Genomic DNA, 72089 nt, shown 5'->3' with positions numbered 1-72089 from the left:
CATAGAGAGGAAGGGACTAGATATATACAAGTATCAAGACATGAGAGGAAAAAATAGTATTTTTCTGTGGCCATGAAAGATCCATGGACTTTATTTCCCAGGACCAGGGCAGAGGAGGAGTAAAATTCCAAGGGCCCCAGTTCATCCCTGGAAGGGATTTACCAGCATACTCTGCAAAATGCTTTTGCTCGCAGCATAGCTTCTATCCTGCCAGTACCAAAAAAAATTATTAGGAGAAACACAATCCACAACTGGCAGCCCAAGTGGGAGTTCAGTACTGCCTGAGCCCTCTCTCCCAGCTCACCTCAGTGATAACTCCAGACCTAACCAATTCTTCCCATAGAATTTTGCTCATGAACTGAGAAAGTTAAAAAGTTTAAATTTTCTATCCAATGCACTACATCTTTAACCTCTAAGTTTTTGGAGCAATGGCAACTGTGCATGTGAAAAATCTCTTTGGATCACAAAAGAAGAGCTTCACATTGATGTGTGAGTACTTCCTTGGGCTACAATTCCCATCAGAAGTGAAGACAATGGGTAAAAATAAAAGATTCTTATTTCTAGAAAAGTTTACACCACCTACTTCCAGTGAGTATAAGGCAACCTGAATGCTAACAAACTTGCATCAAGAATTTAGTTCATCATCCAAGTTTAAGGCATTCTGAAGTCTGAGCACGTCTGTTAGAATAACTACTATCAGGGCTGTGGTAGAGCCCTTGCCTAGAAGGCATGCAGCACTGAGTTCAATGCTCAGCATCACATAAAAACAAAATAAAGGTTCTGTGTACAACTACAACTAAAAAATAAATGTTAAAGAAAAACAAGAGTGGTTTCTACTGAAAAGATGAAAGATAACTAGTACTCCAATTAGATGGATATGAAAGAAACACTTTCACACTGAAGTAAAATATAAATTTAATAACAGCCATTTTTTAAGTACCATGAGAGCTTTTTAAAAGCTAACACACACACACAAAAAAAAACTACAAAGCACAGATGAAAGGAATTAAAGATAGAGTGAATGAGAAAAAAAAAAAAGCTAACACAGTAAAAATAATTCTGGATATATTTCCAATGGAACTGGAATCAATATATTAAATAATGGCTACATTTTCATCTTCATTGTAGCGGTATTCACAGAAGCCAAAAAAAAAATATTGATGTACATTTTTAGATTAAGGATACACCAGGAGATTCAGGAGATTCCTTCTAGCTGCAGGGTACTCAGCTGCTCTCTTAAGAAATGGCACTCTCATTCATTTCTCCCCCTTGTATTATTTTCCCCTTTCCCCTCACTTCCTCTTGTATGTAATTTTGTATAACCCTGAGGGTCTCCTTCCATTTCCATGCAATGACAGTAGAGGGGGTAGAGAGAGAAGAGGGGAGGGGAGGGGAGGGGAGGGGGGATAGTAGAGGATAGGAAAGGCAGCAGAATACAACAGACACTAGTATGGCAATATGTAAATCAATGGATGTGTAACTGATGTGATTCTGCAATCTGTATACGGGGTAAAAATGGGAGTTCATAACCCACTTGAATCAAAGTGTGAAATATGATATATCAAGAACTATGTAATGATTTGAACAACCAACAATAAAAAAATTTAAAAAAAAAGAAATGGCACTCTCTAAACTTAGACTGCTCTCTAACAGGATAGGACCCAGGTACTAAGTCTGGCCTTGAACTCATGCCTTAGAGACTTTACATGTGCCAGGTGTGGGATCCTCATGTGAGGCTGTTTTGAAACACAGGACCAGCAAAATATAAGAGAGGGTATGAGATCCCTATGACATAAAGTCCACAAGGTGGACTCTCAGCCCAAAGATATTCTGAAAAGGTTTTTGGCTTGGGAGAGACAAAGAAAGAACACACATAAACACAATTTCACAAAGCTCAAGTGATTCTCCTCTACTTATTCTCACATGAAATGTAAAGAAACAGAAAAAAAAAAAAAAAAACTTTTGCTTTTTATTTTTCTGTAGTATTTTGGGGATTTAGCACAGGGGCATGTTAAATCCGAGCTATATCCCTAGCCCTTATTTTAAAATTGTGAGATAGGTCTTCCTAACTTGTCCACAGTCTACATAAATTCTTAAGGTTGACCATGAAATTGCAATCTTCTGCCTTATCCACCTGAATCTCTGGGAGTACAGGCATGTGCCACTGCACCCAGACAGAAAACAAATCACTTAGCAACGTCCATCCAGTTCTTGGTAAAACAATTTAAAAATACTGTGCCCATTTGAAATATAGCATGAGAAACAAATAGTTGAGAAGAGTTGAGAGGGGACACTGTCATTAGGAATGTGAACAGGGAGCTGGCATTTTAAAAATTTACTGACAGATATATAATGGTTTAGGCTGATAGATGGGGTTCTAAATTTGACATTTTGCTTTCCTTACATTTTGAATATTTAGGGGGATCCATGCAAGATGGCATACACCTGTAATCCCAGCAACTCTGGAGACTGAGTAACAAGTTCAAGGCCAGACTCAGCATCTGTCTCAAAATCAAAAGTACCTGGGATGTAACTCAGTGATATAGGGCCTCTGGACTTAATCCAGAGTACCACCACCCTAACAATAAAAAAGAAAGAATAGCAAGTTTAAGGGGAGGGAATACCTGAGACTCCTAAAGACCACAGCCCCCCTCATGCAAGAAAACACATGGAGTTGTGATTCTGATAATTCTCCTCACCCCAACACACAATCTGGGAAAGAGCTGGAATGCTACAACTTCAGATAGTACTTCAGGTAGGGACTGAAGATACTCTGTAGGAATAGGACAAGACTCCCAGAGTCCCTATCACTGACACATGCCCAAATTGACCGGCCAATAAGAACTCAGGGCTAACCTGACCCAGATGAGGACCAAGGCCTGCAGACTCTAGAGAATACACTAAAAATTCCAGTCCACAATTGCCAGTTCCCACTATAGTCCAGCCAATTTCAAGCAGCCCCACCCCCTGAAAGTCTTAGGATGCCAGAGCATAATAATCACTTACTAGTTTTTGAGGGGCCCATTGTTCTTGCAGTAAATCTTTCAGCACCTGCACAGCAGAGAAAATAAGATCGTCTGAACATAAAAGAGAGAGCTTAGAGAGGGAATTATATATGTATGTATGGTATATGTAGATATTATGTATAGTATATGCATATATAATATAGAGGGAACCAATGCTTGCAGGCTCTAGAAACAAAAGCCACACCAGATAGTCAAAGTCTGCCTCTCATCACTGGCCATGTGCTGGATTTGACCTAAGAACACCTGAGTGGACAGGGTTTATATCCTCACCCTCTCAGACTGAGCCTAGTGAGTCTTCTGTTTGAGTGACAGGAGATGGCATAAAATGATGAAAAGGATGAGGTCAAAATGACAGGTTCTTGGTTGCAGCTTTTTTTTTAATATTTTTATTTCAGTTGCTGAAAATTAATATCCAGAGCCTCTGGCTGTAGCTAATTTAAGGCAAGGTTTCCTTGTAGAAGTGAGAACCAGCCCACCCAAGAGGACATTTGCATTTAACCTTGCACATAAGGCCTTTTTAATCTGTGGATTATATATGTCTGTATATTATTTATGAATGGAAATAATAAAATAACAATAATGTAAAAATTTATTTAACTTTCCTGCTTTCTCCTCTTCTGAAAAAAGAGATTGAAAATTGACTGGGAAGCAATCCCCTAAGGCAGTGATGTGCAATGGTAAGAATATGTGAAACACAAATAGAGTCATTTTTTTAGTATTCACATAAATAAATAGTAGAAATTGATTTTAATAACATAACCCAATATATTAATTATGGGAATATTACAATTATGTGACCAATAAAATATTACCAAAAAAAGTATATGCATTGTTTGAACTGTACCCTCAAAACTGATGTCAAGAATCTAGAATATCTCAGTTCACAGAACCACATTCCAGAGTTCAGAGCTATGGTTTATTCCTCTGACCTCAAGGAGATGAAGGTCCTCACTGCTCCTTTTGTATGTAGAAGTGAGGGGTTCAATTTCTTACCATTTCTTTTCAAGTCCAAAAAATAGGAGAGACACTGCCCTGGGTGACAGCAGGAAGATCTAACCAGAAAGTTTCCAGACTTTTTCCTACCAAATGCTGGTCATGGACCCTTTCATTACAGATATCAGATAGAAGCAAAAAAAAAAAGATGAAGTTGCAGAAAGTGGTGCCCATGTCTTCAAATCTAACAACAGCTTTGAGTCTGTTATTTAAATGCATTGAAGGTAAACTCCTTATTTTGCAATTGGCCTTAGACCTAATGACCAGTCTATGACTTTTTTCTCTTCCATGATTAAAGCCCCTTTAATTAGTAAGCAGGTATCACCAAGTATAATGTCACATGCCTAAAACTCCAGTGGCTCCAGAGGCTGAGGCAGGAGAAACACGACTTCAAAGTAATCCTCAGCAACACAGTGAGGCAAGGCCCTAAACAACTTAGTTGAGACCCTGTCTCTAAACAAAATACAAAAAATTGTTGACAATGTAACTGAGTTGTAAAGCACTCCTGGGTTTATTCCCTGATACCATAAATAAATAAATAACAAAAAATAAATTTTATTTAATTTAAAAGCCAAAATACCTCTACCACACCACACAACTCATACAAAATTTTCTTATTATTTTAGGACTTTGTTAGTGAAAAATATTTAAAACAGTAAGGGACTTCTTTGTCTCTGTGTGTGTGTGTGTGTGTGTGTATAAAACTATGCATTATATATGTATGTATGGTATATGTAGATATTATGTATAGTATATGCATATATAATACAATATGTGTACATGTATACTATAGTATAGGTAACATGTATTATATATGTATACTATATAATATAAATATATATTTGTGTATATAATAGCATGTGTATACTATAGTATATATAGTAAACATATATAATACATAGTATATATGCATATACTATACATAGGATATATGTACAAAGCACAAACACACACACATATAAATATTTATATAGACACATAGTATATATGTATATATACTATGTATTATACATATTTTTTATGCCTCTAAGTAGAGAACTCTTATTGGGAACATCGAGAAAAAGGAAGGCAAAAAGTAATATGCAACTAGTCACACCATCTTGAATCACCAGAGAATGAAATCTAGAATTTAGACATGGTGGACTCAACTTTTTATATATGTGCATGTGGATGACCTGGGGGCCTACAGTTGAAAAGGTTATTGCAATATTTTGAAAGAAAATATATGTGAGTGGCAGATAATAGTTAAACAATTAGTATTTGCATGGTGTCTTCCAGGTGCTTTGTCAGCTGTGGGCTACAGCACAGACATGTATTTGTAGGCTCCATGAAGAACATTGTTCATCTGTGTCCTCTAAAGTTATTCCCATTGTAAAGATAAGAAGCACAGGATTCTTCTGGACATTAAATGGCAACTCAGTAGCACACACAGAACTATCTTAAGACAGAACAGTATGAAATTCCTTCAAAGCTCCACAAATGTTGGTTTGCTCCTGATAGAAAAGATGTCAGTCTGGAGAAATATTATTTTCTTCCTCATTTTGTGCCTCAAGAACATATCCCAGGAGAAACACACTGATTTATCTTCTTTCATGTTAAAGGAACTCTTGAGAAGCAACAGCTATTAACCCAGATTCTTTATATATATATATATATAAACCCAGGGCCTCACACATGCTGGATGAACACTCTACCACTGAGCCACAACTCCAGCCCTCAACCCAGATTCTTGATGGGGGCAAATACTTGAAGATTACAAGGTGCAAAAAAGCATATCATGGGCCCAAATTCTAAGTATGACTCAAGGAAGAAAATAATCTAAAGAGCTTATAAGATACTGAAAAAAAAATTATGTAACTATTTCTAAAAATAAAGATATCTTTTTGTTGCTATCTCCACAATATATCACTCAGTAAGTAAAAAATTATGTCTTAATATTTCTAAGATTGCCCAAATTGTATACTATATGATTGTGTATTAAACTCCACAACCCAGATAATAAAATTTGATTCACTGTCAAAAATAGTCAAAAAAAAAAAAAAAACCTTCAAAGAAGTAGAGTGGATATTTCAGTGGATGTGTCCTTCAACAATTTACTTACCAAATGTTTTGGGGGAAATATTCATTTTTCTGCATCCATAGGAAAGAGAGAGTTTTTTTTCTTATTTATTTTTTGTGTTAGAATTTAAAAAAAAAAACAAAAACCTAAAACTTCATTTGAAATAACCTCTAAAATAAAACAGACAAGAAATCTACAATATGTATACAGGGGAAGTAAAAAAGGCAAATAAAAATTTTAATAATTAAAAGTAAATACACTTTTTCCATAAACTCAAACTTCATCTGCCTCTTAGGATCTATTTTCTTATCTTTGAAGAAAGAAATCACAAAAGAAATGTGGGCAAAAAACAAACTGCCAATTTATACAAGAGATATCCAAGTACTGAGTAATCATAAAGAAATCTTTAAAAATTAGAGAAGTATAAAATGAAATGATGAAAGTAGGAAAAAATCATTCTCATAAACTAAGAAGGAGTTTAGGTTATTATTATCTATTGTTGGAAACTCTTTGGCTAATGAAGATACATAATACTCCCTGCCAGAAACAGAGACATACTGAAATTACTGTAAATCTAACCATGAAAACACATAGGAATACAGCAGTACTTATCCAAACATGTAAAACGCAGGGTGATGGTTCAAGAGAATGTACCTTATTGGCTCCAAAACAGACTGGTAGACAAATGGTACAGAATAGAGGACACAGAGACTAACCCACAAAATTACAATTATCTTATATTAGACAAAGGTGCCAAAAACATGCATTAGAGATAAGGCAGCCTCTTCAACAAATGGTGCTGGAATAACTGGAAATCCATATACAACAAAGTAAAATTAAATCCCTATCTCTTACCATGCACAAAACTCAACTCAAAATGGATCAAGGAATTAAGAATACAACCAGAGACCCTGTGTCTAACAGAAGAAAAAGTAGGCTCTAATCTCCATCACATGGGATTAGGCCTCAACTTCCTAAATAAGACCCCTTTGGCACAATAATTAAAATCAAGAATTAATAAATGAGATGGACTCAAACTAAAAAAATTCTTCCAGGCAAAAGAAATAATCTGTGAGGTAAACAGAGAGCCTACATCTTGGGAGCAAACTTTTACCCCTCACACATCAGATAGAGCATTAATCTCTAGGGTATATAAAGAACACAAAAAGCTAAATATCAATGGAGAAAATAACCCCATCAATACATGGGCCAAGGACCCGAACAGATACTTCTGAGATGATAATATACAATCAATCAACAAATATAGAAAAAAGTGTTCATTATTGCTAGCAATTAGAGAAATGCAAATCAAAACTACTCTAAGACTTCATCTCCTTCCAGTCAGAATGGCAGCTATTATGAAGACAAACAACAATCAGTGTTGGTGAGGGTGTGAAGAAAAGGGTACACTCATAAACTTCTGATGGGACTGCAAACTGGTGCAGCCAATATGGAAAGCAGTATGGAGATTTTTTGAAAAATTGGGAATGGCACCACCATTTGACCTACCTGTGCCTCTCCTCGGCTATACCCAAAGGACCTAAAAACAGCATACTACAGAAACACAGCCACAATGTTTACAGCAGCACAATTCACAGTAGCTAAACTGTGGAACCAACCTAGATGCCCTTCAACAGATGAATAGATAAAATTAAAAATGTGGCTTATATACACAATGAAATATTACTCAGCAATAAAAAAATAAAATTATGACATTTGCAGGTAAATGGATGAAGTTAGAGAAGATAATGCTAAGTGAAGTTAGCTCATCCCAAATAACCAAATGCCAAATGCTTTCTTTGATATAAGAAGGCTGATTCATAGTGGAATAGGGAGAGGGAGCATGGGAGGAATAGATAAACTCTAGATAGGGCAGAGGGGTGGGAGGAGAAGGGAGGAGGGATGGGGTTAGAAATAATGGTGGAACATAATAATCATTATTATCCAAAGTACATGTATGAAGAAAAAAAAATGGTGTGAATATACGTTGTATACAACCATAGATATGAAAAATTATGCTCTACATGTGTAAAAAAATCATAATGCATTCTGCTTTCATATATAAATTTTAAAAAAATTAAAAAGGAATGTACCTTTTGGAAATGAGACATAATAAACTGTGGGAAAAATGGTCACCAGGGACCAGGAACATTTTTGGTCACAGAATAGCCAGTTTAATATATATATATGAAATATACACGGGAAACACCATATGCATATGGCGTATATATATATATATATATATATACACACACACACACACACACACACACATATATATATATATATATATATTTATATATAGGTGCCATATGCATATGGTGTTTCCCATGTACCAGGTTTAAATATATATGAGAAAATAAAATTATAAGAAGCACATAAAAGACTCAAGTAGCCCATGTGTAGATGATAAAACTCATTACAAAAATGATAATTTTCCCCCAAATTAACTTACAATTTTTCTAATCAAAATTTCTATGTAAATAAATGAACAAATCACAGTGAATTTTACGTTTATGTGTATCCATAAAGCAATAATTTTAAACCTATAAATAAATAGAAGAAAGGGAAAAATAGAAGGAGAGGGAAAAGGGAAGTACTAGGTACTTAAGTGGAGCAATTATATTCCATGCTTGTACAATTATAACTAAATGAACCTGAATAGTATGTGTAACCATAATTAACTAATAAAAAGCATTATATATATATATATAATTATATAAAGCATTTTATATATATATATATAATTATATAAAGCATTTTATATATATATATATATATATATATATATATATATGTATATCTTATTTGTAGGTGGTGCTGAGGATTTAACCCCTGCCTTCCACATGTGAGGCAATCACTCTAGCACTGAGCTACAACTCCAGCTCAACATGCTTTACATTAAATGAAAAAAGAAACCAAAGCATACAGTTCTAAAATCCATACACAATGTTAAATATATGTAAACACAGCCAAGACACTTCTCAATTATAAGAGAAAAAGAAGGAGTTTTCATCACCTGACACAAATGTATTATGAAACTTTACTATTACAATAATCAAGGAATCACAATCTAAACAAAATCCATAGGTGAATCCATGTGTATGTAAAAATGATATATTTAATTGCAATAGGAATGTCAATATACATTAAACCATAAAAAGGTCAATCTCAGCAACTTAGCTGAACTCTGACTCAAAGTAAATAAATAAATAGATAGATAGAAAAAGGAATTCAGCTCAGTGGTAAACCATTCTTCTGTTTTTCAACCTCCAGTACCAAAAAAAAAAAAAAAAAAAGAAAAGAAAGAAAGAAAAAAGTAATATTGAAAACTTGTAAGGGTTCTGACTGTGGAAATGTAGAGAACAGCAAGTTTTCTCTGATCGTGGAAAGGGGTGACAGAGAATGGGAGAGCAGTGTCTGAGATTGGGGCCTCTTATGAATTCCTGGCTGGACATGCTCAGTGCCTGGGAAAGTTTCTGTACAAAAGTGCAGGATGCTAGCTGCTGTAATAGCCAGCCCTCCATGAGGATCTGTGCTAGTGTCTTATCAGCCTCAACTATAATCTCAGACACTCAGTTCCTTGGAATAAAGAAACTCTCTTCTTAGGCAACCACAATGTTTCACCAAACTCTGCTGCTCCAGACCTGCCCACATAACAGTAACTTTAAACAATGGACTTTCTTGAGAGCTGAGCAAAGCAACTAACATTGCACATTACAACTTAGTAAGTAACAGAGGATTAAACTGCATAACGTTGTTAACTCTGTAACCTGTCTAATGATGGCAGTGACCTAACACACTGTTATAAATAAAAAGTACCAAAGATATGGGTCAGTGGTAAAACACCCTTCTATTAAAACCTCCAATAAAAAAGAAGAAAGAGAAAGAAAGAAAGAAAGAAAGAAGAAAGAAAGAAAGAAAGAGAAAAGAAAACAAAGATGGTAAAACTGAAAAGTATCTAGCTTATAAATAATCAAGGACCCTATACAGCACTGCTCCCCTCCTGCAGGAAAACCACATTTGGAGATTTGATTCTGAGACTCGGCCCACGTGTCAATCACCACAGCCCAGGAAGACTCTAGACTGCTGCACCGACCTGAATGACAGGACTTGAGCAGGGCCTGTGGCTGCCCCAAGGGGATGGAGAAGCTGCCAAGAGTATTGGCCACCAACATGCTCCACACCAGGCTGGCCAGTGGGAATGAGGGACACTGGCCCTGAGTAGGGCTTAGGCCTGCAAACTCCAGAGAGTTCCTGGAGTCTGGGTCAGCCAGCTCCAGTTCCGCCACAGCCAGTCCCGCCACAGCCAGTCCCGCCTGACGGTCTCCCTCCTCCAGCCTCCCTGCCCAGGCTCCAGGTGCCACAGAACACTCACCATTTCCTGGTGCTCAGCAGCCAGACCTGCTCCCTTGTAAACTTCAGCACAGGCACAGCAGAGTAACCCGGAATCCTGGGCCCAGAGGGAAGCAAAGCCAGCGGGATGGCCAACTCCAGAAAAAAGATCCGGAAACCGAGTGCGGAAGCCCGCTCCCTCCTTCTAGCTGCGCCCAGGATTGGACAGTTTTCAGCAAGGGCTCCTGATTGGGAAGGGCTTCAGTCAGTCCCCGCCCCTCCCCCCAGCAGCCTGAGCCCAGTGAGCCTTCTTTCTGAGCCACAGGGGATGATATCCACTTCAGGCAAGAATGAGGCTAGAATGAAAGGGTGACAGATTTTTTTTTTTTTAATTATCTTTTGAGACCTACGAAATGCACCTTAGAGCCTCTGGATGCTATTTTAGGGCAAGATTTCCTCCCAGAAGTGGGATCTAGCCCAATCAGCAAAACATAGGCATTTAACCTTGCATATAAGGTCATTTCAATTTATGGATTATATATGCTTGCATATTATTCCTAAATTTTTAAAAAATAAAAATTGCTGTAAAAATTATTTAACTTTCTTATTCTCTGGTCTTTTGGAGAGACAGATAGAACTTTGAGCTGAAAAGCTACCCCCTAAAGCAACAATGTTCCATAAAAACAAAGCATAAGGCACAAGGGTAATTTAAAATTTTCTGGAACTCACATTTAAAAAGTGAAAAGAAACAGCTGAAATTAATTTCAATCACATAAACCAATATGTTTATAATATTACCTTTATATGACTAAGAATTAGTAGTGAATTGTATGTATTTTTTAAATGACACTCTCAAATCTGAGATTCTCCAGAATATCTGAGCACAGCAGCCAACTTCCAAATTTGAGAACTGTGGGTTCCCTAATGTCAAAGAGGTAAGCCCCTGGCCTATCCTTTTATGTGCTCAAGTGGGGGGATAAAATTCCTTACTAATATTTCTCCTCAGGCCCAAGAGCTGTAGAGACAATGCCCTGAGTGAGAGCAGGGAGATCCACAGAAAGGTCTTCTCACTTGGTGCTGGACACACGCTCTTTCTAATTGTAGTTAGCAAAAGAATGCCAAGTAGGGATATATAATTATTGGAAGTACCATAAATCATCAGAGAATTTGAATCTGAATTTCAGACAAGGAATGTGTGACATAGTATATTTGGACATGTGAATGACATGAGTGTTCATGGTGACAAAGTTATAAGCTTCTTAAAAGAAAATTTATGTGGAATGTAAGATAATAGTTAAGCAGTATCTTCACAGTAACTTCAAGGCATTTTGTCAGCTGTGGAGGCCTGGCACCTACTTAAATTAATACCTTTCCTGGAGCCATTGTTCAACTGTGTTCTCCAAAAGCATCCAATTGTAGATATGAGAAAACACAGGCTTCTAGATATTCTAGATATCAAATGACCCCTCAAGAACATAAGTCAGAGCTGAGAACTGCCCAGTACAGAACTGCATAAAATTCATTTGAAGCTCCTCAAAGTCTGGATTGTTCTTAATATAGAGGATGTCCATCTGGAGAAATGTGATTTCTTCCCCCATTTTAAAAAGACAGCATAGAGAAGATATCCCAGGAGGCCCATTTGACTGTTGTTTACTCTTCTTTCATGTGAAGGAATTCTTCAGAAATAGCTTTTTGTTGTAGAGGTAAATGGAAACTCAGCTGTTTAAGAGCTGAAAGGCTGTGATATATCTTGCTTCCTAACAGAAGCTCTGTTTACTGAGATTTAACCATAAAGGCTTGCACTGGCTAGCAAGTACCTGCAAGATAACCATGGCATCAGAAGCGGGAAACAAAAAAAATGGGTTACAATAATCCCCTTTTAGCCTTAATGCAGTAGAAGTACCTAAGCTATATGAGCTAAGCGTCCCTAGGTTGTTAACAAGCTTATACCCAGGTAAGGAATATAGACTTCACCATCCAATGATACTGCATCAACTCTGTGGCTTTGATGTTCCTCAAACTTGCTTATGTATAAAAATAAAAGTTCTAGTGTGCTCAGGGATCAGACTTTGGGAATCATCCCTCTAGACCATAGTCATAAGGATTTTGTGTGAGGGCTGAGCCAACATGTGAACATGCTCTGGACATTTTTGTGTCTAGAACCTTGAAAGGTTTGAATTCATCATGAAAAGATCTTTTTATCTTGTGAATCTCCATTTAAATGAGCTGAATTGCTGAGAGACAAGGCCGAGTCTGTATGGCCCCTGGCATTTGGCCATGGCTCTCAGCACTGAATAATGTACTGTCTCTGGAATGTGTGTACTTGGTTACCAGAATTTTATTGGGTTCTAATGCTAAAAAATTGAGTTTGATTCTTCAAATTTTAATTACATGGGCCTTCTAAAATAATAAGACCTCCCCAAATCATTCTTCAAAGTGCTGAGATGTTATCTCTTTATCTGTGCAGAAGTATACGAACAGAAATGGCCTTTCAGCCCCTTGGGAAGTAGTCAGTGTATCTCTGTCTCCTTTGGTGGAGGCTCTCAGCAGTTTTGGTAGGTGGTTTGGAGAAGACTCAAACCTGGATGGCAACATTAAAGTCTGATTTTCCTTCAACTGAGTTTAATATACATTTTGAGCCTGAATTCTGCCTGGAGTAAGACTAAAAGGATCAGTTTAGAAGAGATGTCAGAGAGCACAAACATGTGTAAAACTCAGCTTCCTCTGGGCTCCCTTGCTCCATGGCTAGCCATTTTTTGAGAGAAATACCTGCAGTGACTATATTATTGTAGCCTTGCATAGACTAAGGCCAACCTGGGCACTTTCCCTGGTTTTTTCTTCTCACCAGGATCCCTGGCTGTGGGAGTTCACCTGCTTTCCTACAAAAGTCACAAAGCCCTGCCCAGGTGTGCATTCTTAATTGTAACTTGACACTCTGCACTTTACAAGAAATAAAAAAAAAAATAAACAACAAAAAAGAGAAACAGCATTACTAACTGAATATTCATGCCTACATGTATTAATGCAAACAGCAGATAACATTTAAAAGATCTATGTGTCTTACTCCCCAAATACCAGTGGTGCAAAAAGTTAAATAATACAAAGAAGACTTTTTTTAAGAAAAGCTCAATGGTCTATCTCTTCAAAGAAAAAAAAAAATTGGCTTTCATTGTGAATCCAGAAAAGTTGATTCCAGATTTTCCTAATTCTATAAATTACTCCATAGACTTGCCAATAAATAAATATATACTCACTGATCCACTAAAATGCACTCTGCTCCTCTCTGTCATAGTTAAATGTTGGTGGGGCAGGGAGCTTGAGATTGCCTGCTCCATCACATCTCTTTATCTGAAGATGAATGTGGAAGGGTGGGATCTCTTCTTCTCCTCTATGCAGCATCCTGAATTTCTAACTTTCTCTCAGGTCTGAACACCCTTGGCAGACTCCACTGGGGGAGAGATTCAGAAAATTTTGGAATGTACCTAAAGATATTTCATCATTAAGCTATGATGCCATCAATTTGGTTTCATGTTACTATTCATTATTTATTTATTTGAGAAGTTCTTAATTATACATGACATAAAATCCATTTTGATAAAATTATACAAACATAGAAATTTCTAATTATAATTCATAATTATTCTAATTAGGAATCCCACTTTTTTGAGTGGGCATGATGGGGGAATTTTCTTATGTATTTTCATATTCATACAATCTAACTTATGTAAGATTCATGTTACTGTCTTTTCTATTCCTATCTTTGCTCCCATCCTTTAGCATTTCTTTGGATAATATACTAAACTTCTCTTTTTTCTTTGTCTCATTATTTTGGTTTAGCCCCCACATATCAGCAAAAATATGCCACCTTCAGTTTTTTGGGATTGGCTTGTTTTACTTAGCATGATAGCCTCCATATCCACCTAATTACTGGCAAATGACATATAGTCATTCTTCTTTATGGCTGAGTAATATTCCTGTGTGTGTGTGTGTGTGTGTGTATCAATTTCTTTATTTATTCATCTGTTGATGGGCATCTGGTTTGGTTCCATAGCTTAGCTATTGAATTGTGCTGTTATAAACATTGATGTGTCACTGTAGGATGCTAATATTAAGTATTTTGGACATATGCTGGGGAGTGAAACAATTGGTTAAAAATGTGGTTTTATTCCTAGTTTTTCTGAAGGATCTCCATAATGTATTCCAGAGAGATTACACAAATTTGCAGTTCCACCAACAATGTATGAGTGGTTTTTTTTCCCGTACATCCTCACCAAAATTTGCTATTACTTGTATTCTTGATAACTGCCATTATGATTGGAGTGAGATAAAATCTTAGTGTAGTTTTAATTTACATTTCTCTAATTGCTAGAGATGTTGCCTTTTGGTGTTTTTGACTTTTGCTTCTCAGCAACAGCATCCACGGTACTATGGGGACCAGTTTTGCTCCATTTATAAAGTGAGAACAATATTTCTCTTGAACAATTGACTGGAAGGCTTAAGGCACATGACTATGAGTTCAGGGATGCCCAGTACACAGTTGTCCTGCATATGATAATGAGAATAATGGATATGAGGTGAGAATAGGAAAGGGAGCCAGGGAGCAGAAAAGAAATGAAACATTTGGGGGCAAAAAGCCACCCCTTCCTCCATGAAATGTAGGTAAATGGGAACCAGACCTGGTCCTCAGATCTTGTTGAGAGGGATGGGCCATTTTCCTAAAGGCCAGTTTTCTAGCTAAGCCAAGCTGACACTGTTACCAATGTTCTCATGATCTTCCCAGCTATGGTTAGTCATGTGTCTCTGGGAGTCACAACTTGGCATCAGTACCCTCTGGAATATTGAGATTAAATTAATGCAGCCATCCTTTCTGGGCACATTGGTCAAGGTGCTGTGCTTATTGTTGGCACAGACTCTTGGTCTTGGCAGATAAGGCCCACACTCCCCTAGGATTTTTCTGGCTAGTGCAGGTAGCAGCCCCAACAAGGAAGAGGACCAGGGCTTTAGTTTCATATTAGTGTTAACAATCATCATGCCAAAATATGGCTTTAAGCAGTGCTGATGAATGAACTCCCTTGTGGAATCCTGCTGAAGAAGATAAGCAGAAGGAAGAGAGTCAGAGAAAAGAGACAAAGAGAATTGTGGCCATAGCTGGCAGCATGGTCTGATGACCTTGAGTTTCCTTACAATACTAGAGGAGGAGCAAGAAATAAAGAGTTCGCTTTTGAATATTCACCCTGAATTGTAAACCTCTGTGGTCAGTGTAAAGGTTCAACACCCAAGAAAAATTGGCACATTCAGTCTCATTTGAATGTCCATTCCAAGCCCTAAAATTTAGAAAAATATTCCTCAAGACCACATGCACTCTGCAAAATCTAATGCCATTCTTCTTGATGTGGCACCTCCCATGAATTAGGAAAGGCTAGGCACACTTGGATGAGCTTCCTAGCCTAAATTCCCAGGGACAGCTGTGTAGGGTATGCAGGCCAGAGTTTGGTATCCCAGGCAGCTATGAAGCTCTGAGTAGGGACAGGGACTGTATTTGGGTCAATTTTTTAAATATATATTTTTTACATACTTCCCCCAAATTTCACTAGCCATTATACTTGTATATAGGTTGAAACATTTTGCTCAAGAAATTCAGCATCAGATAGCACAGTAGTAATCTCAGCATACATGCAATTAACTAACTTTTTTTTTTACATTTTAGCATTATCTAAATTGAACATCTGTATTTTTATACCATAATTTTTAAGTGTGCCTAAGAGCTTGTAGAACAACTATGCCATGGTTGACCAAGCCACATTGTTCCTCTTGAGTATTTGGGGTCCTCTTAGTTTTTAGCTATTCAAAAAATAATGTGCAAATTATAAAGTTCTTACCCAAAATACTGAAATCAAACAGTGAGTGTAGAGGAAGTATTTTTGTTAAGGAAAGATTTCTGTTCTCACTTATTCCTTTCCCATAAAACCACCCTTTTTTGGAATTATGAGTTTTTGGCAGAAACTCTGTCTTTAAATTGGACCTCTGACGCTTAGCCTCCTTGTGTCTCTCACCCTTACTCAGCTCCCTTTCTATTGTAGTTGTACTGAATCTGGGCAGGTGGGATGCAGCACCTCCCCATGGTGACCCCTACCTGCATTGAGAAGGAAACCAGAGATGGCCAGATTGAAACCGAACTGTGAAACAGGAATGAGCATCAGGGAGCTGAGTGACAAAATGTGATAGAAAAGGGCTCAGGCCACTGCCTGAATCCTTGAAGACACAATGACTTCATATTGCTTTCTGAGAAAGAGAAAAATGTATTCTATGTGCAGCCTCCCATTTAAGCAGTCACATGAAGCCTTCCAGATCCACAGGGTGAAAAGTCTTGGAGATTTCAGGGTGATGGAAGGGTGGGTTGGTGTTCTCTAGAGCTTTGTAGTTGATGCAAAGTTTTTATTTCTATTTCTATAGAAGTTTGAGAATCTAGTAGGTCATGTGGTTCATTTCCCAGGTGAGAGAATGTAATTGTGACTTTATGGCTTTACCAAGAGTCTAGATTATTTTAAACTGAAGAGTTTGCACCCTCTGTCTTTGGAGCTAGGAAATCAGTGTCATTTGAGGTGGAAATAGTCTCAGCCTGAATAAAACAAAAACTTGTGCCAAGGATCAGGGAATATTGATCAAATACTGCTCTGCCACAGCTGTTTGTGTCAAATGATTAGACCAAGGCCCTTAGGTCTGGTTTCCTTTTCTGTACAGGGAGTGGCATTTGCTGTCTCCTCTCAAAGGCCCTTATTGCTTTTTTGTGGCTCCTCTTTCTTTCCATGGAGATTGATCGAAAGGAGACATCTGAATAGCAGCTGAACAAAAGGATAGTGGGCAAAGATATGCTCAGCATAGTACTGTCTAGCTTCCTGGGGACAATGTGAAAACCTGGTTTCTTCTTTTCAGGGCACTTATCCAGCAATAATCACAGAAGAGGTAAATTGGGGGTTATGACATGACTCAATGGTCAGGCAAAAAGGTGCTGGAAGGAACCAAGTCCCCTGAATAAGATTATACATCTACAAAGGTATGTGTTCAGAAACAAGGGATGCAGTAGCCATAACTAGGAGCCTAATGATGAATTGTGGGGACTTGGTCATATTTGGGGTGGTCAAAACATCCTGGCATCCTAGTTGAGAGGAGCCACTACTTCCCTGACCTTGCTCTCAGAGTGCAAGGAAGATTGCAAGAATGAAAAATTGCATCATGTGGCAGAGAACAGCAGGGGTAATTTGTGTTCTGGTGTGACCAGTTCTAATTTTCCAAACTCAGTCTGAAGGCCTCACCTCAGATGTGGGATAATTTTGAGTGGTGCACAAATGGCCAGTATTTCATTGAGTTCTTCCATGGGATTTTGAAACTAATTTTTTTTGAGGCAAGTGTTACTCAATTTGATTTACAATTTGTCACAAACAGTTGAGGTTTTCAGAATGTTTTTGTAAGTATAACAGTGAAAATTACTTAAGAAAAATAAGTGAACAAAAAGTAGTTAAAGTGCCAGAATGGCAAAGGTAAAATGGAAATAAATATGTGTGGAAACCACTAGAAAACATCAGTAGGCAGGACTCCTCCTAAACTCAGCAACAAACTGACCAGCACAGGACCTCCATGAGGTGCTGTCAGAAAGTCTTTAACCTTCCTGCTTTCCCTCTTCCTCCTCTGGGTCTATGATAATCTTCTTAGACCTAAGGGAGACTAACAATGAGCTGGGAGGCCAAGACTGATTCAAAACATACCTTTGGAAGCTGAATTTTTCTTCATATTTAAACTCTACCACTTTCAAGGCCCATGGCCTCAGACAGAATATTTAAATCTTTTGAGCCCTGCTCTCTTCTTCTATGAAGTGGGGATGTCCTGGTCCCTGGGTGCTTGGGCAGTGCCATGAGATGACATAGACAGAATTTTCAGTTCTCCAGTGTAGACAGCGATTCCCCTATTAATCAAAGAAGAATCTGCCCAAAGTGTATTATCTGTCTCCAGTTTTTGTTTTCCAAAAATAACTCACCCTCTCTCCCAGGATCCACCTACTGCATGGCACCCCACGTGGTGTAAGTGGGAAGTCCTGAGAAGTCAGAGCATGAAAGTGCCCTGAACAAGAGACACTTAGCTAAGCTGGCTTGAGCTGGACCAGACAGTTCCAGAAGGCCACAAATGACAGTTGGAAGTGAGCGTGAAAAGCTTACTGCCGTCTTGTGGCTACAGGGGAGGCCAGAAAATGGAAAGGGAAGTGAGAAATAATAAGACAGTGATCCATGAAACTAGCTGTGCCTCAGACAGAACACCCACAGGATGCTTATTTTTAAAAGAAAACAACATAGGGGCAAGGTGAAGTGGCACATGCCTGTAATCCCAGCAGCTCAGAAGGCTCAGGCAGGAGGATCCCAAGATCAAAGCCAGCCTCAGAAACTTAGTGAGGTCCTAAGCAAATCAGCAGGACTCTTGTCTCTAAATAAAATACAAAATAAAGATGGGGAGGCTGGGGATGTGGCTCAAGCAGTATTGCGCTGGCCTGGCATGCGTGCAGCCTGAGTACCATCCTCAGCACCACATACAAAAAAAAAAAAAAAACAAAGATGTTGTGTCCGCTGAAAACTAAAAATAAATATTTAAAAAATTCTCTCTCTCTCTCTCTCTCTCTCTCTCTTTAAAAAATAAAAATAAAAAATAAAGATGGGGATGTGACTCAGTGGTGGAGTGCCTCTGAGTTCAATCTCCAGTACCAAAACAAACAACAAAAACACAAAGAAAAACCTCACCACCACTAGGTAACCTCTTAGTTTGAATTGGTTTTCTGTCAATTGGAAACAAGAGTACTACTCTAACTTATTGTTTTTCTCAATTTCTTATCTATTATAGTAGTGGAGGGACAAGAGCATCATAACAAGCAACAACAGAAGGTTAAATATTTTCAAAAAGTCAAATAATCCAATTAATAAATGGGAAAATGAACTAAACAGAGACTCCTCAAAAAATACAAATGGCCAATGAATACCTGAAAAAATATTAATTACCAATTAATGAAAACATTAATTGGTAATGTTAATCAAAGATTCTTCTTTGATTAACATTACCAATTAAGAAAATGCAATTCAAAACTACACTGAAATTTCACCTCACACAAGTCAGATTGTCAATCATCAAGAATACAAATAGTAATAAATGCTGGAGAGGATGTGGAGAAAAAGGAACACTTTTACACTGTTAGTGGGACTGTGAATTAGTACATCTGCTATGGAAATCAGTATGAAGTCTCCTCAAAACACGAAGCATGGAATAACACATGACCCAGCTAGAACTCCTCAATATATGTCCTGAAGAATTGAAATCATCATATTACAGGAATATATACCTACCCACGTTTATGGCAGCACAATTCACAATCATTAAACTATGAAACCAGCCTAGGCGTCCATCAATGGATCAATAAATAAAGAAAATATGGTAGAGATACACAATGGAGTTTTATTCAGCCATAAAGAAAATTACATAAATCTCCCTGAGTTTCAAAATCTGGTGTGTGGAAAGAGTAATTTGCAAGAAAATGGATGGAACTGGAGACCATCCTGTTAAGGGAAACAAGTCAAAATTAGGTTAATCATTGTATTTCATATATGGAGCTAGAGAGAAAAAAAAAGCTGAGGGTGGTTCTCCTGAAGAATCAAAGGGAGATAGTAGAGAAAAGGCACAAAGGAGTGGGAGGCAGGGACAGAGGAGAAAATGCTGGGGAGTGATATTGGTCAAGTTATATTGCTATATTGTGTATAGTGCGCATATGTACAAATATGTAAAAACAAATCGCAGCAATATGTACAACTCTAATGTACCAATATAAAATGTGGGGAAGATTAAGTTCATAGAAGCCCTGGGGATGACTTAATTCTGGCTATGAGTTGGAGCCCAAATTTGAGAGTCCTAAAGAGTTGCGTCTGTCTTCATGGGTTCATTGCTATGAAAATAAGGTTAAAAGTGACATTTTGCTCCTGAGCTGTTGTGAAGATGAATATATTCCAAGGCAGATTTTATGTACTTATTTTTTCTTAGAAATTCAAAATAAAAGATTTCCATGGAACACAGGCACAGTGCCTATTGTATCCAATGGACACATCAACTCTAAAGTGCTTGCTTTTTTTTCTGTATTATATATACATGTTTTTCAGTAGGCATATATTTTTAACCAATAATTTGTTTCTAGTTTCAGGCAAATCATTCTTTACTAGATTTATGATTCATATTAAGAACCACATCAACTGAGGTATATTTCTTGAGTGAGTAGAATAGGTATAGCCAGGTAGTGGATTCCAGTTGATGGGATGTCAGAGCAGGGATTACTTCTGATTGCCCAAATGTACTTGTGGTTTGATTAGGTTTAACAGGATGGAAGGGAAGAGATAAGAGCACTTCTCATTTCTCCTTGGTTAAACTAGAAGTGGTCTTATGGGGCCAAGCATCCACTAGAGGTCCCTGTGCTGGAGATTTCAGGCTCAAAATAATTCTTTTATAAAATCCTGGTGGTTGTTCATCACAGAGGCTTCCCATTTGTGTTGGTAAATTTCTAGCATGCACCTCACATACAAATCTTTGTGTAAAAGTGATGGAAATTTGCATCAATCTTGTGGAGACATCTAAATTAAACCTGGCCTCACCGACTGTAGATTATACCCATCCTTTTTGACCATTTGGATTCTGTAGTGGGGACCAAGGGCCTTTGCTGCTCAGGAACTAGGTCTGACTTTATCTCCTGGTGGACTTACCTGCTAGAGTATGAGGAGAAAGACAGTAACAGTGTTTAGATCTACCTTATGCTTTAGCCCTGTGGATTTTCCTGAAAGAACTGGAGACAAAGGCCCTGAAAATCTTGACAGAGTAGCTGGAGCAAGCTCAATGTAGATCATGAGAACTTTTAAAATGTTTAGTGATAAAGGGATGGTACCTTAAAGGAAATTCAGATAGAAATAAGACCCCAACTTCAAACCCCAATTTTTTGTAATCAGGTCAAAAAGATTTCAGTCATATCACTCAGAGTAATAGGTATGAGTTTATTGAAGGCATAGACATGGAAAGGGGATTCTCTCAAGAGAGATAATGGGTCCTCTCAGAGAAAAGAGAGGCAGTGTGAATTTTCTGCACTTTACTTTTATTGGGGATCTCAAATTTTCAGAGAGTACCAACCAGTCCTACCACTTGACTTTGAACTGACAGCTGGAGGACATCAGAGTGTCAGATCCCCACTGCCATGGTAACTCTAGGTAACCTTGGTCCATGATGACTGGTTCTTATTGGATTCTTAACCATTAATTCATTCAGATTTTATAGTTAAGAGAAATTATACTAATCTCTCTGGTGTGTGGAAAGAGTCACAAAATCCCTCTCTGTAGGGTAACTTTTGTTCCTCTTAAAGACATTATTTCAGGCCTGCTTTTCTCCTGCACAAACAGTTTGCTGAAGAATGTGACATGCCCTTTTCACTTAAGACAGGCAAGGCTGCAGGTAAATCATTTCTTGGAAAATAAAGACACACAATGGGCCCATACTATAGAATTATTCCCTGAACCTCATGCTCCCACCAATCACATCTGTCCTCCATTATTTAGGAAGATTCAGTCCAGCCTAGGTCATACTATAGTTGAACCTAGTAAAGCTGCTTGCACACTTCCTACTTCCTAAGTGCAGTGGCCTTTCTCCACTCCCACCTCTGACAGCATTTTTTGTTCTCCACCATTAAGATGGGGAGGGACTAACAGAAAAAAGAGGGCTGGGTGCACCCCCAGGACCCAGACCCAGGGGTGTAGGCTATGGATGTAGTTGCCCTTTGAGAAGCTTTACAAGTTTGGCATTGTTCTAAAACTGTCTTGGGTTTGTTTTAATCAGATACAGGAGGCTCACGGAAACAGATATACCATCACAGAGAGCTACAGTTTTCTATAAACAGTAGTGCAGAGCCATGTGGAAAGCACCAGGTTTGGTCATAAATAGAGTGTGTGGAAGGTGAAGGAGAATGTGGAAAAGAGGCTTCACTGTGTTTGTGCAGGCAGAAAAGATCAGGCAGCATAAGCAGGTTTACTTAGGATTAGTATGTTTCAATCATTTCAGTGGGTTCTAGCAGGTTGGGGCTTTAATGCGGGATTTGGGGGAACCCCGAAAGACCACCAGGAGCTGAATCTGATGCAATCAAACAAGAGTCTTTATTGCAAGCTCAAGCTGGGACTCATAACCATTTCCGATGCAGTGGTCCTGAGGAGTGAGTCTGGGTCCTTTGTTCAGTGAGATTTTATAGGTTTTATACTCTATGCATCACAACATCACACAGAAAATCATTCCACACCACAGGAAAATCAAACAACTCTTCACATTGATTAGCACATTCATTGCTGGGAACAAGTTGGGTAGGGGTGATTGGTTAGTAAAAGAGGGGGATTAATTTGAACTGATTGATTTAATTCATGAGGGGTGTATGTGCTAAACTACATGGTTTCCTAACATGTTATGAATGACCGAAACTACTGGAGGGTCATCTGGCATCCCAAGTGTTTTTCCTGTCTCATGCTAATTGGTGGTTGCTAGGGGGTTGCTATGGGTCCTCCCCTAGTGTAACTGAGTCAGAGACACCTGGCTTAGAAAGGAGCCCAGAAGACTGGAAAAGCACCTGGGGAAATTAAAATGTTAATGTGCCCAAGGCCCAGAACCCATCCTAAGGAATTGTTAATGAAGTAGCTCCCAGCAAACAAGGAGGTGCTAATCAAACCACCCCAGACCCTTTCTGCCCAGATTACCCCTTCAGTCACCCTATCTTCCACCTTTTAGTCTTCCCACCTGCATTCTATCACTGCAGGATAAAGGGGGAAAAAGGACAGGAATGTGGGAAGATTAAAAGAAGACCTTAGCTATATAAAAGAGAAGACCTCCCCCTTCCATGGATTCCACCTTTTGGGTCCCCTTCTTCCTCAGAGGAGAAGTCTTTTCTGCTATCCTTTAATAAAGCTTCTACTCTCCACTCTACACTTGCTTTGATATGCTTCTCTGGTGTTATACTTCAGCATTCAGGGAAGCAATGACTCATCTTTTGTAAACAGTGGTAATAATTAGAGTTGGCAGAGAGTGGCCTGGAAGGGTGGGAGCCCAATAGGGAGGGGATAGGTGGTGTAGGAACTAGATTGGTTAATTTGCATATGGTGAACAAGTTGGGTAGATGGCTGACTCTAGGAATTAGCTATACCCAAGAGGGCATGCCCTGGGTACAGTGGTACATGTCTGTTATTCAAGTGTGTAAGGGAACTGTCTGCTGCACTGCTCAGCATCAAGGCCAGCCTGTGCAAATTATTGAGATCCTGTCTCACAATAAAATATAAAAAGGGCTAGGGATATTTTTCAGATGTAGATCAGCTGTACTATGCTTCTGAGTTCAATCTCCAGTACCTCCCCCTGCCCCCAACACACACATATGCACCCCCACAGACACACACAGAGAAACACACACACACACACACACACACACACATGCAGCCTAGGTAGTCATGTCCTTCAGGGTAAGCAAACCTCATTGTCAAAGAAACATGAGTCTCAACAGTAAAAGCCCTGGCTAACACAAGAAATTTGCTTCCCCCAAAAGGAAGAAAGTGACTCTGCAGGTGCTTTTGGCAGCCTGCTCTCTACTCTCTCAGGTCAGGGCCTGTGTTTATAGTCTTCGAGGACACATGCTTCATGGACAACAAGCAGAATTATGAGTGACTGCTGAGCAGAAGGACTTCTTGTTTTAATAGAGTATCTTCCAGTGTGACATAAGGCTTGGCAGCTGAGCAGAGAATGTAGATACCTATCAATAGTCTCTCCTCTGTGCTTTGATCCTCAATCTGTCACCAGGAGATGCCTGCCTGGAGTGAGCTTAGAATGTTTGTGATGAGGAAAAACTTCTCAGGTTAAGAGAAAAGGACAGTAGTCTAGTTTTACATGACACTGCATCTCACAGGAGCTTTTATTCTCTCTGATAGCACCTTGGAAGGGAAAGTGAAGCATGGCAGAGACCACTCTGGAATGTGCAGCATCAGACTGTCTCAGACAACAACCTCTGGCATGGGGCAATAGATATGATGGCTCTGCATGCAATTTGTGTGTGTATGTGTGTGTGTGTGTGTGTGTGTATGCAGGTGTAGTTCTCAATGAATCACTGTGCATGCTTGGGATACAGGAGAGGGAAAGATTACTTCCTAAATAGAATTTTGGCTTAGGAGGACTCTTGCCTGATGTTCAAAGAGGATCATCTGGCTGGACATCATCAACTGAACTTAGACTAGAAAATCTTGGGTAGGATGGTAGAACTCTGACAGAGTGACTGTAACACCAGCATCAGACACAAATTAGTAAATCTCCTGTCTGCAGGCTTTATGGTGCTTCTGAGAATATACTGGGTATCTTCCCTCCCCTCTTCTTTTGTTTTTTCCTCCATTTATCAATAGTAGGAGACCCCTAGTAAGAAGATAATCCCTGTTCTTATAGCACTGGAAATAAAATAAGGAACTAGAAAAGGCCCAGTGCTTTCCTGTGCAGTATGTATGATCCACCCCAGGGTTTCTGAGCCTTAGCATGGTTACTCTTAGAGGCCAGAGGCTGTTTTTGATTAGGGGCATGCCCATGATGTTGTGTAACAATTCTGTTCCCTACATACTAGATGTCTTACAACCATCCCCTGCAATTTTGACAATCAAAAATGCTTCTAGACAGGCCCAATGTCCCCTAGATGTGACTACTTCCCTGGCTGAGAACTGCTGAGCAGTGCAGCAGACAGCTAAGGCAACATCTTCTGTGGAGTTTGCATGGATGTCTCTGTGCCCTCTTGGGGTCTGCTCAGGATCTACTACTGCTCAAATAGTCTGGGTTAGTGGGACTTGCAAGGACACATCTCACATCTGTTGTGAGACAGTAATGGACTAGAGGCTACCAAATGAAACCCCCATAAAGCCACCATCTTAATATGGTGGGATTATCCTGGAGACATTACAGTGACAATAAAATCAGTGGAGGTATCTGCTTTATAGCACTATGGTGAGCACTCATTAACTATAGCTACTATCATTTTCAAAACATGTTTAAATGATGCAATTTTTCAGAGTTACAAACAGCAAAAATTGGGTCTGAATGTCACAAAGATTGAGTCTATTTTTATTTTCTTCTTTTGGTACTGCGGATTAAGCCAAGGGGCACTCTACCACTGAGCCACATCTTCAAATCTTTTTATTTTGAGTCAGGATCTTCCTAACTTGCTGAGACTGGTTTTGAACCTGTGATCCTGCTTCCTCAGCCTCCCCAGCTGCTGGGATACCATCTGTGTGCCACCATGCCCAGCTGAAGACTAAGTCTTGCAGAACCTGGTTCTGGGAGAACCAGAAGTACTGAAGTGGAAGAGGTCTTCTCATACTTTATTAGCTGTTAAAACCATCATTCCCTGAGAAGGAGAACCTTGAATAATGAGCTGAGGAAATGTCCAGTAAAATATATAGCTTTCCGAGCTTTCACAGTGTGGCTGGGCGCTGGCTTGTCTCTTCTTTGGTGACATACCTGCATTTTTATAAGAGTTGCTGGCAGGATGGACTCAATACTTTGTGGGCTTATAATAGACATCATTTTAATATCATTCTTATTCTTGCTTTTTTCAAAGTAACAAATAAATATGTTACAAAATCAGTGACTTGAAATAGATTCAGAGCTGTCGTTTTCTTTTTAAGAGAAAGAGAGCAGCTCTGCTTCATCAGGTTCTGGCTCAGCATTCTCTAATACAGATTTTATATAAATGCAAATAGAGTCACATATTGGTACAAAGACACATAGTGCTTCAGCTGGATTGTCTATAAATGATATAGTGTGTTCATGATGGGGGGTGAAAGGTGTGTGCTGCATTCTTGTTTCTGCAAACCCTCTGGAGGCCCAGGGGCTCAAGGTCATGAATGAAATCTAAGGAGTTCAAGGTCATGGATGGGCCTCCAGCTGTCTATCCAGTGAGAGCAGCCACAACCACCCATATGTGTGTGGATTTAACAACAGGATGTGCTGCATTTTTCTGTTCAACAACTTTGTTTCTCAAACACCTGGTTTCAAACTTGTGAAATCTGCATCTGATTTTGAAAGCTAAGTTGTATTATGCAGGGCACTTTAAAACCCCAAATATAATGCCTGATGTGTGACAAAAAGATCTTTTGAATGCTTTTTGTGGACACCAAATCCTAAGAAAAAAATTTTTTTTAACAATCTAGAGAGCAAAAGACATTGAGAGCTGTGTTGCCGCAGTCTGGCTGGGCACACAATCACGAGCCACCACACAGCTTGTATATTCAAACAGCAACTCTTTATTCCTGAACTCACACCAGCCGTCTACAATCACGTTCTGGGGAAATCCACGTTCTCTGCCGAAATCCACCTCCACTGGGCTTCTGTCTCCCAAAATATACTGTCTGAATCCCGTGAGAACTCAAGGGGAACTCAGGCAGCAGGACACGCCCTATTCCCAGCAGGAATAATCTTAAACCTTAAACCTGGAACCTAAACTGGGAACGCCCTAAACCCGATTATCCTAAACCGGGAACACCCTAATCCACCCTGGTCCTTGAGCAAGGTCACCTACATTCAATGTCACTGCAACATGTCAGCAACATGGGGTACGCTGGCAAGGAAATTGTCATACCTACTTGGCTAATGGCTCCCAGCACTGTGTGACACATGTGTGTCATCCCAGCAGCTCCACAGGCCAAGGCAATAAGATTGTGAGTTCAAAGCTAGCCTCAGAAAAAGTGAGGCCCTAAGAAACTCAGTGAGACCCTATCTCTACATAAAATACAAAATAGGGCTGGGGACATGGCTCAGTGGTCTAGTGCCCCTGAATTCAATCCCCAGCCCCCCCTTTTAATAAATAAACAAATATTGAAAAAAGGACACTGCTGTCCATCTGAGGTTATGGGGAAAACTTTGTGATGAGGGCCACAACCAAGTTAAGATGGCGCCTGGCAGCATGCCAAGAGGAGTGGTTTGTGAAGTAACGCCAGCAAGCCATTTAGATGATGAGGATTCCTTAATGACTGACTGCTGTGTCAAGATGATGTCAATTAAGTTAAGCTGTGTGTAATTAGTTGGGTATATGTACCTCTGCAGTCTGCAGAGAGGCGGCTCCTGCTACCCTGGGTGCCCACTACTTTGAGTTCTCAGTTCCTGCTGAGTTCACTGGCAATAAAGTAGTTCCTGCTTCAACCTTCAAGTTGCTTATTACCTGTCAGTTATTTTGCCTAGCCGGACTTGGGCAGCCTAGCCGGACTATGACACTTTGGATCCTACACTTTAGCTGTAAGACAGTTTCATTAAAGTGTTGGTTTGTTAGGAAAGTGGCCTGAAAGTCCAAAGATAGGAATAAGGTTTTGGGAAAAAAAAAAAAAAGATGATTCAAATTCATTCAATACAGGTGGAATGGGGAAGGAGCAGAAATCCTTGAGAGGCTTGTAAAACAGAGGAGGGTTGAGGCCTACACTGTGCTTTCTGCCCATGGCTTTTATGATAAATTTCTATGAAAGTATGTAAATGCCAATGTTTGGGAATATTTTACAGATCTATTTGATTATCTTCCAAATACAGCTTTAGTAGATGGACAGTTATTCTGTCTCTGTGGTGACCTTTCTCCATTCACAGATACAATATATTATGTAAGAGCCCTGGATCATTTACAAGAAGTTCACCATGAGGGCTCAATGTGTGATCTGTTACGGTAAGATCTAGATGATTGTGTGGCTGGGGTATTTCAACACCAGGTGCTGGCTATATGTTTGGACAAGACATTTCTGAAACATTTAACCATGTCAATGGTCTCACTAATTTTGCATGCTCACCATCTTGTAATGAAAGTATATAATTGGTGCTATGATTGGAAAGTGGTTACCATTTTCAGTGCATTAAATTACTGTTATGGATGTGGGAACCAGGCTACTATCATGGATCATGGTAGTAGATGACACTTTAATTTATTATTTTCTTAAGTTTGACACAGCACATCATGGCAAAGAACTGCATATTATCCAGTGTACCCCAGACTTACTACTTTTTGTAAATTGCTCCTGGGAAAACCTGCCTTTGTATGTGGAAGCAGTATATCTGGCTTTAAATATATATATATATAGTTGGATCCTACACTTTAGCCCTAAGACAGTTTCATTAACAGGTCGGTTTGTTAGGTATACACACACACACACACACACATACAGTCTTAGCATTAAACAACATCATGGACCAAAATGTGCTATGCTAATGGTAAGGATTTAGCCCAATTGTAGATTAAAATTTAGAACACTATGTTCTAGATTGTTTGGTCTAACAGTATTCCTGATATATTTGTAGTAACCATTTACCTCTGCACTGCTCAAGGGAAATAAAAGGTAAGTAACTGCATCTTCTCTGCATTGACTTGGAAGTTTTAATTGTAGTATTTAACTGGCATGGGTTGATAAAAGTTGGAGTTTTGTTTTTATAAAAAATTCACTAGCTGACTTCCATTTAGTTCATAACCCTTTATTTTATTGAATGCATTATTAACTTAACAATGAGTCTTTATGGGATTATGTTGTCATAAAATTATAAAGGTTTCTATTCATTTAAACTAAATTACTGTTTTATATTTATATGCATAGTTTCACATATTTTGATATGCATAATTTCACATATTTGTAATGAGAGTGATTGCATCATATTTGGTGTTCTGAACAAATAAGCTTTCCATTTTAAAAAAAGGAAACATAAAGATGGATTTGAAGGGTTTTTAAATTTCAGTTTACATGCATACATACTTATTTATTCTATATGTTATTGGTGCATTATAATTCTCATAATGGTGGGATTCATTGTTACATATTCATACATGCATATAATATAACAATATAATTTTGTCAGTACTATTTCCCAGTATTTTCCCTTTCCTATCCCTTCTCCCTTCCTCTGATTTAATTTGTATTTTTTAAGTATGTATTTACAATATGAAGGTTTTGAGGTTTACAAAGTGAAATAAGTGACTCCTGATCATAATCCTAGGGTTTTGGGAGGCTGAGGCAGAAGGATCACAAGTTCAAACTAGCCTTATAAGTTAATTCAACCCTAAGCAACTCAATGGGACCCTGTCTCACTAAAATAAAAATTAAAAAGAGCTGAGATGTGACTCAGTGTAAAGCACCCCTGGGTTCAATTCCAGATACATAAAAAGACAAGGATGAATTATAGAGATGTGTGGATTGCCTCATGAAAATGATTATAGTTGGCTCGAAGTTCTTCATCCAACCCAAGATGGGAAATACTCAGAACATAATTGCATCTGTATTGAATATATTCAGAATTTTTTTTATTCTTCTTCCTTAAACACTGATTTAGAACAACTATTTAAATAGCATTTACTTTGTATTAGGTGTCCCAAGTCCATCTAGAGATTGTTTAAATTACATGGGAGGTTGTGTGTAGAATCTTTGCAAATACAATGTTATTTTATAAGAGTCAGATTTTTGTTTCCTGAGGGGGTGGAGTTACCCTGGAAGCAATCCCTACATATACCAAAAAATGCATTTAAATTTATTTGAACTCTCCCTTGGACTACTGGTGACATTTTCAGAGGTGATGACTCATGCCAGGCCCTTCTTTCCCAGTACTTCCCTTGTCTATTTTTCCACTTGTTAAAGATGCATCATAAGCTGAAGAACACTCTCTGGTACTGACTCAATTTCTATTTTTTCAGGAAGTCAAGGGATATAAATAAACCTCTTGTATGTTTTCAGAGGAAATACCTGACACACATAATCACCAATCATCTTGCTAAAATTAAAATTCTGATTCAGTATGTCTGCAGTTGTCCTGTGATTCTTCATTTTTACCAACTCCTGGAAATCTTGTACCTTCTGGCCTTCAGGCCAAAACATAAGCAATGAAGCACTCACTTAATAACTATTTCAGGGCTGGGGATGTGGCTCAAGCAGTGGCGTACTCGTCTGGCATGTATGCGGCCCGGGTTCTATCCTCAGCACCACATACAAACAAAGATGTTGTGTCTGCCGAAAACTAAAAATAATATTAAAATTCTCTCTCTCTCTCTCTCTCTCTCTCTCTCTCTCTCTCTCTCTCTCTCTCCCTTTAAAAAATAACAATTTCAGCAAATCATATTTTATGTGTATATTTCCAATCAGAGAGAAGGCATAAGGAAAAAAGAATTTATTTATTACATGTTGTTTCTCCTCAAGTATCCTACAGAGAATACTGCCTTTCCCATGAAAGTGCTGAAGAAGTTGAAGAAAGGATCAAAATATCTTACAGAAATAAATTCTATATTTGATGAGGCAAATATGGCACTCTACTGGACCTCAAGTATAAAGATATTTTCCAGAGTTAGAGTAGCTAAGAAGATAAATTAGTGTCCCCAGGTGAGTGGGAGGTGTTGGCCACAGTGTAATCTGAGGCCTGATGTTGAGGCTATGATACAACAGAGATGACAGGAACTCACAGGCATATTTCCTAGTTCTTAAACCTGCTAGAGCTCAGCCACCATCAAAACTAAATAAGGTAAATGTGGGTATGTTAGTCACTTTCCATTGCTATGAGAAAATACCTGAGATAATGAGCTTAAAATGAAGGGCACATTTTGTCTCACCACTTCAGAGATTTCAGGGTATGTTTTTTTGGCCCCATTGCTTCTGAGCCAGTAGTGTGTGGCAAAGGAGCTGCTTACCTAATTGCAGCCAGAAAGCAAAACTGAGAGTCAGATAGGGGATTAAGACGACTGTCCCTCACAAAGACACACCTCAATGACCCAACTTTCTCCATGTCCTAAAGGTTCTGCGAGGTTACAGGGATGCCACAGGTTGGGACCAGGTTCCTAGCACCTGTGACTGGTGGAACATTTATCCAAACCACAGCAGAGAGGTGTGATGGGGCAGGACCCATAGCCTGTCTGCTCTCCTACCTTCCTCTAGAACAGAAGTTGGCAAATGGCCACTAAGGGCCCCAAAGCTCATGATTTAGGTTCTGAGGGTCATAAGATCTGTGCCACCACTTCAGAATTTGGTGTTTGTGAAACAGCATCTATATAAAAGAAGTGAATGGACATGGCTGCTTTCAATAAAACTTCAAGCACAAAACTAAATGGTGCACCAGTTTTGTCCATGGTTTGTTTCTGCTCTCAAACTTTCTGTGAGGGGGCAGCAGACAGGGAAAAGGTTTCTAGAACTATTTCTGAAGAGGGAACAATTCTCTTAATCTCTTGTTCCATACTTCATATTATATCATTGTCTCATCTGTCAGGATAGATCATTGAGAATCTATGTCTTCAGCCAAGCTGCCCATTGTAGCCCAACTGCTAGAAATGTAGGTGGGATTTGAATCCACATCTTCAGATGCAGAATCCAGCAGCATCCTTTTTCAGAATGCAGTTCCCTGTTCTTTTCTTGCAGTTGGGCTATAAGAACACAGCACTCTCTTCTGTGCCGAGGTCCCAGCCAATACATGCTGAAGAGAGAAGCTGCCTCTTACCCAGTGCATCTGCTCACAGAGAGGCCAAGTGTATATGAGAGTGCAGAAACTGAGCTGAATTTCCTACAACAGGTCTTGTGCACAAACCAACAACAAACCAATAGGGAAAAAATAAATCTAATAAAAAGCTAAAAAAATAACTGTTAAAAAGTTGCAGCAAAGCATTAATATAAAAAGCCTGCTCTATATGCCACATTTTTTATGCATTCATCCACTGAAGGACATCTAGGTTGGCTCCATGGTTTAGCTATTGTGAATTGTGCTGGTATAAACATTGATGTGGTTGTGTCCCTGTAGTATGCTGTTTTTAAGTCCTTTGGGTATAGTCCAAGGAGAGGGATAGCTGGGTCAAATGGTGGTTCAATTCCCAGTTTTCCAAGAAATCTCCGTACTGTTGCCATATTGGCTGCACCAATTTGCACTTCCACTGAAAAACCAGCCTCTATCTCAGAGCAAAGCCTGTCTAAGAAAGGGACATGACCTTTGTCCTTGGAAAATCCCACAGAGCACTCCTAGGCACATTCCCACCCTGCTAAGTTGTTTATCTACAAATAACAGGAGAAATCTGCTGCACCAGGTGTCCCTGACTCAGTCAGGCTAGGTGGGGATCCATAGCAGCCCCCTAGCAGCCACCAATCAGCATGAGACAGGGAAATACCTGGGATGTCAGATAACCCTCCCAGTAGTTTATGGTGGTTGATAACATATTGGGAAGCCATGTAGTTCAGCACGTACACCCCTCTTGGCTTAAACCAATCAGTTCAAACGAATACCCCTTTTGTACTGACCAATCACCCCTACCCAACTTGTTCCCGCCAGTGAATGTGCTAATCATGTTTTAGAGTTGTTATTTGATTTTCCCGCGGTGTGTGATGATTTGCTAAGGGATGCTATGATGTGTGTGAAGTCCCTGCCCTCTCCAAAAAATGTATAAAAATGCTGCAAACCCTGGGCTCGGGGCCTCTCAGTGTCACCAGTTGCTGTGTGTGCCTGCGGAGGACCGAGCTAGCTCGCAATAAACACCTCTTTGCTGCTTGCATCGATCTTGGGTCTCTGGTGGTCTTTGGGGGTCCCGAATTCAAGCATAACACCACCAGCAATGTATAAGTGTACATTTCCCCCCCACACACATCCTCACCAACACTTATTGTTGTTTCTCTTCATAATAGCTGCCATTCTGACTGGAGTGAGATGATATCTTAGAGTAGTTTTGATTTGCATTTCTCTGATTGATAGAGATGATGAGCATTTTTTCATATATTTGTTGATTGATTGTATATCCTCTTCTGAGAAGTGTCTGTTCAGGTTCTTGGCCCATTTGTTGATTGGGTTATTTTTGTTGTTGTTGTTGTTTGTTTGTTTTGGTGCTTGGATTTTTCAGTTCTTTATATATCCTAAAGATTAGTGCTCTATCTGATGTGTGAGGGGTAAAGGTTTGCTCCCAGGATGTAGTCTTTCTGTTCACCTCACAGATTGTTTCTTTTGCTGAGAAGAAGCTATATAGTTTCATTTCATCCCATTTATTGATTCTTGGTTTTAATTCTTGTGCTATAGAAGTCTTATTAAGGAAGTTGGGGCCTAATCCCACATGATAAAGATTAGGGCCTACTTTTTCTTCCATTAGATGCAGAGTCTCTGGTTTAATTCCTAAGTCCTTGATTCATTTTGTGTTAAGTTTTGTGCATGGTGAGAGATATGGGTTTAATTTTATTTTGTTGAATATGGATTTCCAGTTTTCTCAGCACCATTTGTTGAAGATGCTATCTTTTCTCCAGTGAATGTTTTTGGTACCTTTGTCTAATATAAGATAATTGTAATTTTGTGCATTATTCTCTGTGTCCTGTATTCTGTACTATTGGTCTACCAGTCTATTTTGGTGCCAATACCATGCTGTTTTTGTTACTATTGCTCTGTAGTATAATTTAAGGGTCTGGTATAGGGATGCTACCTGCTTCACTCTTTCTGCTAAGGATTGCTTTAGCTATTCTGGGTCTCCTATTTTTTCAGATAAATTTCATGATTGCTTTTTCTATTTCTATGAGGAATGCCATTGTGATTTTGATCAGAATTGCATTAAATCTATATAGTGCTTTTGATAGTGTTACCACTGTTGACCAGTCCTTGCTTCCCTGATGTTGAAGAATAACACCAAAGAAGCACGCTGAGGCAAGGTCAGAGTAGAAATTAGAAGTTTATTAAAGGACAGCAGAAAAGACTTCTCCCAGAGGAAGAAGGGGACCCAAGAGGTGGAATCCATGGAAGTGCAGTTGTCTCCCCTTTTTATAGTTCTTTTTCAGTGATGGAATGTAGGTGGGAAGGCCAGAGGGGTGGGACACAGGTGGACTTAATTATCACCTTTTGGGATGGGATTATCATTTCTCTGGGATGGGCTATCTCCAAATCTGTTGGGGATGTTTCCTGGGCTCCATTAACATTTCTTTGGGATGGACTTTGGCCTAGGACCTTTTCAGGACTTCATTAACATTCCATGAGTTGTCCTGTTTCCTGGAATCATTCTCAGCATGGCCTCCATTTTAGATTTCACTCGGTATTAGACCCGATTTACCTAACTACACTGATTATCTAACTTTAAATCTGGCTTCAATAGTATGGTCATTTTGATAATATTAATTCTGCCTATCTAGGAGCAAGGTAGACTTTTCCATCTTCTAAGGTCTTCTTTGGTTTCTCTCTTTAGGGTTCTGTAGTTTTCATTGTATAGATCTTTCACGTCTTTTGTTAAGTTGACTCCCAAGTATCTTTTTTTTTTTTTTTTGAGGTTATCAATGTTTATAGCAGCACAATTCACAATAGCTAAACTGTGGAGCCAACCTAGATGCCCTTTTTGTGAATGAATTGATAAAAAATGTGGCATTTAAATACACAATAGAATTTTACTCAGCAATAAAAGAGAATAAAATTATGGCATTTGCAGGTAAATGGATGGCATTGAAGAAGATATTGCTAAGCGATGTTAGCCAACCCCAAGTAAACAAATGCCAAATGTTTTCTCTGATGTAAGGAGGCTAAGTCATAGTGGGTTAGAGAGGGGGGGCAAGGGAGAAATAGATGAATTCTAGATAGGGAAGAGGGGTGGGAAGAAAAGGGATGGAGCAAGGGATTAGCAAGGAAGGTGACTATGATAGTCATCATTATTTAAAGTACATGTATAAAGACATAAACTGGGTGTCAACATACTTTATATACAAACAGAGATACAAAAAATGTGGTATATACGTGTAATAAGAATTGTAATGCATTCTGCTCTCATTTTTTAAAAAATAAATAAAAAGAAAAAGAAGAATAAGAAATAATATGAAGAGGTGTACATCCAAAGGAAAGGTGGAGGATGGTGGGAAGTCAGTTTGGAGTTTGAACTGGGTGTTGAAAATACCTGGGAGTTGATCTTGGGCATTTGGTTGTGTGGACTGCAGTGACTATGGGAATGGACTGAGGTAATGGAGTTGAGAGACAATAAAAGACAAGAGAAGGAAGGGCTCTGATGGTGGGTCTGGTTGGGGTAATGGGAGGTAGAAGAGCTGCCCTGAGGCCCCTAGGAAAGGCATCACAGAACAAGTATTAAATATGTTAAGACACAGCTGTGCATGTGGTGGTTGTGTGTAGAATGGCTTCTTGACTATGAGGGATGGGTGGAAGTTCAGTGTGAAGCCTGCAGCTCAGAGTGAAGAACCAAGCCTGCATAAACATTATGCAAGTATGCAGACTCAGCCCTGCTCTGCTGAGATATGACTGACAATTACATTTGCACACATTCATACTGTACAACAAAAGGAGCTGACATAGGTAGATATTGTGGAATGCTTTCCACAAGCCACTTTATATATATATATATATATATATATATATATATATATATATATATATATATATATATATATATTACTTAACATATATGTATGGTAAGGACATTTAAGATCTCTCAGAAAATTTCAAGTTCACAACACTTTCTTGTAACCTGCAGTCTCGATGTTATACATGAGATCCCCAGAATTTATTGGTGTTGGAATGCAATTTTTTCTCACTTTGACCAAGCTCTCCATTTTCACTTCTTTACAACCACTCTATGAAGTTGACATTTTTAGATGCCATGTAAGAGAGAGATCAAACAGTATTCTTGTCTGTTTTATGTCACTTATAACACTGCCCTTCAGGTGCATTTATGTCAACACTGTGGCAGGATTTTCCTATTTAGAATGCTCAATAACATTGTTAAGGAACATACCACATCAACTACACACAGTTTTTCACTGGTGGACACTGTGTGTTGCCTTGCTTCTGTCTTGCCTCTTGTGAAGAGTACCACAAGGAAAAGGGAGTTTCAGATGTCTCTGTGAAATGTGATTTTTTTCTCCTTTATTTTATTTTTTAATTGATTTTTTAAAAAATGAATGACAGCAGAATGTGTTACAATTCTTATTACATGTATACAGCACAATTTTTCTTTTCTTTTTTTTTTAATATTTATTTTTCAGTTCTTGGTGGACACAACATCTTTGTATGTGGTGCTGAGGATCGAACCCGGGCCGCACGCATGCCAGGCGAGCGCGCTACTGCTTGAGCCACATCCCCAGTCCCTAGCACAATTTTTCATATCCCTGGTTGTATATAAAGTATGTTGATAACAAATTGTGTCTTTATATATGTACTTTGGATGATGATGTCTTTCACATTCCAACATCCTTGCTAATCTTCTGCCCCACCCCTTTCCCTCTCACCCCTCTGCCCTATCTATAATTCATCCATTCCTCACATGCTTCCCCTCCTTACTCCACTATGGCACATATACACAATGGAATTTTATTCAGCAATAAAAGAGAATAAAATCATGGTATTTGCAGGTAAATGGATGGAGTTGGAGAAGACAATGCTAAGTGAAGTTAGCCAGCCAATCCCCCCCCCAAAAAAATGCTGAATGTTTTCTCTGATATAAGGAGGCTGACTCAATTTGTTTTCCTTTAGATGCACACAGGGAGTGGGATTGCAGTGTCACAAGTATGTTTTACTCTCAATTTTCCAAGGCATTTTTTTACAGTTTTCCATGGAGAGTGGGCCAATTTGCATAATCACCCAAATAATATGCCCAAGGTTCTCTTTGCTCCATATTTCTGCAAACACTTGTTATTTCTAGTCTTTTTTTAACCATCCCAACAATTGTGAAGTAATATCATCTTACGTTTTTTACTGATGGTTAGTCACTATAAGCATAATTAATATATCTGCTGACCACTTTATATCTTTTTTGAAAATGTATCTACTCAATTACTTTACCAAAGTTTTGAAAAAAAAAATAAAATTTACTGTATATATTAAGGTAGACAAAATGACACCATAGATATAGAGTGAAATGGTCACTAGAGTAGAACAAACTCACTTATCTCTCATCTTACATAAGAACATATATTCCCCCATGTCAAGAACAGCAATAATCAAATCATGCAGCAAAACTCCTAACTGGAATACAGCACCTCTAACATAGTCTACATATCAAGTACAAGATTTTCTGAAATGTTCACCCTAAGTATTTACTATTTGGTGTGTTTTTATCTACAGCCATGGGTAGGTAAATTTTTATATGGATTCCATGTGGAGCCAATTCCTAAAAATTGGGTGCCCTTGGGAAAGCCAGTCTTTCAAAGGTTATGTGTCATCTTGACTGTTCCCAAAGTACAAATAACATGAACATTTAATAAATATAATGAGTCTAGTGATTAACAGATGTAAAATAGAGTAAGATAGAAAAAACTGAACTGAAGGTCATACCATCAGAATAGTTTGAAAATACTGTGGTAACACAGAACCTTCTTTCTCTTTTTTAAAGGTACTTCATCTCTTCCTCTTTCCTTCATCTTGGTTTGAACACTGCTCTGTGCAGTTCCAGGTGCCCAGGGAGTCCTAGACAGCATGAGGGCAGAAATAAAGAACATGTAGGGATTGAACTCTTTCATAGGAGGCATGTTTGAAGTAGCACTCATATTCCTGTTTTTTTAATTTTTAATTTTTTAATTAGTTATACATGACACTAGAATACACTTATGCACTTTGATATCTTTTTCCAGGTACAATTGAGCTCTATGGTCATGTTATGCTCGAATTCGGGACCCCTAAAGACCACCAGAGACCCAAGATCGATGTAAGCAGCAAAGAGGTGTTTATTGCGAGCTAGCTTGGTCCTCCACGCACGCACACAGCAACTGGTGATGCTGAGAGGCCCCGAGACCAGGGTTTGCAGCAGTTTTATACATTCATTGGAGAGGGCAGGGACTTCACATACATCATAGCAAATCATCACACACCGCGGGAAAATCAGGTGTCATGACAATAGGAGAAATATCCAGGTGCAGTTTTAGGTTAAAATTGCACAGGGTGGAAAAAGGAAAGCTCCCCTCTAGTGAGCTGAGAAGGAGAATTCTACCAATCCCATTAGTTGATGGAGAAAGAAGTAGACACTCTCATACATTGCTTGTGAGCCTGAAAATAAAAACTTCTACTCTGGACAGCAGTGTGGAGGTTCCTCCTGAAAACTAGGAATATAACTACCTCAACACCAAGCCATAGTACACCTTGGTATTTATCACGAGGAAGTAAAAGTCACTTTGTGAGATATGTCAACATCACTGTTTTGTAGCAGTGCAATTTACAATGCACAACCAGAGAAATGAATGGACTGCAAATTCCTGCTAGCAGTATCAGGGTGCTGGACAGAAGCCACCTTTACTCAGAGTCCTTTTTCTAGTCATTTCTCGTAAGAGATCAGAAACCTCCAAATTAAAATAAAATATATTTCCAATACTTTACTGTGTCTTGAATTCAGTGGCTCTGGAGGCACACACAAACACTATTCTGGTTGGGTCTGGGGGAGAAAATGAGAAACAGAGACACAAGAGCTCTGGGCAGCTACAGTAGGTCTTGTGGTCTATGGAGGACTAGAAAAACCCAGGACACTTCTATTCTGATGTCGTGTTTGCAGTTCTGTGATGTCATGCCAGGGATGTATCTGGTAGAAAACTCTTATCATGCAGCACCATACATATGAGCATATATACATGTATGTCAACCTACCATGATTACTGGCTTTTGAAATATTTGCTCCAATTTCTGCCCCATAGGTGGTTCTAAACTATTCCCTTAAAATAGAAGGGTGAGTGTAATGGACCCATGTGGTCCAGCCCCTTTTGCAAGTGTCTGTCTGTGTGACAGGTCAGAAGGAATTGCCAGTTTTCTATTTCCAAGCTGCAGGTGCAAGCTCTCTTCACAGGATGGTGGTTGTTAGACATGATACTATGGATTTATGAGAGAGACTGAAGGGAATGTGCTGAAAACTCTTATCTGCAAGAGGTGTGTTGTGCCACCTGACAATCTATAATGTAGAGGCCAACAGGGGCACTGCACATTTCAAATAGGTGCTTTAAGAACAGTGGTTGTGAGGAAGATAAACTATGCAGTAAGTAATTCGAGAGACAGAAAGATCTAGGAGAGGGGGGCAAGGTCTCATAAGAAGATATGTTCCTATATTTTCCAGAACAAAGCACAGATTCTGCCAACAGACCTCATCTACCATGCTCAAAGAGAGTGCCAAGAAATCCCTAAGACACTTGGAATCTTGCGCACCCCTGAGATCACTGACTGCAGAAGTCCCCAATTGGGGTCTGCATCACAAAACAGTCTCCAGACTCCATGGTGAGAGGTTTTATCAGACAAACATACCACATCCCTGAGTGAAAAAAATAAAAAATACTGAAGGTATGCAGTGAAAACCTTCCCTAAGCACCCCATGCAAGGAGCTGGGCATAACTGAGAGAATCTCAGCTTGTGTACTCCACTACCACTGAATTCAGTGGCTCTGGAGGCACACCCCAAACTGAGAGAAACTCAGCTTGTGTACTCCATTACCAAATCACTATCAGATAAGGTATGTTTGGGATGGAGAGACCAGAAAAGAGTTGGATTACATTTGCCTCCAAGAAATCCCACCATGGTTTTGGTTTCTATAATTGAAAATCCTGAACAAAAATTCCCCATTTCAATTTCATTAATAACAAGAAATTTTATGCTTTTCTTGCTGCTCTTGGCTTTTGTGTAAGTTGTTGTGTATGGAGTTTCCTCATTATTTCTTCCTGTTCCATCTCATTTTCTAACATTTTGGCTCCTTTCTTGTATGTTTCCCCTGTATCACCTCTTCTTGCCACTTCAAACCCAATACTTTCTCAGTTTTGTTACATTTTCTCCTTATTTCCTCCTGCAGCTATGTTTAATCACATCAGTTTCAATGTCCTTCCTTATTGAATTGCACCTTAATAATTTTATGACCAGTACTGCCTATTTTTTCAACTAGATGTACACTGCTTTCCTCTCTAGTTTGTGGTCTTAGAGAGATCACTTTAAACAAACATTTTCTTTATAGGTGATACATGTTTTAAACTGTCATTCTTACTGGAGGTTATTCTCTACTCTTCAAAAGGTCCTGGTGGGTGAACCTTGCACCTTGGTCATATCAAGATGGGTACTTGACACTGAAATATCACCCCTGCCCAGGATGTATTTCAAAGAGAAAGCTTTGCACTAAAGGACACACACATATACTTGGAAGAAAAAACCATCCCAATGCATGCAAAACCTTGGCCTTACTAACACAGACAATAAGAAAAAAAGGCAAGAAACACCTCAAATTCCTAAATTCTCAAAAAACGGCATTCAAAGCCTTTTTTTTCTATCATTCACTAAAGAGTTTGGATAAAGATGTTAATAATATTGACTACTTTATGGTATGGAAAGAAAAAAAAACCTAGAAAGTTCCTGCTTTTACCCAAAAGCAATGGTTCCATTCTGGGAGGTTTCAATTTCCTTAATAGGTCATTGGGTATCTTTTTTGAGGTTATACTATTTGCATTGATAGAGACACTGATGGCTAGGTTGTATGAAAATCTTCACCTTGGCATGAAAGCATGCTCATATGTAACAAAAACTGAGCCACTGGAAAGGACCATCCTTTACCATAAATCCATTCAATGACCATTGCCACTATATATGTTCATTAATTCAAATAAGTATTCACAAAACCACTTAATTATAACTCCTTCATCATTTAAGATGGTTATAAAAATGGAAGCACAAACAATATTTGGAAAATTTCTGCCTCAATCACAAGGATAATATTTACCTATATGTTATCATGAATTCTAATGTTATTTTCAGATTCATAACCAGTTCAATTCTTTTAGACTCAAATATTAAATTACCATCTTTGAATTTCAAAGCACTGTTATGAAAGATAATTCAATTTGGCCTTATTGATTTTCTTAAAACAAGCAAAACAGGAAGAAACCAGAAATTTAAAAGGATGCATGTACATACCTGTGGCTGCTTATTTTTTGGTGCCATCAAGACCTTCCTCCTCTTCTTCAGATGATGAGAACCAAAGTAGATCAGCTAAAAATTATGTAGATATTCTTAAAATACTTAGAACATTTAGAGAGAATGAAGTCTGTCAAAAATAAAAATAATAAGCTTGAATTTTAGGTGATTATTTACCTTTTTAATTGTTTATTGGTGTGGTATACTTGTGTGTATTTGGTGATTTAACCCTCTGGGTTAACTTACAACATTGACAAGCGCTCTGCCAGAGTTGTATCCAAAAATCTATATATACATATATATTTTTTGGAGGCTAGGTCCTAAAGTGTTCGTTCTGGCCTGAGGCTTGCCATGCTCCTGTCTCAGTCTCCCAAGTACATGTGTTTAGAAGTGACCTGCTAGACCCAGCAAATACTGATTATTTAAGGTAATGTATTTAGTGATGTAAGACTTCAACAGTGTTCCTGACCTGGGGAGACACTACATATCACCAGGTTCATGACACAAAAATATCTCAAAGGTATATCCACTCAAGATGAATGAAAAGTTGCCAGAAGCAAATTTTAAAAACACTATAGAAATGTGGGGATTCACAAAATTTGCTATTCTCTTCCTCAAAACAGTAACTTTTAAAAACAACTATTATTCAGTAGTCATTTCCACAATGGCTGATATTTTCTATACTGTTATCAATGAATATCTTGTATTTAAAATGTTTTTCTTCATTATTCTGAAAACTGTGTTCTTCTGTCAGACTCAGATTGTTCAGTTCTGCATAATTATGAATCTGCTTGTCATAAAGTGGTTTTTCTTTCCTTGGAGTACCTTAGTATTTCAGCCACAGTTCAATTGGATATCTACCAGCTGTTGTGTAAATTACTCCTTCCCTTGTCTAGCCCTTTGGCTCCTAGACTCGAGGGAACTTCTTTTACATCATTTGGAATCAACAGTTTATTTGAACCCAAAATTGATTATGCTCCTTTTGTAAGTGAGAAGAGAGTAAAAAGATGCTAGGGATCATGGCTTCCTGAAGCTAGGACTCAGCAGAGACTAAATGAAGTGAGGTTACCAGTCAGAGGCAGAAAGTGGAAAGAGCTTGAAAGGCTGTAGCTGGACACAGAGTTAAGCATTAAGTGGGTCAGTATGTGCCTGAAAATATAGGGCTGCTCAGGAGCAATGCCAGAGGACAGTGAAGGCAAGAGAAGAAATAGAGTTAGGCTGAACTCATGAAAGATTTCTGGGTAATTTTAAAAGCTGGCCTTTCATGCTCTAGAGAGAGGTTCATAGTCACATTTGCATTGTAGCTAGATGGTTCCAAATGCTGGGGACAGGGTAAGTGTGGAGAGCATACTCATGAGCCGAGATAAATAAGCAGGTGGCAGAAGTGCCAAAAAGAGGGAACCAGGCCAGAATGGAGGGAATGATCCAATAAATGCAGAGGATATTTCATTTTGTGGGACGAGTATAAAATGAAGTTTCATTAAGTAAATAAAGGACAAAGCTGAGTCTCTGGAATAAGAAACTCTAGACTGTTAAACAAGGTTTCAAAAGACATGTGAAATAAAACATAGCAACTGATTGAGTTCTTTGGATTTACCATGTACTATTTCAATTTCACATTTTCCTATGATGAAGGGACTCATTTCAGTGCTCTGGGGGCAATTTCCTGAATCTTGGAATTACCCAAACCTCTAATGAAACAGAGGTAAAGCTTTGTGGTAGAGCCACTGCTTAGCATGGAAAAGAATCTGTGTTCAGTCCCCACAATTAAAAAGTAAACAACAACAACAAAAAAAACACAAGCAAAGAATGTATGAAAAGGGAATATGCATAATGGTTTGTGTAAATAATTTTGAATTTACAACTCTGGGTTAAAAAAATCAGAAAATACTAATTTCCTATAAATACTCTATTAGTATTATATGAAATAACAAAATTAATACAAAATAATACTTCATATTAATTATTACAGATATAATCACATGAGTGACAATGGACACAGAATAAACAGTTGCATCAAGTACAACACGGGTTCAATAAAGTGGGTATTATACTAGAATGAAAATTAAATCTTAAGTGGGTTCTGTTTCACACACTACCCCTAATCCTTGGGTTTAAACAAATATTTTTATGTCTATCTCCCAAGACCTGGAATTTATTGGCAGCTATGCAATAAACTTTTACAAAGTATGAGGGGAAAATAGAGCCTCATAACTAACCTACAAGGTATAAAGATTCCAGTTGGAGAACTTTAATTTTAGAAATGTCTGAGATAAAGATTTTTTAGAAATCATTTTGTTGTGTTTTTAAAGATATATTTTTAAACTTGTATGCCAATATAGACACTGGAATTTTTTTTGTCAAATCCTCCTACTACTTAGGAGAAAATCTCCTAGCATTTCAAATATTTTAATATAGTTCTTTCTACAGAACTTGCATTGCAAAATTTACCTGATTTGTATATCCTTTCTTAAATTTTCCCTACTGTAGTCTTTTGAAGAAAATACCTCCTGTCTAGGATAGGCTGTAGGGGTTTGGAAAACAGATAATAAATACATTTTGTACATTTTATACAATACACAGTTAATAATTTAAGATAAACATAGAAGTTTATAATTACCTTTACAAAAGAATGTGTGAAATCCTGAAATACTGAAAAGCAAAAGAAATATATAATCCACAAAACATGAATATAATAAAACCAAGCACACATTGCTGCTGAATCAATGTGGAGCCGTGTTTCATGTGTTAACTTTGATAAAGAATATTTTAGCTTTTGGGTTTCTGTGTTTGCTGGTTTTTGTTGAGTAGTAAAATGAATCAAATACTGAAAAAAAATCCAATATTGGTTTAATTAAACATGGAGTTAAGTTTTCAAAAGTGAGATTACATTTCTAATTACCATAAATATAATAGGTAATGTACACATACCAAGTAAAGGTGTGGAGTGATTGAAGGAATGGGAGTATCTAATCAGAGGAGCAAAGCAGGAATTTCAGGACATAAATATATAAAATGAAGAAAAAAATTAACAGCATGTGTGTTTAATGTAGCCTATCACAATCATTTAATCAACTTTATTACAGGTATATATTTTGTTCCTCCATTTGTCCTATAATATAGTAAATCCAAAGGTGTGATAACAGTCCAGTGGAAAGTACAATTCATTTCCATTGAGGAAAGTTCTCTGAACTGATCTGCTTACATATATACTTTTTAAAATCATCTATTTTCCCATATTCAGGCAGGACAGGGGTGTATCTTCTTTTACTGTAACCTCTGGTCTAACCCACTGAAAGTTTCTTGATCCACTTATTTGAGAAGACATAGGAACTGTATATAATAAATAATGCTCAATAAACATAAACTATGAAAATATGGTAATCAAAAGGGGAAAAGTGAACTGAAATGCCAAAGAATTATAAGATATGAATAACCGATTAAATTTTAAATTAATTGGCATGTATACAAAGAATAACATCTCTTTTTTGTGCATGTTACCCAACATTTGATTCACTAAAGTTTGAGAGTTTTTATGCATGCTTAATCTTTTACCAATTCCTCTAACTTAACTTGCCTATTTGATGTTTTCTTTTGCTTTGTTGTTGTGTTATTACTACTGGCGATTGAACCCAGGGTTGCCTAACTCCTGAGCCACATTCTCAGCCCTTTTTATATTTTATTTAGAGACAGTGTCTTGCTAAATTTCTGAGGGCCTCATTAAGTTACTGAGCTGGATTTGAACTCAAAATTCTATGGCCTCAGCCTCCAGAGCTGCTGGGAATATAGGCATGCACCCTGTGCCTGGCCATTTAATTTTACCTATTTGAAATTCTCCCTATCTTGTCCCCCAATTTGTAGGTGTATTAGAAGTCATAATGTTTCCAGGGAACATTTTATCAGGCCATGATCAATGTGCACTTGCTTCTTCTTCATTTTTTTTTTTTGTTGTTGTCTATAGTTTTTTTTTTTTCTCATTCTTCATTCCCACTTCTCCCCTCCCCTTCCTTATTTCCCATCTTTTCTTCTAATCTAAGCAGATCTGGAAATGAACCTAATAAAAATTCAACTCCTCTGGGGACACTCAAACTTACCATTGATAAGCTGCATTATTTCAATCTCTTTACTATTTATTATTTTCATTTCTTCCACTATTAAATCATACTAGTGCTCATGTTTTAAACATGCATTATATCCAATGATTATATAATGCATGGTTCTTACCTTCTATATGTCCATTTACACCATTTATTGCCCTTTGATATGCATCACCAGATAAATGACCAAAACCATTCTGAGAAAGAATCTGAGAGATACTCTGGTAAAATTAATATCACTAATGAGTTCCATGAAGATTTCCTAATCACTATTAAAAGGAGACACATAGCTTTCTAGATTTGAAATAAATTAGACTTAAAAACTAGAGAAGTACACATTAAAAATTGAAACATTTTATATCAGAGTGTCATGTATCCTCTGCAAATCAGCCAAATATTATAGTCATTTGGTTACTAAATCTATAAAACCAGGAAAGAAGGACAATAGAGAAATACCAACATGGGGGCTAGAGTTGTGGCTCAGTGGCAGAGTGCCTGCCTTGCATGTGAAGGCACTGGGTTTGATTATCACCACTGCATATAAATGAATAAAACAAAGGTCCATCAACAATCAAAAGAATTAGGAAAAGAGAGAGAGAGAGAGAGAGAGAGAGAGAGAGAGAGAGAGAATGAGAGAGAGAGAGAGAGAGAGAGAGAGAGAGAGAGAGAGAGAGAAATCAACCAGTAGCACACTAAATGATGTACATATTTTCATAAGGAAGTAACTCCATTATACCTAACCCTACTCATCACTTACCACTAAAAATTACAGGACCTTCTACCATGTATAACACATATAATATATAATATGTATAACTTGTGTAAGTTGTGTGTGTGTATATATACACACACACACATATACATATATACATATATATTTGCTACACATCATTAAACATTTAAAACATTGTAATTATAAGCTTTTAGAGTTTAACTAAGATATTTTGTTATAGATCTTGAATTATGTCACATCAAGTAGAAAAGAAGCCACGTTCCCACTCTTTCATTCAGGTAAGCAAGGGCTAAGAGGAATCTAAATATTTTTTGGTAAAACTTTTACTGATAGAAAAACTAGTTTAATAAAATGATAAAGTTGTTTTAAAGAAGGTTTCTTTCTTTTTTCAACTCAAGAAAAAATTATAAGAAATCATACTATGGTAAAAAACATGTATGTAGATGAATACAGTGGTTACTGACTACACCTTGAATTTGAGTTAAATCAATTGTTGTGTGACTGCAGAAACACTAGGAAGGGGCAAGCAGTGGAATGCAATTACAGAGAGCCAATGAACAGTAAAAACAAGGAATATGTTTTTCTGAGAGTAATAAAAGTTTCATAAAAGAATTTAACTGCAGCAGTTTTCCACTCTGGCTACATGGAAGCTCTTCTCTGGTAGGCTCACACCCTCTATAATCTCAAGAAAATCATATTTTAAATTCAGTAAAGAGTTTTGGCCAATTGGATTCTGCGAGATGTTAATGGAGGACAGTTGCATTGCAGCTTCTTCTCAGTAGAATCATAAGCAACTCCCAAAATAATTCTTCATTTAGAGTCCTGTAAGGAGCTCTGGAAAGCTGTACTCATGGTTACATGGTTATCCAATGGATAGAAACTGACGTAAGTTTCAAAATTATATGTGCCTGTAGGAACTATGTGACAGTGAGTGTCAGTATTGATTTTTGGTAGAAAACTTGCTATTACAATCTCCAGAGAGGAGAGCTTATTTCCTGGGTCTGGCCATCTCACTAAGCTCAGAGGCATGTGAAGGAAGAAACCTCACTTCTTCAACTGAAACAATTACAATCACTTCCCTGGTGATTAACAGAGGGGGTTCCCCCTTTAGAAGGTCCCATTGCTAGGACTATGTCTTTGAGAGATCAGAATCTCCTGCATGTTTTACATCCCCAAGACACAAGGGATGCCTCTCTTTACTGGAATTGTGGGTACTCACCTTTTTAGTCCAGATTAACAGAGATGTGTTGAAAACTCTTCTTAGCAGAAAGCATGGTGTGCTGGTTGGCCACCTTATAAAATGAAAGGCAGTGGGGGACATCACCCTGTTAAAACTGGTGTTTTGATATTAGTAACAGGAGATGAGTTGTGTGTAATTTTGTGGGGTAGAACATTTTTGGAGTGCTTGGGAGTCTTGTGAAAAGTTGTTTCCTGCATCTCCCCCAACCAAGCACAGATCCTGCATGCAGTCCATCTCTATTATGCTTAGAGAAAGTGGGACCAAACATCATGAAGACTTGGAGTCTTGCATGATCCTGAGCTCACTGAAAAAAGTTGGGAATTGGGGTTTTAAGCACAGACTGACCCACAGGGTCCATGTGTGAGAGTTTTGTTGACAGCTCCTACTATAGCCAGAATCCAATCCCCAGGAACACAAAAACCAATATTGTGAATGATTTACCTCTTCATATGAAAATGGTCTTATAACACTTCCTAAGCAAATCTGCAAAGTATTTCCCTGATTGGAAAAGTGAATATGGACCCAACAAGGAAAAAACTAGAGACCAACATCCTTGAGGAATATAGTATAAAAATTCTCATAAAATCTTTGCAAACCACATTCAACCACACATTAAAAAAGAACATGCAGTGTCAGGCATTGTGATATGTCTATATTCTCAGAAATGAAGGAGGTTGTTTCAGGCACACTATAATTTCAATGCCAGCCTGGGCGATTTAGTGAGATATGTTTCCAAGTGAATAATAAAGGGGGCCGAGGATGTGGATCAGTGGTATAGTGCTCCTGGCTTGAGTCTCTAGTGTCACATAGAGAAACCATATATGATGATCAAGCTGATTTTGCTCCAGCATAATTCAATACATGCAAATCAATAAAACTGATACACCACATACAGAATCAAGGGCAAAACTACACGATCATTTCAACATCTACAGAAAAAAGCCTTTGAGAAAACTTAAGGGCCCTTCATGACAAAGCCAGGAGGAATTAGAAATAGGAGAAGCTTATAATAAGATAATAAAGAACAAGTATATCAAACCCAAAGCCAATAGTATAATGAACTGGAAAATTTTCCCTAAAATCAGAAAAAGGCAATGATGTTCATTGCCACCAATCTCACTAATCACAGTACTTAAAATTTTAGAGATGAGAAAAAAATAAAATGGATTCAAATAGAAAAGTAACAATGTTAAATTATTTCTATATGCAAATGTTATAGTCGTATTCTTAGAAAACCATAAATGTTACATCATGAGATTTCTACTTCTGATGAATAAATTCATCAGAGTAACAGGATACAAAATAAACATATAAGAATAAATTATCTATATATCAATAGCACATCTGGTGAGAAGGAAGCAATGGTAATAACTCATTCAAATAGCTTTTAAAATAGCTAAAAATAAGCTTAACCAAGTAAGTGAATGACATCTTCAAGGAAAATAACAGATTGATAAAAAAGGAAGTTAAAGAAGACAATAGAAAGTAGAAAGATCTCCTATGTTCATGGAAAGGCAGAATTAATATTGTGAAAATGGCTTTAGTACCATAAGTGAATTATAGATACCATGTATTCCCATTCAAATTATAATGATATTCTTCACAGAAATGGGGAAAAAAACCTACTTTTAAATTTGTATGAAAGAAAAAAACCTAGATAAAGTGGTGCTGATCATAAGAGCAACAATAGATATAACACAATGCCCAATTTCAAAATATAAAACAGAGCCATAGTAATAAAAAACATGGTACTAGTGTAAAGAAAGACCCATAGACCAATGGATAGAAGAGAAGTCAGAGAACCAAACCCACACAGGTACAGTCATGTGATTCTAGGCAAAGATGCCAAAAACATATGTTGGAGAAAAGACAAAAGATATTTTAGAAATAGTGTTGGAAAAATTAGACATCCATACGTAGACGAAGAAAACTAGATGCCTATTTTTTAACACTGTACAAGAGTTTATTCAAAAATGATTAAAGACATATGTACCAGACTAGAAGCTTTAATACTGCTAGAAAGAAAATATGGAAAACACTTTAGTATGTAGGCAATTACTTCCTGAATAGAGCTTTCTACAGCTCAGGAACTAATAGTAACAATGGATAACAGAGAGTTCATCAAATTGAAACCTTTCTGCATAGTAAGGGAAACATGCAACAGTAAGAAGAGGTAGCCTCCAGAATGGGAGAAAATCTGTGCCAGCTACTTTTCTGACAGAAGGTCAATATCCTGAAAATATTAACTCAAACATTTCACACCAGAAACACAAAAACCTATTTAATAAATGAGCAAATGAACAGTTAGTTCTCAAAATAAGGGGTACAAATGGCCAACACTTAGGTGGAAAAATGCATAATATCTCCAGCAATCAGAGAAATGCAAATTAAAGCAACACCAAGCTCCCATTTTCCACCATCCAGAAAAAGCAATCCTGAAGAAAGCAAATGATACTGGGAAGAATTGAGGAGACAAAAACTCTTATATGCTATTGGTAGGAACACAAATTACTATACTCCTATGGAAATCAGTATGAAGGCTACTCAAGAAACTGAACATAGAACTACTTTATGATTCAACTATACTACTCTTCAGTGTTTATTGGAAAATATTAAAGTCAGAGAACTTTAGAGATACACATATGCCCATCTTTATCATGACCGTATTCATAGGAATCAAGTTATAGAATCAGGCTAGATGCTTGTAAACAGGAGAATGAATAAAGAAAATGTGCCATATATACACAAGGAAGATTTCTATGCATAGAGAACAATAAAAATCAATTTTAAGAAAGTAAAGGAAACTGGAATGCATCATGTTAAGCAATATAAGCCATACTTAGAAAAAAAGTATCATATATTTTTCTCATATAGAGAACTAGAGGTGGAAATGATCAACATAAAAATAGATGAATGGATAATAAATTTTATCCATTAACATAGATAAAATTGGAGGTACGGAGGAAGGAATGTTGAAGATAGGATTGGGGAAGTATAATTGATCTACATGTATGTACAAATATGCCATAGTGAAAACTTTGTGCATTAATTTTTAAAAATTGTCCTTTTTTAATTTTTAGAAGTTCATTTATTTTTAATTTATCATGTTCATTACTATTGTTACTTTTTCTGTTTGGATTTATATTTCTCTTTGAATACCAGTACCTATTTATACATATTTTTTATGTTTTTTTTTTTGTTGTTGTTGTTGTTGTTGTTTTCTTTTCAGTTATATGTGATAGTAGAATCTATTTTGGTATAATTCAACAAGCACTGACCATCAATAGTTTTAAGCCTATACTGATTGCTGCTAAATATAAATTACTTGAAGCTTTAATAAAAACAGAAGAAAATATTGATTTCTTAAGTATCTAAAATATGCCACATTTATTTTCTTATTTTTCTATTCATTATAATACCAAATTGATTGTGATGGTAATCACACACCCTGCCTTCTATTCATTGAAGGATGTCAAGAGTAAATGATAGACAGATGTGACACACTGTTCTATATATCCAGCATGTACTTCCTCTAAACATTCCTATGTTTGGCCTAATATTCAATTGCTGCTCTTATTAATTTCATTATTTCTTATTTTAAATATCAGCCATATTGACAATCATTCAATCTGGATACTTATCTTTCCCTTCATAAATAAATTCTTTGTATGCATCCCCTTTTCTCAGCTTCATATTCCTAAAGCTGTGATTTTGGCTTATTTTCTATTTATTTCCTTCCATAAGGACACACCGAAAAATTGTTTATTCCCACCACATTCTATGAGTGGTAATTCTATACATATACCTCACCTGTTGCTTGTTTTCTATTATAATCTTGTAGCCTTATATTTCTTTCTAGGATGTTTGTCTTGATAAAAGATGATATGTTAAAAAAAAAAAAGGAAAGAGAATTTTAAAAACACATTACCTTTGAGTCAGGTGATGTAAAGAAAAGACAATCATTCTTTATTCTGATTGCCTGCACAAGTGTGGTTTCAACTATGTCATTCTTTTTAATGGCAGGGTTACCATTGTCAGGTTAGTTTCCACTGTTTTGTTCCCAGTGTCATATTACACTTCTGACAATAAAAACAAAATAAACAGTATATAAAAATTCTGTAATTTCAAGTCAATAAGCAGCACAAAATCAGGCAGTCTTCAAATAGCTTACCATCCTTTGTGGATTGCCTTGAAGTTTCAGTTAATTTTTCTCCTTCTTCTGGGGTGTTCTAGAAAGAAAAAAAAAGATTAAAGCATAATAAGAACCAAAGTTGACAAAATAATAAATGTTTTCCATGACTGCAGGGTACAACAGAAAGAGCAGAGGTTTCTGAATCATTTTTCTGTATACTCAAACTGAATTCTCTCACTTACTAAGCTGTATATTCTCATGGGGTAAAGATTATGAGTCATGATACAGAGATCTCCAAAATGTCACTCCACTTATATCCAACTGATTGTTACACAAATACTGAAATCCATTATACTATTTTCTTAAACTGAATGATATAGGATAAAAATGGTAGTCATCTGTATTTAGAGTACTTTTGAAAAAGATTAATAATATGAGAAATTATATGTGATATTTCAATGTTTTTATGACTTATATTGGCATGAATTACCTCTTAAGGAGAAAGCTCATAAGACATGAGCTTTTAGAGTTATCTATTAAATAAGATTGATTGGATTCATAAACAGTATAAGTTTTGTCCATCCTATGGAAAAATGTGACACATTGTTCCTATGTGTCAAATAGCTGAAGATAAACAATTATACAAATTTTGATCCTTCCAAGAAAAAAAAAAGAAATGATGAAAGCAATCTTGTGGAGATGATATCAATGAATATAAACCACACAGAGCTGCTAAACAGAAACATTAACTCAATAAACAAACCATGGTGACAGAGATGGCACAATGAATAGACACTGAAGAGATGTATTCTGCAAGGAAATATTAAGAATTGGAGTAAGTCATTGTTTTAGAAAGAGATGTATGCTCTTTTTATCCTAGTACCTTCATATAATTAAGTTAACAAAATAATAAGATATAAAACAATAAAATACTTAAAAAAAATAGGTGGCACTGCCAATTACATCACCAGGTTTGCTTGACATAGGTAATGAGACAGTGAAATAAGTCATTTTCAAAAAGATAAGCAAGAAGGAAGAAACAAGCTAATTTTCATCTGAAGACCAAATCTAAACTCAAGTTTGGAGGAGGCTTGAAGGATATTCTGGTTCCTACTTTCATATTTATGACATTACTCTAACTTGTTTATTCCTCCTTTATGACATCAATTTGAGATAATTTACTCAAACTTTCACATCCCATATATTAAAAGAGAATGCAAACTTGAAACATATTTTTAAATTCAGTAGACTTAATTACTAGTTATATCATGCACATTATATTACATAGGATGATTAATTATGTAGAAATTTATTTTCTCCACATTTATTCATGTTCAACAATATATATAACACCAGCTTTTAGAAACAGTGCATTTCTCCAGGCCAAATGAGCTCGGTTAAGTTATGAATAATAGCATTCTAAATAGAACACCTTATGATAGCTCTACACATTATTTTCCTCAAAATAAAAATTACACCATTCTTACTCACATAATTTTAGCTCTTCATGACTGAAATAAAATTCAAGTCATTTCAAAGAAAAAAAAAGAAGTATTTTTCATTTGAAACCTTATTTTAAGTGCTACAGGATATTTGCAAATATATTTCCTAACTTGGAATAATTCACAAAATTTGTAGAGTTTTACAATGAATATTTAAATAAATAAATATAGAAACATCTAAAATTTGAAATTTCAGAATGTGACATAAGTATTTGAATATTGTAAGAAACTATAGAGTGAAAAAAAATCTGGGAAACTCAAGTATTACCATATAATTATTGAGAGTCTCTGCTTCCAGAACTGGTTATTACTTTGCATAGACCATCTACTCTTTAATTAGATGAAGAGAAAATTTTTAGAAAAGGTTCATTAAATTATTTATTTTTATTTTATATTGATTCTTTTCAGTTATACATCACAGTAGAAGTTATATACTAGGATATAATTATAAAAGCATAGAATATTATTTGGTCTAATTCAGACCCTAGTACTTCCTTCTGTTCTACTGATCTTTCTGCTATTTACTTATACTTTTTTTTAATTAGTGTCATCTTTAGTGGAAAGACTCAGAAAATATAGATATGGATGCCCTTTTTAATACAAGTGTTAAGATATAGATTCTAGAATTCTGAGTTGCCACAATTCCCAATATTACTTTAGTATAAATACAGAGCAAAGGATAGAAACAGAGGAAAAAAGGTTTCATTAAATGTTATGGTACAAAAATATCCAGGGTTCAAGTCAAAAAAGAAAAGCTACTTGCCATGCAAATTATATATTACAAGCTAAAACCACCAGGAAACTTCTATGATTCTATAAAAATTAATTTAGGCACAAGTGTTGTAAGTCTTGTAAGTACAATTTAAAAGACACAATAATGTAAACTGACCCCAAAAATCCTTGACTAAAAATCATATTTCCTCTGCAGTTATAAAGCTCTTCCTAATGCAATTTGTCTGTCACTATGTATTTCCCAGCCTATCTTTTCTTCCATCCCTCAAGACCCTCTTGAGAGAACACTGATACAAAAACATTTTTTTAAATCAAAATAATTCTCTAAAATAAATTCTTCTTAGCAAATTTTCATATAAAATGTCAGAAAAACATATCTAATTTTCCAGCATTAATACATTAAAACACAAAATTCAGAGCAAGAACATACATTTCATAAAAGATCACTTTACTTTAATATGAGCATCATAGATGTCCTCATCCATTGCAAAGCAGGAATCACCTGGATGAGGTTTTTTGGTAGATCTTTAGAGCAATAATGTAAAGCAAAAATAGGTGAATAGTTTTCTTTTTAAAATAAACTCTGTTTAAAGTTTAGGTATAATTTATTAAATGGTGTTTCTTGATTAATATAATTAAAATATTGTCGCGACCCCTTGCCTGCAAGGAAGACGCAACTCAGGAATCTTCTTTCAGCAGTTTATTCAGGCCCTTGATATTTCTTCTTCTCTCTCTCGGATGCCCCTCCCAGCCTTAATAAAGCATCTCAAGCCCCAATGCGAAGCTGCCACGTGCAGCTTTCTCATAGGGTGGTGAAAAACCATGCGCCAACTCTCCCAAATAAGGAGTTGTTTGTCACAGACCACAGCGGAGCCAGCGCCATCTTGTAATGGCGACCATAGTCTGCAGAAACGGCAGAAGCGACTCACCACAAAATATGACCTCCATTTTTAAAATAAAAATACTCATATTTACTTCTTTCTGCCTCTACTGCTCTGAAACTATGAAATATTCAATGAGGGTACTCTTAGTTCCAATTCAGAGTGAAGCCAATATATCAGCAGAACCTGAGAATAATTTATTCTTGAAAATTGCCTGGCTTGAAGGCTGAACTTAAAACCCAAATAATGGCTGAATTTTTTTTTTCTCACCTGAACTGAAACAAACTTCTGATAATCGAAGACAAGGTAGCAAGATGCAGAGTCCCCTCTCTGTAAAATAATAAGCAAGATGGCTTGAAAATGGCAGTCATTGTTCTTCAGCATGGAAATCACCAATAAAAATATCCTATTACTTGCCTTTACCCAAAAATAGTGCAAAGAGCTCCCCGAATCTTTTAAAATTTTTTGAAAGTTAAAAAGTACATATATATATATATACACACAAATATATGTATGTATATATATATATATATATATATATATATATATATATATAATTTAGAATACTTCTGTCAGATGCCTTAAAACAAATTATGAAATCAATTTTTCCTAAACAAGTCTCACTTTATTCAGGTCCACATAACTAGCAAGCACTTTAAAATATTTACAGGCACTCAGACACTCAAAGAAAAAGACTGACAGAAAAAGCAGAGTCTTTATATTTGTACCTCTGTTTCCCTGAATATTATCTAAATGAATATTATCTAAATGTCCTCCTTTCTCTGGGAATCCATTATTTGGCCAGCCTGTCAAACACACGATGAAAGACTAGAGGGTACTTTGACTAGTTGCTGAAATTCCTTAAGATCCTGAAATTCTCTGAATTTTTGCTTCTGTGAACAGAAAAAAATAATATTCAATTGATAAAATAAAACAAAAACACCAAGAGAACAAGACAGACAATAAAAATAGATATTAAAGAAAAGATTATAGTCATAGAAGAAGGAAAAAAGATTATAAAAAGTCTTTCTAAAATGGTTGGGGAAGTAATTGAAGGATAACTGACAAGAAAATCAGAAAATATAGAAATCAGTTAGAATGTCCTTTAAGGATTAATATAATTAATACTACATTATCTAAACAATGGTATTCTTCACTTCCAGAAAAATAATCTCGCCAGTATTTGCCTGATCTTGTTTATTAGAAAATCATGTGGCCATAGATCTGTGAGATTTTCCATAAAATTTTGATGTATTAAAAAAATGGTTACAAGTGGAACTGTCAAAAATGTCAGGACAAATTTCTTGGACTTTCAGGCTTCACAGGTAAAATGTAAATCAGTTAACACACAACTGCCTTTGAATTTCTGAATTGATGATATAGAATTGATAATACATCTTGGTATCAATCTGTAGATTGAGGTAATACAATGGATTTTTCAGCTAGGTAAGGCTACAGTCTAACCACAGGCCTGATATTTATTAATTAAGTGAATATGGGACAAATTGTCAACCTTATGGATGACAGCTACATCATTAGTAATTAACAGGTTATAATAGCAAGGACACTTTCAAAGTCTTTGTAAGACAACTTTAGAAAACAAGTGTTAACTGAATGTGATGTCTGTCCCAGACTAGAACACTCAACAATCCTTTTATCTTCACTCACCACTTAGTTAGTAGATATTTTTTTAATCTATAAATGCATACCTTTTTAATGAGTCATCTTTAGAACTTTCTTTCACTATTAAAGAAAATAGTAAATATATATTTAATCAATGGCAGAAATGTAAAATATTAAAAGCTTATGACTCTGATATTTTATTATAAAATATTTCTACAGGCTCATATCTGAATAAATTTTTATAATTATTATTAATTATATTTTTGACAGGCAAGTAAATGCATTGACAATTTTTATGTCTCCTACTTTGTATTTATAAATGCAAAAAAGAAATGAGGGAATAATAAAAATTTGACACTTAAAAGTAAATTGTTGGTCCCATAACCATAACCCTTACTAAAAGCTTCAAGATGAAAGAAAGCATAATCATTGTCAAATTTAGTAACATAAAGATAACAGTGTCAAACAAGGGGAGACACAATGGTGGATTAGCAGGAAGTGACTTTTCTCACAGCTCCATTACATGGGACTCAGAGAGTGAGAAAACTGCTTCTCTGTGAGGTGGGTCATAAAAGAATGTCACTGATACTCAATATTGGAAAGAGAACCTTGGAAAAATTGGTAATTTAGGGTGGGTTAGACAAAGATGAGAAACAGAACTGGAGCTTAGGTTCTGATAGAAGTGAGGGAAGTCAGTACACAAGGACAAGAAAGAGTAAAAAGTGCTGCATACAAAAGGCTAGGGTTGTGGCTCAGTGGTAGAATGCAAACCTAGCATGCATGAGGCACTGGGTACAATCCTCAGCACCACATAAAAATGAAATAAAGATATTGTGTCCACCTAAAACTATTACTAGTAGTAGTAGTAGCAGTAGTAGTAGTAGTAGTAATAATAATAATAATAATAATAATAATAATAATAATAATAATGTGCTGCAGACAATCTTGGCACACAGAACATGGGACAAGAGGGTCAAGTTGGCTCTGGGCAGACCCAGGAGCTATTCTATTCATTAAACTGCTGCATGAATGTCACCCCTAGTCTGCATGCTATTCTTGGGGAGCTGAAGCTGGAGACTTGTTTGGACATCTTCACTACAGCAGCACCAATTCAAACTGGGAACTTAGATTCATGTGGGGCACAGTCTGATTCATGAATCTGGCAGACACCAGCCACAAGATTTAAACTGAGCCTACCAAATTAGAAAATTTTCTGGCATGGACAGCATTTTTCCTTTCCAACATGCAAGTCAGAGAAGCTGAAGAGCGCCTTCCTTCCTCTCTTCCCTTGACACAACAGTGCCCAGGACCAGTGGCAGGTCTTAAAAATCTGAATGAGCAGGACTGATGGAGCTTGATGCTTTGGGGAAAATCTCAGGAGGCCAGAAAGAACAGTACTCTTGAGAAACAAAACTGGTTAAGGACTGGCTTTCCCTCTCATGAGTGTAGCCCTGGGGAGAAGAGTGCAGTGTACTCCAAGAGGTTCACTGATTTATTTATGCCCATTAACTTTCCATACAATAAATGTAATCCATCACACAAATAGACAAGAGATGAGAACACATAATCTTCCAAATAGATGCAGCATCTATTTTTGTCAAAATACCACATCCATCCATGCTTTAAACACTAAAAACAATAGGAATGAAATATCATACCTGAACACTGTAAAAGCTATATATGACAAACCCAAGGCCAACATAATTCTAAATGGAGAACTACAGCATTCCTTCTAAAATTGAAATGAGAGAGGGATGCCTACTTTCACTACTTCTATTAGTACACAAAGCAACTCTTAGCAAATACAAAGTGTAGAGATAGTATTCTGTTTTCTATCAGATCATAATGAAATAAAACACAACACCACCAACTTTACTAATGAATGATGAATAGAGAGCTGAACAAATCAGGTCTGTTAACCTCTAGCCAGAGCAATTTGGCAAACGATTATAATTAAAGGGATACAAACAGGAAAAGAAGGCCTAAAACTAGCTCCATTTGAAGAGGACATGATTCTATATTTAGAAGTCAAAAAAAAAAAAAAAAGTCTACCAAAACACTTATAGAACTCAAATGAATTCATCAAATTGCAGGATACAAAAGTAACAAACTTAAATCAATTGTGTTTCTATACTGTAATTATGAATGACCTAAAAGAGAAATTAGGAAAACTATCCCATTCAAAATAGCATAAAACAATCTTGGAAAATACTTAACAAAAGAGGTAAAAGACCTCTACAATAATAATTACAAAACCCTCAAGAAATAAATTGAGGAAGACCATAGGAGATGGAAAGACTTCCCATGTTTTTGAATAGGCAGAATTAATATTGTCAAAATGGCCATACTAGTAAAAGTGCTATGAAGATTCAATGCAATTCCCTTCAATACCCCAAAGATATTATTCACAGAAAATAGAAAAAGCAATCATGAAATTCACTTGGATAAACAAGAGACCCAGATATCCAAAACAATCCCTATCAAGATAAATGAAGCAGGAGGCATCACAATATCAGACCTCAAATTACACTACAGAACTATTAAAAAAATTATATTGGCAAGAACACAGGAAAAGTCACCAAAGGAACAGAAGACAAAGACAAACCCACATAAATACAGTTACCTCATACTAGACAAAGGTACCAATATGTACGTTGGAAAAAAGATAGCCTCTTCAACAACTGATACTGAGAAAATTGAAAATGCATATGTAGCAGAATAAAATTGAACCCTGATCCTCTCACCATGCACAACACTCAACTCAAATTGTATCAATGATCTAGGTATTAGACCGGAATCCACACAACTGCTAGAAGAAAATGTAGGCCCAAAACTCCAACAGGAGAAACAGACTGCAACAGTCAGGAACTGACTTCTTAATAAGATCCCTAAAGCAAAAGAAGTTGTTTGTGGGCCTGACCTTGGATCTACATGGAGGAATGCATTGGTCACTGAACCCCTTGATATTTTACCAATGAGTCAATACCTGAGACCGTTTTATTTTGAGTCAGGGTCTCACTAAGTTGCTGGAATTGGATTCAGACTCACAATCCTCCTACCTCAACCTTCCACGTTGCTGGGATTACAGATGTGTAATAAATTGTCTAAATTGGGTCTTTGTGTATTACTCATATTACCAATATGAGGGATCTTTATTCTCAAGTTTTTATTTCTCAGCTTTCATTTTATCTTCAGTGAATACCATGTAACCCCCTTCCTTTACATCCATCTGAGTGTCCCTTTGAATAGTTTCTTCTGTTTGAAAACATGGATATAAGATGAAGGTGAATTTTTTTTGTTATTTTAACACAATACTGTGCCTTGTTGTGCTAAACTCAGAACCAGGGCTGGTGCACTAGCACAATTAAAGAGATTCTCATACTCAGGACATATGTACAGCATAGGTAAAAGAGATTTGCAACACTGAACTAGAGTAAAACAGGAATGAGGAGGCTGAGATGGCCAGAGAACTGAGGACTCTGAGACTGAGCACACTAATCAGCAGGCCGATTAAGTTTAAATTCAAAATAAGGGCTGGGGATGTGGCTCAAGCGGTAACGCGCTTGCCTGGCATGCACAGGGCACTGGGTTCAATCCTCAGCACCACATAAAAATAAAATAAAGATGTTGTGTCCACCAAAAACTGAAAAATAAATATTAAAAAATTCTCTCTCTCTCTCTCTCTCTCTCTCTCTCTCTCTCTCTCCCCCCCCCCTTCTCTCTCTCTCTTTCTCTAAAAAAATTTAAATACAATAAATATGCAATAGAACAAAGCACATGTGTGAAGGAGAAGATTATGTTTAATAATGGGGAATTTTTACTCACTAATATAACAGCAACAACAATCATAACAGTGTTTGTTAATTAGGATGTGCTGAAAGTTCACTTTAACAATAAGAAATACATACAATGAAAATAAAAAATGTGTCATTAGATATTCTTTCAAAAGAAATTAATAGCCAGCCATGGTTGCCCATTTATTTAATCTCAGAACTTGAAAGGCTGCAGCAGATTTATAAATCTGAGGCCTGCCTAATCAAATTAGCTAGAACCTGGGTCACAATAGCAAATGAAAAGGATTGGGAATGTAGTTCAGTGGTAAAACTCCTCTGGGTTCAATCCATGTTACAAAACAAACAAACAAACAACCACCACAAAAACAACAAAGAGAGACACAGAAAGAAACACACACATACACCCACAAAGAGAGAGAAGCAATCAGGGTTAGAAATGTACTTTTGTATTTGGGATGTGACCAAACAGTAAAACATTTGCTATGCTTATGTTTGATCTCAAGCACTGAACACACACACACACACACACACACACACTCAAAAAATAATGAATATTTAATTATGTAAGTATAGGAAAATCTTGACAACTTTACAATTGTAGTTTGTATACAGACATATTTTTCTCATATATTTATCACAAATTATAAACAAGCAATAAGGAAATAAAAAATAATCATCATATACATATAGCCACAGCATATTCAAGTAAATGTAAGTGGAAGCCATAATAAAAAGAAAATCAGTTACATTTTTATTTCCCTATTTTACTGGCTGGGACTTCGGCTACTTTATGCATTCCATAAAAAATTTATCTGTTTATTCTGGCAAAGCACAGATGAAATTAAAATTATATTTATAACCATTTAAGGGTGTAATTATTTATCACTTAGTATATTCACATGTGTATCATCACAAACACTTAGTTCCAGGTATTGTTTGAGATGGAAAGCAACTAGTGCCCACTAGCAATTACTCCTTTGTTTCTCTTTCACACAGCTCTTTGATCATGAGAAATATGGGGTTTTTTTGCTTCATAAATTTACCTGTTCAGGAAGTTACATATACTTTTGATTATAAAATACAAGGCATTTTTCTCTGCTTTCTTTTAATTGGCTTAAGGTATACGGTTTCCACATACATCTTTATTGTAATATTTTAGTACTCATATGAAATATTATTGCTGAATATGACTTGGATTACAGTTCAGAAGTAGAGTGCCCACCTATCACATGTAGCCTGGAGTTCAATTCCTAGCAATACAAATATAATATTGCCTAATAATATCCTATTTTGGAAAAATACAGAGTTTTTAAAATCCATTTACTTTGTATTATCTTTACATGTTAGCTAGTGTATTATTTTCAAACTGAACACATTTTCAGTTATTTTAGAGGTAATTGCTGGTTAATTTAGTAATTTTTATGTTATTAAGAAACCACCAAGGTGCTTTGCACAGTGATTAGATAATTTTACTTTCCCAATAAAGAGGTATAAAATTTTCAATTTTCTGCACACTTGACATTTGTTCTTTTCTTTTTTCATCCATTTTAAGATTTTTTTTTTTGCAAAACTTTATATAGTATAAAACAGTTGCACTTGGATAGACAAAGAAACAAAAGAATACTGCCTGACCAGATCACATAGTGGTTTATTCATGGGCAGAGCAAAACCAAATAGAAATGTAGGGGTCAATTAATATATGTCAAGTGGTATGAAGTCAATTTAGGGCTTAATTTTACAGCTTAAATAATTTGGGGGTGTCTGGGATGTATAGGATTTGTCTATATTTTGGTTCCTTTTTTTTGGTGTAACTATGCAGGGTCCATTGTGGCACTGGATTATGAGAGCCTAAAAAGAGAATTGTTTGAGCTCTAGGCTCAATCATCAACTCAAGAAAGAGGATTGACTGTCCTCTAGTTAAGGTTAAAAATTTGATCAAGATAGTTCTTTGAAAACAAGAAAAAAAAACCTCACAATTTTGTCTTTACTTTCATGGTAAGGTTATTTTTTATATATATGTTTTCTCAAGCCCAAGTTATTAATTTTCACACCTACTTTTGAATCATAACTAAGAATTTACTGCTAAATCTTATTCAAAAATATGTAATTATTTTCTTAATTTTTCTAGTGTTAGCTCTCATATTCTGGTGTAAGATTCATTTCATAATAACTATTTTAAAGAATCTCATGTAAAACCCAATAATGCTTTTGACACATGAATATGCAATAATACCAACCTTATTTGTGGAAGAGACTCCTCATTTTCCATGTAATTCCTCTGACAAACTTGTTAAAATTCAATTAAACAAAAGTGTGGCATTTACTTCTAGACTTCAATTTTCTTCCATTGTTTTTTAGTTGTTTTTTTTTTTTTTTTTTTGTACCAGAATTGAACACAGGGGAACTTAAATTGAATTGCTTAGGGCCTTGCTCTCCTTCCATCTAAGCATCCTTAGCGGCTGTAATTACAGGTATGCACCACTGTGCTGTCCCTATAAATAGATCTCATTCTTTTATATGCTAACTGAATATACAAATATTTATCATGCTTCTGGTGATAGAATACGTTAATGTCATTAAGATACACATATGTCAAAATAGAAAATGTTTACATAATCTTATGAGACACTTTGTAAAAATTTTCTATTTTGTCAGAATCTAGAAATTGCTTAGGACCTCACTAAGTTGCTGAGGCTTTCTTTAACTTGTCATATTTTTATTCCCCCTCCTGAGCCATTGAAATTATACATTTGTGCCACCATGCTTAGGTAGTTAAAATATTTTGAAGGTTGAAGATATTGTTCATTCAAGTTATTGGAAGTTATTCTCACCTATTTACAAATGAGTTACCAATCAGTAAATTTGGGATAAAATATGGCCTCTCTAATTGATAGTTGGAACTGAATTTTTATCTCTTCACCACTAACCACAGGAGTGGCTTTGCTCAACTCAGTTTTCTGTTAGTGTTAATTTTTATTCAAATTATTAGTTGTTTTCCATTTATTTTTAATTTCCATTGTTTTTACTTTAACTCATATTTGGATTTGTCTCTATTAACTACTTAGAATAATTTCTTGCAATTAAATTTGAAACAGTGCTTTATCAATATACCATAATCATGGATTCTATTTCCTTTTTGAATCTATTTTAAATCCTTCTGTATTGACCCAAGTTTCATGTAGCTTTATGTTTTTGTATAGATATTCCCAGATAATAGTCTCATCAGGGAATTCTAGTGCACTGTTTGATATCCTATTTATAAATGCTGTGCTCTCCTTACATTATCTATGGGTAAAACTTTTTCATTTTTAGCACTCTTGGGAGACAGATGCAGTCTTTTGTTCATGTTTCCATAGAATATTTTATCACCATGCCTGTGGAATGCATTATAAAATTTAATATTTCTTATATGGTGAGAAATTAAAAATGCATTGTTGATTATTGATTTCCTAAATTCAGACCTCAGCCATTTTTTCACAGTATTCCAGGTCATTTCTAGATGCTTCAGAAAAATACTTCTGAGGATACTATTCCCATTGATGAAAAGCAAAATATAGACACATACCCTGATTTTTTGGTATGTCTCTATGTAAAACCTAACCTTAGAAAATAAAAAGTTGTATATAGTGTGTGACCAAGTGGAGCTCTTAAATTTGAAGTTATGCAGAGTTTATTCTGAATCATCCTCATCTTCTTAATAGGTGTGGGGCTTGGAACATATTTCTTTCCTTTAAATAGTTATATAAGCTTTATGTATAAGAAAATGTATTAGGATATCAGCAATTTATTTGTGTATTTATAAACTAGGTAATATGCTTTTCATCTTCATGTCTTAAAATGCAGAAAAACTGAATCTATGAAAGTGCATTTTTTGGTACCTATACTTAAAAGATCTTGATTTCCTTTGCTTTTGCCTTTCAAACCACGCTGCTTTCAAAATAACAAGTCCTCCTTAAAGGAAGAGATATCAAAGCAAAGAAACAAGGTGCCCTTTATAATGTTGATAGCTGACTTTATAAAATTTAGCAGTCATTTGCTAACTACTTCCACCAGAAAAAAACTAGATAAGACCAGCATGATATAATAAACCACTCCACCCATGATCTAATAATTTTTGGAGTGACTAACTTAGATAACTCATACACCCATTATAAATGGAAACTATGATTCTGTCACATATTGTGAGAAAATTCTATGAAAAACAGCAGTTGCCTTATTAGTACTGACTTTCTTTTCTTTTAACATATGTCTGAATCTCTATTCCTATATTTTCATCTCATTGTCCCCATTTCTGATGCCAACTTTATTTTCCTACCACATAATAAATTATTCCTCACATTATACTTCAAAAGGAGAGTGTTTTGTAACTTCGTTTTCTCTAGCACATGATGACACTATGAGATTTTTCAAAAAATCCTGTTTGTGAGCATTTCCTATGATAGGAAAAAAGAGAAGAATCACTTGACTCTTTGTAAAACAGTACTTGTTATTATCCTCCCTTTGTCTTTTATAGACACAGATACCTTATTGGAATATTTTTGAGTTGTGATGCCCCATTGTAGACTTGGAAGGATGATGTGCCCTCATGCCACCCTCATATCTTTTCTTGGCTCTGGGGATTCTTAGATACCAACAGCTTTCATGTCTAAGTTCTTTTGGAGTGTTTCATATCAGTCTCTGCATCCTTTTCTGACATAGGGGAAGCAGTCTGAAGTATTGTGTGTAGATTTTCAGTAAAGTAGTTTGATGCCCTGACTTTTTGAAACTTATATTTTCACCAACAATGTACAAGGTTTTCTTTTTCCCATATCAATAGTTTCTTGATTCTTTGTTATCTTTCAGCTTATTGATAAAAGTGCTTCTAAAAGTTGTGGTCAGTATACAATGTCCACTGTTTTAACTTATGTATCAAATTCCTGATGGAAGATTATAGAGTCCATTCTGTCAAGTGGCCACAGATAAAGTGTGCTCTAAACATTTTCTGGGAATTAACACAGATGCATACTTTTTAATCCCTTCTATGAACTACTGCTTAGGACTTTAGCAGTCCATGAGGATGCTTGCACACCATGAATGTTGAAATGAAAAATTGGTAGTGCATCCATAAAATACAATAGTAATCTTCACTACAAAGGAACACATTACTGAAGCAAACATGCTGATGGACTCACAAATACTGCATGGTCCAGCAGCTGGATTTAAAATTATATTGCATGATGACAGGCAAAATGAAAGTATGATTAAATATCCAGTACAGTATCTTACTTCTGGGAAACAAAATGTTGTTGGGAAAAAACATAGTTTTCTTGGGATGATATAAATATTCTCTGCTTAAAAATGGTGATTTTTTTTATTATTCTTTTAGTCAAAATTCTACATTAATATATGTGACATTAAAGGCACAAGACCTCACCAAAACTAAATATAGAAGTAGTGGGACTGGTCTATGTTGGAAAATTGGTAGAAGCATAGAAGAAATAAAACATGTCATGTAATAAGCAGATGTTGAATTTGGATAACTGGTATATTTTAACATTTATTTATTTACATTTTACTTTTATGTAATAAAACATTTCTATACTGGTTTATAAGATCTTGGTTGCTTTCTGAGATCAAAGATGAAGAAAATGTTTTAGTCTGTCCTGAGCAAGGGCGATTCAAAATGTGTTAACTTTGGGATAATTTCTGAACCTTTACAGGATGCTTTGTGTGTTTTTATATGTATAACATATTTACATGGGAATTTTGAATGCTATGTGTGTGAAATTATTAGGTATCTCAAAATATTAGGAACAGGTCTGAGGTTTTGGCTCACTGGTAGAGGCTTCACCTGATACGTGCAAGGCCCTGGGTTTGATCAACATAAAAATAAATAAAAATAAAGCTATATGTCCAACCTCAACTAAACATAAATATTTAAAAAGGATATTAGGAACAATTTGTGATTTAGTTTAGATTTCAAATTGGCTCAGTATATTTTTTTTTTACTTGTCAATGGACATTTGTTTTATTTATTTATATGTGGTGTTGAGCATTGAACCCAGTGCCTCACTCATGCTAGGCAAACAGACTTGCCAGTGAGCCACAACTCCAACCCCTCATTTTGGCTTTTAATATTTTATTATTTGCAGTAAATTTTCCATGTTCTAACACTTGAACATAAGACTTTTTATTTTAGCCACAATTTGACCAACATTCTATTTTTATTTATTTATTTATTTATTTATTTATTTATTTATTCTTGGTACTGGGGATGACACCAAGTTGCACTTTACCACTGAGTTGTATCATTTTTATTTTTTATTTTGAGACAAATTGTAATAATGTAATAAGTAACTGAGCATATCCTTGAACTTGCAATCCATGTTTATCAGACTTCTTAGTTGCCAAGATTATTAGCATGCACCACACCTCATGGCTTAACACATGTTTTGTAATGATTTTTTCTAATAAAAATTCTTTTGTACAGTGAGGTTGTTCATGAAAAAGTACTTAGAACTGTGTCCTTTGCATGGTGTATTCTCAATAATTTTTAATTGCGTTTACTGAGGAAAAAAAGACTATTAGAGATCAGTTTATGCAAAGGATGTCAATTAGACAATGCAGGTGCTCTGGCTTGGGTAACTGCCCCATAGTGAGTGGTTCAGGTATTAAAGGCTTGGTCCCCAGGGTTTTTGAAGTGGTGGGAGCTTTACAAGGTAAGGCATGGTGGAAATTTTTTAATTCACTGCAGAGTGTGTACTTGAAGGTAACTTTGGCCCCCTGGTGCTTTTTTAGTTTTGTGTTGCCATGAGCTCCTGCCATAATATGCTGCCTTACATCAGGCCTAAAGCAATACCAATCACTTATGAACAAGGATCTCCAGAACTTTGATTCAAAATAAGATTTTTTGTTTATTATATGATTATTGCAGGTACTTTTTATAGTTAGTAAATCCTGACTAAGACATTGGGTGAGCCTGAAATGTCCATGCCATGAGCAAATGTCTTATATGTATTTTCATCTCATTCATAAAAAGGTATTCACTTAAAGCAGTGGTTTTTAGTTTTACTGAATAAAAGAGGGTTTAAGTCATTCAATTTCAGACATGAATTTAAACTCACATGATAATTCCTTCCAAATCTTTGATAAACACAGAAGCTTAGGTCCCTCTGCAGGGACATGGATTACATTGTTTTAATGCAATTTGGATTCTTTGAATTTGCACTTCAGGTAACTGTACACTTCAGCCAGAACGAGGATCCATTAGTTAACAGTTGAAAATGCATTAACACTGTGTGCTTTTTATGTGTGCTGTGTGGATGTGCCCATTTTAGCCTTTCAGGTTTGGGTTCATAGAAAAGAGATTTGCCATGTTTAAAAAACCAAAAAGATAATTTTCTTACATACTAAGTTGTTTATACAAAATGCTAGAGGAGGAAATATCTTCTAAGTATATCTATCTTGCTCTTTTGCTTTCATATTAAGATTTTTTTTTCATGCAAAAAAAGTCTAGGTATAGTCTAGGTTAAAAATTGTACATAAGCTGGGTGCAGTGGCACATGCCTGTAATTCCAGTGGCTTGAGAGGCTGAGAAAAAAGGATTTTGATTTCAAAGCCAGCCTATAAACAGCAAGGCACTGGCACCTTAGTGAGACTCTGTCTCTAAATAAAATATAAAACAGGGCTGTGGATGTAGTTTAGAGTTAAAGTGTCCCTGAGTTAAATCCTTGGTACCAAGAAAAAAAAAATTGTAGACTAAAAATACCAAAAGAAGGAATGAAAGAAGTTGTAATTATATTGTGTTATGCACAATTTTAATATTATCACATGATGAGAAATAAAAAATGAATCATTCGGCCTTAATTTTCTAAACATAGCCCAAATCTATTTACCCAGATTTTTTCCTATTTTAAAAGTCACTTGAGCTTTTGAAAACATTTTAATAATAAAAATAGTAAAGATATGTGAAGCTAAAAAAGAATTTTGCTTCTATTGCAGAGGTGGAATTATTCAGTTACTTGAATTCCTAGAGAAGTTGCATAATTATTTTGACCTAGCAAAACTTTGAGTTTTTGAGGAAGGCAGTAGTAATTATGATTCCCAATCCTGACTAGCCTCTTAGTACCTATGGTTTAATAAAATTTTATTAATTTTGAATAGTCACACAAATGTTATCTGAAAGAAAAGAAAAAAAGGTATGAATTGCAAAAATAGTTCTAATTCTTCATCCTTCTCTGTAGCCAGGCAATTGACAATGTTCTTTTGTAGCTGTTCTTATTGACAGGTAGGGTCTGTTTTCCAATACTTTAATCTAGAATGGCTTATATTACAGTAAGTAAAATACAGTGAGTATAAAAATGTACTAGTATTATGCCTTGGCCTAAAGTGTCTTGAAAACACAGGAGGGTGCTATGAGATGAGAGTTCACAAAGGCAATCCATCTTTCCAAATGACTACCTGGAAGATCTCAGGCCTTTTAGATATTAGAAAGTGAACATGGGGAAGGATTTCTATGTCTTCACATGTGTCTACACCTTGACATCAGAATATAGATGTGAAGGAAAAAATTAAAACTTTTTATCTTGCCATTGAGCCTTGATTCTAGTGATCTGGCTAAGGTTGTCTGGTTCATCTTCTGGTGAGGAGTATGGTGTGAGTTTAAGTTCATGTCTGCACACATTTCTGCATAACTCAAAATCATCTAATATGACTTCCAATATTAAATCAGGGGGGGAAATCTGTATTTCTTGCATGCTCAATTCAATTTAGTGATTCTGAAATCAGCAAGTCTTGAACTCTGGTTTACTGTTTGCATTGGATATATTTGTTGATTAGCTATCAAATATTACAAACTACACCAAACTTACAAATTCATGATTGAAATGATCAGTGTATGAGAAAGCCCTGTTTAGACTGGGTTAAGCTGGGTTATTCTTCTGATTTCAGCTAGGAAACTTTCTGCATATGCTCTGCTATTTGACATGGTAGCCCTGCTCCTGGAAGAGAGATGGCTGTCCACTGTGGCATTTTTCTTCTCATCCACATGACCTCTTCTTCTTCACAATCATCATCATATTAGCTTCTCTCCTTGAGATGGTGGGGTATACAAAGAAAATCAGGAAAAACAAAGCTCTGTCTGAAAAAGAAAATAACCAAGGACCTGTCAATCATTGATGCAGCAGCCTGAGTTCTAATTGTTTCACCTGTCACTCAGAGGGGTCTGAGGCAGGTATTTTGTCCATTCAGTTAAAAATTATCCAATCAAAGGTGATTGTGATGGTAATTATTCAATCATAAACAACCAAAGAATAGAGGACAAGTTTCAAAATTCTGGGAGATTTTTATCTCTGGCCGAGGTAAATCTCTAGATCCATCAGGTATTATGATACCTGGGAGTTTCTGTCACAGGTTCTTTCACTCTGAACTTCAGGGGCTAGAGTATTTGTAGAAATGATAAGTCTGCAGGGCTGGGCATTATGAAACAAAAGACAGGGGCTGGTTGAAAATAGAACTAATTGTGGGAAACTGAACTTTCCTGAGTTCAGATTTGGAATCTGTTAACCCTAGTCAAATTTTGATAGTGCTCAATATTCCATCACCTCTGGCCCACATAATGAGGCTTGACAGGATACTACTTTTATGTCCTGTGCCATATTGTTGGCCTCAGCCTTGGCTTAAACTCTCTTTACCTCCTTGCCACACACCTTCAAAGCACGTATTAAATATATAGTTATGACATGAGAATTCTGACTGACGTAAATAATTCATATTTGGGAGTAGTTGTGGCCCATTAGGTATTCAATTTCTTTTTACATCTCAGATGTTGTCCACTTTTTTGGGTATTTTCCAATAGTATAGTAAGCATGAGTTCCCTAAATGCCATCTTTTCTCAGTTAACTCAGTATATTATGAAGTATGCTTTTTTACTGTACATTTCAAATAACATAACATTTTAATTCATCTTTTTCTCTGAGTTCTGGATAAATTTTTTTTAAATACAATATGTACATTCACAAGAGAGAAAAATAGGATTATCACTTGAAACTGTAAAAAAAAAAAGTTTGGCATCTAATGCCATGTGGGAAAGCATGTCTACAATTCCAGCAACTCAGGAGGCTGAGGCAGGAGGATCACAAGTTTGAGAAAAAAAATAAAAGGGAGAATGTCTCTCAGTGCTTAAGCACTCCTGGGCTTAATCCTTGGTACCAAAATAAAAAATTATATAACATCTTATCTATTTGTCTTCTGTAAGCATGGATAAAAGGTTTAGGGCCCCCTTAAAAAACTTTAGAGTGTGATGTGTCTTCAATGAATGCTATGTCTTTTACTGGTCCTGAGTGTCAGCACTGCATGAAGGTAAACCAAGGTGCCCCCAGCTGCCATGTTTGATGAATTACCTAGAGAATATCAACATCTGTGTAATCATTACTTTCTACAAAGCAGCTTATTGGGAAATGGAGCACCTGGTCAGACTAGCTGGTTACTCTAGAGATTACAGGAATATCCTGTATAGGTTTTATATAAATATCATGTATTGAAACATTAATATAATTTTCTTCTAATTTTAGATTCAGCTCCCCAGAAACACATTGCAGTTTAGTCACCTAGCTTCTGGCATTAAAGAGAAAGGGAAAAATGATCTCTATTATTTTTCCTTTTATCCATATAGGGAGAAAAGATTAAAAGTTCTAATAATGCAGTAGGACAATAAACTATGACAAAAAATCAGGAAAACAATTCTAGTCTATTTGTGCAGGACTCTTCAAGGGAAAACTCACTACATGCAGATAGGAAGGCATAGTGTATTGCCTCATGGTCAGGGTGGTCATCAAATATTTAAGCCAATAAGATGCTGGATAGAGACTGTCTCATTTTAGTTTTACTTTCTCATTAGCTATGGAATGTAATTTATGACTAGTATTAGAAAGATATAAAAATTTTTCCTAAGAGTAAAGATAGAGGAAATTTCAGAATAAAATCATACACAAACTAAGGTCAGTTAAGTTAGTTCTTAATAATATATGTGGCTATATTTTTATTGTTGTGGAGCTATTTATAAAATATCAGATTAGACAAACTCAGATATTCATAATGAATGAATTTTAAAAATTCTAAATGGATATTGCAATAATGGGAAAGCATCAAATATAAGATCTTGATGCATCCCAAAATTTAGCCTGTAAATGGCTTGTTTTTAGAGGGAAGTGTAAAAAAAGAAGTTGAAAGGGGAATGCATCAAAGAAGGGTAAAATATTCATACCCAACTGGCATATTTTGTCATTCCAATAATTACAACCACTGGGAGGTTAAGGCAAAAAGTTCACAAGTTCAAACTTAGTGGAGAAACTTAGTAATACCTTGTCTCAAAAATTAATTAATTAGTTAATTAATTAAAAAGACTAAGAATATATTTCAGTGGCAGAATGCCCCATTATCACAAGAATAAATCAAAATTCAAAATGAAAAAGTATTTTACACAAAAGCCAACCTATACTTAGGAGATTAAAAAAAAGTTGTGTATGTTGCTATAGGTTGACATCACATGGTTTAATGTACAAAGGGTAGAACATAGGGGGAAAATTTAAGGTAAGGTTGGATAAACAATATTTTGTTCTGATCACTAAATATGAAATTGTTAAATTAATTGGTTTTGATGGCAAAAAAATGGAAATTTTGCAGTGTGCGTGTCTGAATCACCACAGTTTAAATAGGGAGAATTTTCTTAATGATGATGGTAAGGGAGATTTTGCTACTGAAGCAAATCACCAAAACTAGAGGGTATTTCTTCAACCATCTATTTCCTAAATTTTTCTATGTGCTCTATTTCCCTCTAACATTTTTCATGTTCTCTATGTATTTTCCATTGTCAGCTTCCTGGGTTTCATATTTTATAGAAGCTGGTATGTATAAGTAAATTGTGTTTATTTGTTCTGTAAGTAGTTAGTTTTATTAGAACATGTAACTTGAGTTTGTCTTTGTAGAGACCCCAATTTATGAAAAACTCATCACAAATATAGATCTTATTCCGGGGCTTGC

At 36.4% G+C, this 72089-nt stretch overlaps 1 long non-coding RNA gene and 1 pseudogene across 1 annotated transcript; one reads left to right on the top strand and one right to left on the bottom strand.

Annotated features, from left to right (window-relative positions):
* Nucleotides 1–27144: 27144 nt before the first annotated feature.
* On the top strand, nt 27145–31435 carry LOC124105654 (serine/threonine-protein phosphatase 2A catalytic subunit beta isoform-like; annotated as a pseudogene).
* Nucleotides 31436–39251: 7816 nt separating this feature from the next.
* On the bottom strand, nt 39252–51594 carry LOC124105656 (uncharacterized). The gene is made up of 4 exons (XR_006855806.2): nt 51336–51594; nt 43958–43989; nt 41338–41412; nt 39252–39697 (listed from the first exon to the last, which is right to left on the bottom strand). It is a non-coding gene; the product is annotated as an uncharacterized LOC124105656 (long non-coding RNA).
* Nucleotides 51595–72089: the final 20495 nt, after the last annotated feature.

The sequence above is a fragment of the Marmota monax genome, unplaced genomic scaffold, assembly GCF_021218885.2.
Source record: "Marmota monax isolate L192 unplaced genomic scaffold, Marmota_monax_Labrador192_F-V1.1 WCK01_AAM20220418_F8-fsc00597, whole genome shotgun sequence".
NCBI lineage: Eukaryota > Metazoa > Chordata > Mammalia > Rodentia > Sciuridae > Marmota > Marmota monax.
The sequence above is the reverse complement of the archived record's forward strand: the minus strand, read 5'-3'. Positions and strand labels throughout refer to the sequence as shown.